The sequence below is a fragment of the Mesoplodon mirus genome, assembly GCF_964341445.2.
Source record: "Mesoplodon mirus genome assembly, chromosome: 16".
In the NCBI taxonomy this organism is placed as follows: Eukaryota; Metazoa; Chordata; class Mammalia; order Artiodactyla; family Ziphiidae; genus Mesoplodon; species Mesoplodon mirus.
The window spans coordinates 61,670,814-61,742,902 of NC_138992.1; the positions used below are offsets into that span (position 1 = coordinate 61,670,814).

At 41.3% G+C, this 72,089-nt stretch overlaps 1 protein-coding gene across 2 annotated transcripts; it reads right to left on the reverse strand.

Annotated features, from left to right (window-relative positions):
- Positions 1–3,988: 3,988 nt before the first annotated feature.
- On the reverse strand, positions 3,989–40,749 carry TERF1 (telomeric repeat binding factor 1). Of its 2 annotated transcripts, XM_082601752.1 has the most exons (10): positions 40,424–40,749; positions 35,551–35,646; positions 32,963–33,084; positions 31,137–31,223; positions 27,436–27,585; positions 26,565–26,677; positions 23,625–23,684; positions 21,822–21,913; positions 12,555–12,664; positions 3,989–5,357 (listed from the first exon to the last, which is right to left on the reverse strand). In XM_082601752.1, the coding sequence occupies exons 1-10, from the start codon at positions 40,728–40,730 to the stop codon at positions 5,181–5,183; spliced, it is 1,314 nt and encodes a 437-aa protein (XP_082457878.1). In that variant the 5' UTR covers positions 40,731–40,749; the 3' UTR covers positions 3,989–5,180. The 2 variants fall into 2 exon arrangements, with proteins under 2 accessions (XP_082457878.1, XP_082457879.1); XM_082601753.1 differs by lacking the exon at positions 23,625–23,684.
- Positions 40,750–72,089: the final 31,340 nt, after the last annotated feature.

Below are 72,089 nucleotides of genomic sequence, written 5' to 3' on the forward strand. Positions count from 1 at the left end.
ACAGAAACAAGCAATATAACAAAACTCAGGCAATAAACACTCCCAGGGTCAGAAGAGATGCAATATCAATCATGAAATAAGAACACAATGTCCTAAAAAAGAACATTCAGAGAATTAAAAGCTCTTGTAAATTAAGAAGTTTGATAGTAGATATATGGTATGAAAACTTGGAAGGTAAAGTTTTGTGACATTTTCCCCAGAAAGTAAACAAAAAAATTAAAGATATAGAAATTTGGAGACAAAAGATAGGAAATTAGAGGATCAGTCAAAGAGATCCAACATCTGAGTAATGGGAGTTCCAGAAAGAAAGTGCAAAAAAAACCAGAGGGAGAAAATTAGAAACCAGAGGGAGAAAATTAGCAAAGAAATAACACAGTATTTTTTAGAACTTAGCACAGGGATTTCAGAAGTCACTGAATGCCTGGCTCATTAGTTAAAAAAGAAAAGAAGACTCACAACAAAGCATGTTACCATGAAATTCTAGATCACTGAATACATGGAGGAATCTACAAGCTTCCAGAGATGAAAAAAAAAAAAGTAGGCGACATGAAAAGTCTCAGTAATCAGAATGGTCTCAGACTACCTAAAGCAACATCTTGACGCTGATGATGACAGAGCAATGCCTTTGAAATTCTGAGACAAAATGTTTTCCAAATGAAAATTCTATATCCAATAAAATTATTAATCAAATGTGAGGCTAGAAAAAGGATATTTTCAGACATTCATGATATACACATTTTTCACTCTATGCATATTTTCTCAGGAGGTATAGGATGAGATGCTCTAGATAAACGAGAGTTAAAACCAAGAGAGAGGATCCAGGAAACGGGGAATTCAAACCAGGAGAGAGATGACTGGGATGCCCAGAGCCAAGATAAGGGAGATGTAAGCTTGACAGCTGTGCAGCAAGCCTGGAGGGCAAGCAGGCACCAAGGAGTAGGAGGGCTGTCACCAAAACAAAACAACAACAACAAAAAAAATGAAATCGGGAATTCCCTGGCGGTCCAGTGGTGAGGACGCGGTGCTCTCACTGTCGCGGCCCAGAGTTCGATCCCTGGTCAGGGAACTAAGATTCCTCAAGCTGCACAGTGCGGCCAGAAAAAAAAATGTCAATAGAATGACATACTTCAATGTATTCAGAGGTCTTCAAATTGGTCAGAGAATTTGGAGATAAATAAGTGATGAGTACACACAGCTCAGGTGTAAAAAACAGTTACAGAGTTATATACAAACACTGAATACTGGTTTAATCAAAAACTGATGCAAATACGCTGGAAGAACTGGGGAGAAGCATCCGTATGGGTGCAAGTTGTATACTTATGGAGGGTGGAGGGGGAACGTACAAGAGACCTAAAATGTCATCCTATGTAGTGGGGGATCACTAATAGAATACCTCACACTGAAAAATAATAAACAGCAGCATAAGCATATTTTTAGTAAGTATAAAAATCAGTACTGAGAAGAGCTGAAGGAGTTGAGAATCGCCTTTAGGGAGCAGTGTAATATTATTATTCCTAATTTTACAATTCATGTAAATTGGAAAAGCCTTGCAGCCATTCACTGGAAACAACTCAGGGATTGAATATAAAAACTGACAATGGGCAAACCTTATAGGACAACTCCAAGCCACAACCTCTGCAGCAATGAGTTTAGAACGCCGAACTAAATCCCCGCAGCTATCTACCCAGAACGGGCAGGACTTGGTCGATGACTGCCAACATCCCTATTTTTGGTCCCTACTTCCAACTCAGGACCAACCAGAGAAAGCCAAATATGTTCCCCCAAACAATCACATAAGATGCCTGCTACTGGGCTTCCCTGGTGGTGCAGTGGTTAAGAATCTGCCTGCCAATGCAGGGGACACAGGTTCGAGCCCTGGTCCGGGAAGATCCCTCATGCCACGGAGCAACTAAGCCGGCGCACCACTGCTACTGAGCCTGTGCTCTAGAGCCCACGAGCCACAACTACCGAAGCCAGCACGCCTGGAGCCTGTGCTCCGCAACAAGAGAAGCCACCGCAATGAGAAGCCCGCGCACCGCAACGAAGAGTAGCCCCCGCTCGCCACAACTAGAGAAAGCCCACACGCAGCAGCGAAGACCCAATGCAGCCAAAAATTAAATGAATAAATTTATTTAAAAAAAAAACAAAAGATGCATGCTGCTAGTTGGCCAGCCTCAGCTTCCTCATGCCAACAATGTCCAATCAGAGAGCACCTGAAGCCTTAGGTTTTCACTAGAAAGCTTTCCCACTTTCACTAGAAAGCTTTCCCACTATGAACGTCTGCCCGTACCTCTGCCAAACACAAGTGATGGTGGCTGACTCCCTTGCTATAGCAAGCGCTGAATAAACAGCCTGCTTGTTTTCTCTTTTGAGTCGTCTTCATTTATTTCCACAACTCAACAGCACAACGAATGGCTGTGACAGAATTATACATTACTGTAGAGAAATGCAAATGAACAAGTACAGCTACGTACACGAACATGTTGAAAGAAAAAATGGCAAAGAATACAGAGTATTTCATTTAATTTCCTTAAATCAAACAGGATACGCTCCCAGCACTGGCAGATTGGCTCTGAGTTGGGGCACTTGTTCAACGCCACCTACAACTCTGCCTCAGCCTCCACCTCCTGCACTTATGAAGCCTAAAGATCACTCAGCGTACAGGCCTAGGGTCCTCCCAGGTCTTTGCTGAGACTGTGTCTAGTCCTGGGCATGCGCCTGGCCTTCTGGATTCCCTGGTTTACTCCAGAGTCCTTCAAAGCCGTAACCCACCATGTACCTTCCTCTCCAGGCTTTTCAGTCTGTCTGCTGTCCCTGACCCCAGGCAGATGTCGGTAATGTTTTTAAAGCCCTTAAGAGTTCAGAAGGGGCAAAACAAAGGCAAATCTCTGAACTGAACCCTCAGGGAACTGCCAGACAGGTCAAAACACACCACCACAATCCTGAGCACTGTACTGGCACTTGCCGAAGCACCAAGCCACACCAAGAACACAAGTCACTTACTTGTGGCCTTAAGCCGGGTAAGCAAAAACACCAAAATCCTCCTACCAAAATTTAGTAGCCTCTTTTCTTCATTAAGCGTGTCCCAGTTGTTTTAAGTTTTATTAGATTTGTTTCAAAAAGTTGATTCTAACAGTTTTTGTCAGCTTACTCCTTGCCTCAGAGGAGGGGTGGCTCTTTGGAGCTTCCTACTCTGCCATGTCACTCTCTATGTAACCTTTTGAATTAAATCTTAGAAATGGAGGGCAGATTGGTGGTTGCCAGGGGTTGGAGGAATGATGGAGAGTTGAGTGGCAACAGAAGGGATCCTCAGTGTTGGAGTATCTTGCCTGTGGTAGATACACGCACCTACACAAATGATAAGCTTTTCGGAATTAAATACACACACTGCACACACATGGTACAAGACTGGAGAAATCTGGATAAAATTGGTGAGTTATATCAATGCCAATATCCTGATGGTGATATACTATAGTTTTACAAATTGACATTGGGGTAAGCTGGAACAAGTGTACAAGGGACCTCTCTTATTATTTCTTACAACTATATATGAATCTATAGTTATCTCAACAAATTTCAATTTAAAAATTCAAAAGATTCAGATTAAAATGAGGAAGTACTAGGAATACAATTCATTACCCATTTTGCTGTTCTTTTTTATGCACCTACAAGTTATATGATAAAAATCTATGCTTACATAAATCTATAACAGCTCTTTTAGTTAAAGTAAAATAAAATTCTAATTAAGAAAAAACCATATTATAGTATAACTGATAGTGTTTTTTTAGTGGCACATAAAATAACTGGGCATCTTACAGTTAATGTCAACTTAGATTTGATGACTTAGGGTACGTTTGGAATGAGGTTGACCAACTGGTCTGTTTTGGCTCATGCCGTCAGCTTTGGCACTAACCATCAAAATGTCTGCAATAAGCACGGTGACAGGAACTAGTGGTATAACAGGATAGACTGAGTCAGGAAACACTACCCACGTTTCTATTTATTATACGTGTAGGACAACGACTTCAGGAACAATGAGAAAGTAATGTATAAAACTTCCATAAAGAAATACAGATTACAAAATAATCATTTAACTTTTTAAGCAAATACTTAAGCATTTTCACGCATTTATTAAATAAAGCATACATAACTCAAAATGCTAAATAATTCTAGGTTTTGACTAAATCCTCTAAAGAATATGTTGGTGAAAACTCAAAACTGTCTAATAAGGTATGCATGATCTGTTTATTTAGTATTTATCACAGTTGTCAAAATGATCATGGTTAAAGTGGCGGGTGTGGTGGTGGTGGTGGGATGAACTGGGAGACTGGGACTGACATGCATACACTAATATGTATAAAATGGATAACTAATGAGAACCTGCTGTATAAAAAAATAAATAAAATAAAATTTAAAAATTCAAAAAAAAATGATCATGGTTAAAACCCATTTAAGCATTTACAGAATACCATTTAGGCCCAATATTTATCTAACTAAATGAAAATATCAGAGAAATGGATATTTATGGCAGCAGGTTATAAAGAAGCTTTATTTAAAGCCATCTTTGTCAAAGTTTTAACACTAGAACAAAAATCCAATGTACCTAACTGAGACATAAGCTATTCTTAGTAGTAGTATAAACTCTGTCCTATGCGTATTACTATTTTCAAGTTTTTTCCTTTACATGAAACTACCAAAAGAAAAATTTAAGTATAACTCACAGATTACTTTGTACATTTATCATTCTATAAGCAAATATCTTAGTAATTCATATATTAAGGCCATAAATCAAATCATTACCCTTATGTCAAAGGCCTATTCACTGACTTAGAAACTTCATTTTTATGTGTGTCATGGGGTTGAAATCAGCCCACAGACACAGAATAGGTTAACAGCAATATATTCTTTCTCTTACCAGGCTTTCACCTTTTTATTGGAACAGGGTTTGGAGGTAGGAGTTTTGAAAGCACTAGGGCTCAAAAAGTTTATTTTTTTATCAGAGTGAAAAGATTCTTATCTTGCTCTCATAACACAAATCCTCATATTAAATGACTGTGCCACAGAAAAATACTGTAATGCTTTAAACAAAATTTTAAGCTACATTAATGACCACCAAGTTTCATGCAAAATGCAGTAATCAAAATGTTTAACTGTTGTCTTATCAGGCTCCGCAAAGACACTCAGTCTTCACTGTCTGAGTTTATCAGCTTCAGCTTCTTCATAGTCCTCCATCTGTCTTTCAACATGACGCTTGTTCGCTTGTTGAATTTATAATGTGATAGTATTTTAGACCAATTTCCCTCTCCGTATTTCTTCACGCCAGATCTCAGATTCTGGTCTTCTTCCCAAATCCACGCCTTTTGATGAAAAGTAAGATAGTTATTCACAGAAACAATTATGTTTTTTTCAATTGAGGTATAAATGACAACATTTTATTAGTTTCAGGTGTACAATATAATGATCCAGTATTCATATATATTGTGAATTGATCACCACAATAAGTCTAGTTAACATCTGTCAAAAGTAGAACAGTTATTCACAGAAACAATTCCGTAAATAACATATCTACTATAAATACAACTTTTTTATCAGTATCATGTTACAATTTCTTAATGGTGGAAGAAATTCTGTAAACATATCTTAGATTTCTGTAAGATCTTACTGTGGTGATACTGTCAAGGGTCCTGACTATATTACCGTTCATTTTACACGAACACACTTTGGCTCAGCTGCCCAAGATCAGACAGCTACAAAGCGACGGAGCTAAACACAAACCCAATTCATCTGACTTTAAGCCCACACTGTCTCTTAAGATGCTTTTCTACAACTGTTAATAGATTAGAGATATGTAGGATTCACAAATACCAATGAGAACTTATGAATATTTAATTCTCCCTTAATGAACTCCGTGAAAACCCTGTTCTATGTTGGGCAAAGTACACACACATAAAACTCAAATCTTCTCTAAAACAGATCTTTGAGAACTAACACAAACTAGTTAAAACACCCCTATTTTGTTTTTGGAGAAAATGACTGAAGAATTTTAAAAGTCAAATTCCGTATTATACACAGAAAAAGATTACTGACACCTGGCATTTGCTGTAGGTGACCAACTAATCACTCCTGCTGCTGACATGCTGAGGAGCAATATGATCACCTGAGTGGTTACTTACTGTTTCTGAACTATGAATAATCTCCCCAGCTGACTCACATTTGCTTTAAAAATGCATTCATCATCAGTCACAGGAAGGCAAATACTGTAAGATTTCACTTACATGAGATATCTAGAGTAGTCAAATTCCCAGAAACAGAAAGTAGAATGGTGGCTGCCAGGGAATGGGAGGAAGCGGGAAAGGGGGAGCTGTCTTATGAGTACAGTGTTTCAGTTTTGCAAGGTGAAAAAGTTCCGGAAGCTGTTGCACAACAACGTGAATGCATTTAATGCCAGTGAATCATACACTTAAAAATGATTAAGGTGGTAAGTTTTATGCTATGTATTACTATAAATAAATTTTTTAAATGAGCAAAGGACTTGAGGAGACAGTTCTCCAAAAGAGATATACAAATGGCCAATAAGCACTTGAAAAAAATGCTCAACATCACTAATCATTAGGGAAGTGCAAATCCAAACCACCAGGAAATGTCACCTCAAACCCATTAGGATGTCCACCATCAAAAAAACTAGAAAATAATAGGTGGTGGCGACGATGAGAAACTGGAACTCACGTGCTGTTAATGGGAATGAAAAACTGTGTGACTGCTGGGGAAAATAGTATGGTGGTTCCTCAAAAATTAAAAGTACCATGTGACCTAATTCTACTTGTGGGTATATATCCAAAAGAACTGAAAGCAGAGACTTGAAATCTGTACACCCCTGTTGATAGCAGTATTACGCATAATAGCCAAAAGGTGGAAGCAACCTAAGTGTCCACTGATGGAGAAGTGCATAAGCAAAATGTGGTATATAAATACGAGACATTATTCAGCCTTAAAAAAGGAAGAAAACGCTGACACGTACTACAATGTAAATGAATCTTGAGGACATTATGCTAAGTGAAACAAGTCAAACACAAAAGAACAAATACTGTAGGATTCCACTTATATGAGGTACCTAAAACAGTCAAATTCACAGACAGAAAGTAGAAAAGTTGGTTGCCAGAGGTTTGGGAGGAGGGGCGAATGAGGAGTTATTGTTTAATGGGTCCAGAGTTTTAGTTTTGCAAGATAAAAAGAGCTCCGTAGGGCTTCCCTGGTGGCGCAGTGGTTGAGCGTCCGCCTGCCGATGCAGGGGACACGGGTTCGTGCCCCGGTCCGGGAGGATCCCACATGCCGCGGAGCGGCTGGGCCCGTGAGCCATGGCCGCTGGGCCTGCGCGTCCAGAGCCTGTGCTCCGCAACGGGAGAGGCCACAGCAGTGAGAGGCCCGCATACGGCAAGAGCGCCGTGGATAGATGGTGGTAATGGTAGCACAAGATGTGTTTGATGATGCTGAACGATGTATCTTAAAATGGCTAGGATGGCAAATTTTGTTTTGTGTCTTTTATTACAATTAGAGAAAAAAAGAATCCAGCTCAGCTGTCTGATGCACTATCAAAGAGAACCTCCAGATGCTTGTAGACAAACGTGAGATGAAAACTATCTTGTGTGTGGCTCAGGGCCATAAGATTGGCAGTGTCCATCATTATACCTCTTGCGGGTCTGAGCCGCCGCCTATCAGCAACTGTGCTGCCTACAAGGGCGCAGCTAATCAACCTCTAGACAAAGACATTTTTTTGCGGTATGGCAAAAAAAAAGATAACGTATTTCAGGACACGAGCAAAAACTGTGCCCTTAGTACTATTCTCTTTTGTCTTTTGCTTTTCTTGAAAGATAAAAAATAAAATCAATTAAGAGAATCATAACAACCCTAGCCATGCCCACAACTCAAGATACAAACAGCATACAACAAATTAAAATGCACCAATCTTTTCTTTCCGTAAGGTTAAAAAGTTTATATTACTTACACTTCAAAAATTGCATATCATTTCTAGTGCCTTTTAGAGGAAAAAACAATGCTTCAGTAATACTTTAAAAATGGTATTTACTTACACCAATGGAATCCTTGGGTCTAGTGCTATGTCGCATTTTTACAGTTTCTGATCTGTTGAAATGTACACATTCCAGCCTAGTTTGGTCTATTTTTAAAGCCTGATTTGGTGTGAATAATCAAGTAGAAAATCTAAACTTGGATAATATGTAGTGAGCAACTATCTTTCACTGGTCCAGATAAATCATTTCAAAGACCTCTATTTTAAAAAAAAAAAAGACCTCTATTTTAGATCATAAATAGTAAAGTCTATACTTTTTTTAAAAAAATTTTTGGCTGCACCCCACGGCATGTGGGACCTTAGTTCCCAACCAGGGACCGAACCCATGCCCCCTGCATTGGAAGGCAGAGTCTTAACCACTGCACTGCCAGGGAAGTCCCAGTAAGTCTATACTTTGGAGAAGGAACTGCTTCTCACAAGGCCACCGGGTAAGCTCTAGGCTTGCTCTACTGCCTTCTCCATCAATGACTTGGTGACTCAAAGGTGTGCCCCTACTTGCCCCCTTCACTTCCCTCAGAGGATGGGGAGCCAGAGCTAAGGGCGCATCGCTTTCCCGTGATGCAAGACCTTCAGATTGGCTACTTTGTTCAGGAATCTGGAGATCTCAGCCCGTGATGCTGAGGAGGCTGCTGCAAGCCCAATGGTGCCAGAGGCTGAAGTGTTCCAGCAACCAAGAACCATAGTGGTGCCCAAACACAAAGAAACCCTGTGTGTGTCTCTGAGACTAGAACCCGCCACTTTTCTAACACTTACCTTCTGCCTCAGGGGAAAGATATAGGAGGCAAACATAATCACATAAAATACTAATTTTAAAAAAGCAGCTGGATTTAGAGACCCGATTCCTAGTCTTCACTGTAAACCACATATTTCTGTGGGGTCACAACTGAATATTATATATTGGCACCATCCAACTCAGGACATTTCTCCCCACAGGCCAAGTGGATTCTTTCCCCTTAACAAAAAGTTTTTATACTGAGCAGACGCTGTGTCACAATTGTGGTTGTGCAGTTCTTATGACCTCTAAACTTCACAGGTTCATAAGACAGGAAAAAGTAAACTATCAGTCTGAAAGCACAGCCCGTTCCCCCCATTGTTTGCAGTAATGTGTGGAAGTTATTTTAAACAGTGTGCCCTTGTGTTGCTCAACTCTAGCTGGCCCACCAACCCAGGTTCCATGTTTAAACATCAACTGATTGTGAGAAGGGGCTTTGGAAGAGCTTTATAAACTGAAATATCCTTCCATTTCATCACTCAGATTCCTGAACAGGAGTTGGGAATAATGCTTTTTCATCTTTCTTATCCTCTCTTTTTTCTCTTACTGTGAAAAATAACAGTCACCCTCAAGTCACACATTGGACCCATTGCCTGCTGAGACAGGATTGTGGGTTTCTTGGTCACACCTGTGTAGGTGCTCAGTGTAGTGTAGACATGTTTTAAAATAAAACATGATGTATATTAAAAAATGATATCATTTGTAATTTTAAAAATATTGTATCGTAATTCCCATCACATGCCATCTATGGGAAAAAAGTATTGTAGAAAGGTATTCACTTCTCTTCTTGAATAAATTTACAAAAGGAAGGCCTCTTTTCAAACTGTGATGAGGCAGGCAAAAATATCTTTGTCTGTTTAACATACAAATGCAGTGAGAAGAAACTGTCCAAGAAGAAACTGTGCAAGGCTACTGCAATAAAAAATTTTAAAGAACCAAAATCTCAACACAAAGTAAGATAAAATCATTCACTCATCTGAAACAAATTATCCCACCAAAAAGCCAACAGTGGAAAGCTAAAAATAAAACCAGACACAGAATTGGTTTTTGACATAGTAAATAGTGATAGACGATATCACCTGTATTCTATGTTATGTAGTTGATATTCCATATTTCGTTTCAAATACAAAAAAGAAACTTTTCTTGATATATATCTATAAGTAACTCCTATAATCCCGTTTAGAATTGTTGCCAGAAGAACAGGGAAAGATAAAATGTATGAGGCAGAGACTTCTGGATTTTAGACCAACCTGGAGAGCTTGGAAATATCACCTCAGTCGTCACAACAAGAAAAAAGGTGAACAAACTGAAAAGTCAACAACTCTTCCTAGATCCATCAGAAAATTAATGTCACAGGGCAAACAGAAAGGTGGATACAGAGAATCATAGCTTAGTGGAAGCAGAAGGCCAGGAGAAGCAGCTCACAGCTGGGGCCAGTACTGGGAGGAACATTTAACTGTGATGGACAAATTGAGGGAGGCTCATTGTGAACAAGCTTGAGTTAAAAACTCCAGGGGCCCAATCTCAGGGGGCCCACAACTTGTGAGTTTGCTCTCCAAAAGCCCCACCAGGTTCTCAGGGTGAAGATGACAGAATAATCTCCTCCTGCATCTAGCAGGCGGAAGAGGAAAATACCCATTTCAAAATACATCCAGAGCATTCTGTTCTCATTAACAAAGCCTGCCCTCGGACTTCCCTGGTGGCGCAGTGATTAAGAATCCGCCTGCCAATGCAGGGGACATGGGTTCGAGCCCTGGTCCAGAAAGATCCCACATACCACGGAGCAACTAAGCCCGTGCGCCACAGCTACTGAGCCTGCGCTCTAGAGCCCGCGAGCCACAACTACTGAAGCCCGCGTGCCGAGAGTCCATGCTCTACAACAAGAGAACCACGGCAATGAGAAGCCCTCGTACCTCAACGAAGAGTAGCCCCCGCTCGCCACAACTAGAGAAAGCCCGCACGCAGCAACAAAGACCCAACGCAGCCAAAAATAAATAAATAAATAAATTAAAAAAACAAAACAAAACAAAACAAAACAGGTGCAGGAAGCTCAGAGAACACAAAGAAGGATAAACACCAAAAAATCTACATCTTGGTACATCATATTCAAAGTGGAAAAAAAAAAATCAAAGACAAAAAATATCTATGACTTTTGGTTGCACATAGTGGCATATGGTCAACATTTCCTCATTCTCCTTTGGGAATCCACCCAACAGAAACAAGGAAAGAAATGAAATCCCAAACTCGTAAGATTAAGAGAACCCTTTGGCCTGAACGATAACAAAGGTGAATGGGGTCCATTATTGGTGGAAACTGACAAAAGGTTTGTGAAGAAGTGGAGCACAGCCACTCTACCTATGGATCACAGAAAGCCCGTGGCGTACACTTTTCCAAAGGAAGGAACATATCCTGAGGTGTACACCTTAAATCCCTGGTCTGCAACAGCAGGAGCCTCCCTCAACCAGCATTACCTCCAAAAAGTAGAGGTGGTGGACCTAAATTAGGAATCATGCAGACAAGCAATAGTTGCAGGAAGTAAACCAAAAATTGGAGTTGACTGCTATGTTCACTGGGGGAGAAGTCATGGTCAAAATAAACTTGAGTCACAGGAGATATCCCTAGTAACCTAGAACTTGACCCTAGCCCAGCGCCTCAACAATGAACCATTTGCAAATAGCTTATCAAAAAAAAAAAAAAAGCATCTTAAATAAAGAAGAGTAAGAAGAAAAGTATAGGATCATCTTCCACTGCCAATATGATCAAACAAGGACCAGATTTACTCACCTGCTGTGAACAACTAGAAAACCAGATAAAATACAGTAAACAATCGTTTCAGAAACTGGATGGATGGCACAGGCCTATAATCACGGAGAGGGCAAACAAATGAAATGAATCCTAAAAGGGACCCATTGTGGCTTTCTGAATAGAAAAATTCTTTACCAAACGATATTTTTTCTTTTTTTTTTTTTAAAGCACAGAAAAATCTTACTTAAATTGAATCTATGGAGGCTTCCCTGGTGGCGCAGTGGTTAAGAATCCGCCTGCCAATGCAGGGGACCTGGGTTTGAGCCCTGGTCTGGGAAGATTCCACATGCTGCAGAGGAACTAAGCCCATGCGCCACAACTACTGAGCCTGTGCTCTAGAGCCCGTGAGCCACAACTACTGAACCAGTGTGCCACAACTACTAAAGCCTGTGCGCCTAGAGCCTGTGCTCCGCAACAAGAGAAGCCACCACAATGAGAAGCCTGTGCACCTCAACGAAGAGTAGCCCCTGCTCGCTGCAACTAGAGAAAGCCCGCGTGCAGCAACGAAGACCCAACACAGCCAAAAATAAATAAATTAAATAAGTAAATAAATAAATAGAATCTCTGTTAGGAAGATACAAATATAAAAGCTTATCAAGTAGATTTAAGTTCCACCCTACATCTGATGAACTGATTTTATGATGACAGTAATATAATAATTCTAAATAAATGTCACTAACACCCAGCTTAAGAATATCTTTAAAATGTGGGTGAACTTTGAATAGGCAAATTGGTCCACAAATCTAAGATGGCAAAATTAAAGATGGCAAAGAGAAAACATTTTATCCTCAAGATTTTTTAGGGTTGAACATAAATAATGTGAAATAATCACAATTATTCAAGTTATGACTTTAATATCCATTAAGTATTATTTAATTATAATAAACATACCTGTCTTTTTCTAGGTTGATGTTTTTCAAGAGTTGGAGGCTGACTGTTTAAAACATGTATTCTCTTGCTTTCAGTGGCTCGCCTACTGTTCTGTTTTTTCGTTCTTCCACCTAAAAGTAGAAATGCTGTCATCAAAAATTGTCTCACATTAAAAGAATTATATAATTTTTTTTTTTGGCCACACCGTGCAGCACGTGCGATCTTAGTTCCCTGACCAGGGATTGAACCCATGCCCCATGCAGTGGAAGCATGGAGTCTTAACCACTGGACCACCAGGGAAGTCCCAGAAGAATATTTTTAAAGGTTAACATGAAATTCCTATCTACTGGTTAGCTATTTTTTAAAAAAAATAACTGTTTAGTTTTTTTCCTTTGTATCTGGAAGCAGCGTGATATAGTGCAAAGATCAGTCTTTGAAAATCAGGGTGGGGGTGTTTCTTTTCCAACCTGGGCCTGGCAGAACCGCTCCTGCAAAGGGTATCAAGAAGAAGGGCCATTCTAGGATAGAAAGCCCAGAGATAAAGCCACACACCTATGGTCAACTAATCTATGACAAAGGAGGCAAGGATACACAATGGAGAAAAGACAGCCTCTTCAATAAGTGGTGCAGGGAAAACTGGACTGCTACATGTGAAAGAATGAAATTAGAACACTCCCTAACACCATACACAAAAATAGACTCAAAATGGATTAGAGACCTAAATGTAAGACCGGACACTATAAAACTCTTAGAGGAAAACACAGGAAGAACACTCTTTGACATAAATCACAGCAAGATCTTTTTTGATCCACTTCCTAGAGTAATGGAAATAAAAACAAAAATAAACAAATGGGACCTAATGAAACGTAAAAGCTTTTGCAAAGCAAACTACAAACAAGACAAAAAGACAACCCTCAGAATGGGAGAAAATATTTGCAAACGAATCAACGGACAAAGGATTAATCTCCAAAATATATAAACAGCTCATGCAGCACAATATTAAAAAAAACAACACAATCAAAAAATAGGTAGGGCTTCCCTGGTGGCGCAGTGGTTGAGAGTCCGCCTGCCGACGCAGGGGACACGGGTTCGTGCCCCGGTCCGGGAAGATCCCACATGTCGTGGAGCAGGTGGGCCCGTGAGCCATGGCCACTGAGCCTGCACAACCGGAGCATGTGCTTCGCAACAGGAGAGGCCACAACAGTGAGAGGCCTGCGTACAGCAAAAAAAAAAAAAAAAAAAAAAAAAGGGCAGAGAGAATGGACTTGAGGACACGGGGAGGGAGAAGGGTAAGCTGGGATGAAGTGAGAGTGGCATGGACTTATGAATATTACGAAATGTAAAATAGATAGCTAGTGGGAAGCAGCTGCATAGCACAGGGAGATCAGCTCAGTGCTTTGTGACCACCTAGAGGGGTGGGATAGGGAGGGTGGGAGGAAGATGCAAGAGGGAGGAGATATGGGAACATATGTATATGTATAGCTGATTCACTTTGTTATAAAGCAGAAACTAACACACCACGGTGAAGCAATTATACTCCAATAAAGATGTTAAAAAAAATAGGGCTTCCCTGGTGGCGCAGTGGTTGGGAGTCTGCCTGCCGATGCAGGGGATACGGGTTCGTGCCCTGGTCCGGGAGGATCCCACATGCCGCGGAGCAGCTGGGCCCGTGAGCCATGGCTGCTGGGCCTGCGCGTCCGGAGCCTGTGCTCCGCGACGGGAGAGGCCACAGCGGTGAGAGGCCCGCGTACCACCAAAAAAAAAAAAAAAAAAAAAAAAAAAAAAGATGTTAAAAAAAATAAAATTAATTAACATAAAAAAAGATGTACAATATTGTAAACCTTGACAATGTAAAAGTAGGGTATAGAGGACAGCAGTGAGAAGGCAGAAAATGTGGGTAGAAGAAAAGTGAGGTGAAGGAGTGGTAATTTCCTCCTTTCACATTATAGGGAGTCAGGAGGTATTATCTAAAATCAAATAAAATATAGCAGTATATTATTTCGAGTTATAAAGACAACCAATAGTAGATTTAAAACTAATAAAACTCTGGAAGTGAGTAGTAAGTTCCTAGTTTAAGAGCCACTGTTGAAAGAAATGCAAATAGAAACATATTACTTAGAATTTATAGTAGTACCGACCAGAATTAAAACATAAACTTTTAAAACAGTTATATCTGCTATAATAGGGCAACACAAGGTATCCTTGTGGTGATGCAACTACTTTATATCTTGGCTGAATCAATGTCAATACGCTGCTTGTGATACTGCACTACAGGATTGCAAGGTGCTGCCCCGTTATATGCGTAACTCTACCAAAGACTCTACCAAGCTAATAGATTTACTTTCGTTTTCGCCTTTCCTGAGGTATGAGTGACAAATAAAATTGTAAGATGTTTAAAGTGTAAAAGAAAAAAAAGAGCAGAAGACCTAAACAGACATCTCTCCAAAGGAGACATACAGATGGCCAAGAAGCACATGAACAGCTGCTCAACATCACTAATTATTAGAGCAATGCAAATCAAAACTGCAATGAGGTATCACCTCATGCCAGTTAGAATGGGCATCATCAGAAAATCTACAAACAACAAATGCTGGAGAGGCTGTGGAGAAAAGGGAACCCTCTTGCACTGTCGGTGGGAATGATACAGCCACTATGGAGAACAGTATGGAGGTTCCTTAAGAAACTAAAAATAGAATTACCATATGACCCAGCAATCCCACTACTGGGCATATACCCAGAGAAAACCGTAATTCAAAAAGACACATGCACCTCAATGTTCACTGCAGCACTATTTACAATAGCCAGGTCATAGAAGCAACTTAAATGCCCACCAACAGACGAATGGATAAAGAAGATGTGGTACATATATACAATGGAATATTACTCAGCCATAAAAAGGAACGAAATTGGGTCATTTGTAGAGACGTGGATGAATCTAGAGACAGTCATATGGAGTGAAGTCAGAAAGAGAAAAACAAATATTGTATATTAAAGCATATATGTGGAACCTAGAAAAATGGTACAGATGAACCGGTTTGCAGGGCAGAAATTGAGACACAGATGTAGAGAACAAATGTAGGGACACCAAGGGGGGAAAGTGGGGCAGGGGGTGGCAGGATGAATTGGGAGATTGAGATTGACATATATACACTAATATGTACAAAACAGATAACTAATAAGAAAAAAAAATGTGTTTAATTAAACTGAAGTATAATTCTGACAAACTTTTTGATAGCAGCAGTAATTAGGTTCTGTAATAGGTCAACTTAAATATAATTCCCAAGATCCTTAGTTAACTTTAAAATCTAGTATAAACGGTAAGTATAATTTTGGACATAAGGGTAATTTCTAAGTAAGACAGGATGCTCAAACATAGGTCATGAGGTATAGTCTATATCTAGCTTTGCTTCTTTTTTTTTTTTTTCTTTTTGCGGTACATAGGCCTCTCACTGTTGTGGCCTCTCCGTTGCGGAGCACAGGCTCCAGACGTGCAGGCTCAGCGGCCATGGCTCACAGGCCCAGCCGCTCTGCGGCATGTGGGATCTTTCTGGACCAGGGCTCGAACCCGTGTGCCCTGCATCGGCAGGCGGACTCTCAACCACTGCGCCACCAGGGAAGCCCTCTTGATTCTTTTATGCTTTTAAACATCATCTCACCTCCTAGTGCCTGCCTTTTCATCATCTGTTTAAAAAAGGAATAATATTTACCTTATAGGATTGTTGTAATTTCTTAATATAATGTTTAAGGAGTATTTGACACAGTGTAAGAAGTAAACCCTTCCCTCTTTCCCTCTTATTCACAGTTTAGTAAGAAATAAATGTATATGCGACTCAAAAGAAACAGGATGGTAATTACTGAAAGAAAATTGTGTGTACAGTTGACCCTTGAATAACATGGGTTTGAACTATATGGGCCCACTTATACACGGATTGTTTTTTCAATAAACATAGTACCTGTATTTTCATTTTACAGATCTTTAAGTGTGGGGAAGAGTTTGTGTTCGATTAGCGATCACAATATGTGGAATCAAAACAACTAGGGTTTGAGTTCTGATTCTATGCTGTTTCAGCTTCCTGCCCTCAGGCGAGTCACTTATCAATTCTTTTGTTTTTGAGGCAGAGATAGCAGGATGCATTGACTGCACAGGAGTCGGTGCCTCTGATCCCCATGTTGTTTAAGGGTCAACTGTATAGAAAACCTAAAAGAATATACACATAGAATTAAAAGGAGTTTAGCAAGATGGTTGCATATAAGATCAATAAACAAAACCCAACAGTGTTTCTGTACATTAGCAACAGTTAAAATATTTAATTAAAATAGTCAAAAGATAATATTTACAATAGTAATAAAATATATAACATTTTAAGGGATAAATCCAGCAAATGCAGTCAAGATCTGTATGTAGTAAATTATAAAGCTTTACTATATATATGTGTGTGCATGCACATATACAAGTTATAAGAATATATATACATAAGACAATCTAAATAAAGAAATGCTTTTTGTTCATGTAGAGGAAGACAATATAATTGTGTCAGCTGTCTCCAAAACTGTCTACTAGGACTCCCCCAGTGGCGCAGTGGTTAAGAATACGCCTGCCAATGCAGGGGACACAGGTTCAAGCCCTGGTGCTGCAGAACAAATAAGCCCATGGGCCACAACTACTGAGCCTGCACTCCAGAGCCCACGAGCCACGACTACTGAGCCTGCACTCCAGAGCCCACGAGCCACAACTACTGAGCCTGCGTGCTGCAACTACTGAAGCCTGTGAACCTAGAGCCCATGCTCCGCAACAAGGGAAGCCACCACAGTGAGAAGCCCACGCACTGCAACGAAGAGTAGCCCCTGCTCGCCGCAACCAGAGAAAGCCTGTGCACGACAACGAAGACCCAACACAGCCAAAGATAAAATTAATTAATTAAAAAAAACAAAAAAAGAACACTGTCTACTATTACAATGTAATTTTAAATCAAAATCTCAACAGGGTTCTTTGCAGCACTTAACAAGATTATTCTAAAATTATGTATTAGGAGAGTTAGTCCATCATGGGCCCTGAGTATCCCTTCAGTTCTTGCTGAATGTACAAGGCTTACTCATCCCCTGATACTAAACAGTTTCTACAGTTAGTCAGGAACCTAAACAGGTCAAGGGAACCACGGTCTGACTACCATGTAACTAACTCTCTCCTGGGGAAGGCAACTGGATTATTTGCTACGTTTCGCTTGCTGCTTACTCAGAAAGTGCCCTTGGCCCCAGGTTCCTCCCTGCAGTACAACCTACTGCCTGCAGAGCATCTACCTGGGCCCACTGCACTGTCTTTGGGACCTGGCGAGGGGAACCAGCGCAACTACGCTGATGCCATATGCTACTGTCATCCGTTGTGCTGTAATAAACCATCTTGTTCTGACCCAAGGCTTGTTGTCCACTTTTGGCACCTATGAAGTGGTCGCAGCTCCACTGCTTGCCATCTTCTATAAAGTGGTTTTCTTCCCCCTGACAATACAGAAGACCAAAGCACCAAGAATACTCAAGATACTCCTAAAGAGTAACAGAAAGATGAAGGAAATTGCCCTATCACACACTGAGTTATTACTAAACTACGGTAATTGAGACAATATGGTATCAGTGCAGGAACAGATCATATGTGTTGGTGAGGTTAATGGAAACCACACCAGTTATTTTGAACAGAGATTTTCATATTGGGAACTGTTCTAACAGGTGCTAGAGGACTAAAAAGGCAAAAATAAATTAATGGAGATTAATAATTAAGAGAAATTCATATATAGGTGGAGATTTCAATACTTCTCTCTCAGTAATTAGTAGAACAAGAAGACAAAAAATAAGCATGAATACAGAACACTTGAGAAGCACTATGAATCAATTTGACCTAATCGACATTTTATAACACTCCATTCAACAACAGCAAAATTCACATTCTTCTTAAGTGCACATCAGCAGTCACCAAGACAGACCATATTCTGGGCCATAAAGCAAATCTTAAATTAAAAAAGAAAAAGAAAGAAATCCTCAAAGCACATTCTCAGGTCAGAACCAAATTAATTGGAAATCATTAATAGAAAGGTATCTAGAATATCCTAAAATTTTTGGAAATTAAACGAAGAGCTGTTGCTTCTTTTTTTAAAAAATAAATTTATTTATTTATTTTTATTTTTGGCTGCATTGCGTCTTTGTTGCTGAGCGCAGGCTTTTCTCTAGCTGCGGCGAGAGGGGGCTACTCTTCATCGCAGCGCACGGGCTTCTCATTAGGTGGCTTCTCTTGTTGCAGAGCACGGGCTCTAGACATGCGGGCTTCAGTGGTTGTGGCACTCGGGCTCAGTAGTTGTGGCTCATGGGCTCTAAAGTGCAGGCTCAGTAGTTGTGCCGCACGGGCTTAGTTGCTCTGCGGCATGTGGGATCTCCCCAGACCAGGGCTCGAACCCATGTCCCCTGCATTGGCAGGCGGATTCTTAACCACTGTGCCACCAGGGAAGCCCAAACAAAGAGCTTCATAATAGCCCAGAAGATCAAAGAAAAAAGTCTCAAGGGAAATAAAAATATATATTTTGATGAAAATGAAAATATAAAAATTTGGGGATGCAACTAAGGCAGTAATTAAAGGAAAATTTATAGCATTAAATGCACATATTAGAAAAACCTGGGCAACTATGAAGAAAAAGCAACTCATATACAAAGGGGGAAAAAGTCAGGTTGATATCAGACTGTCCACAGCAGCACTCATAAAATCAGAAAATAATGGAGCAAAATCTGCAAAGTTGTAAGGAAAAGTATTTCTAAAGAATACTACATTTAGCCAAAGTTTTTGTGCTAATCTCACCCATTACAGCTGAAATCAATCAGTAGTCTAAAGTTGAAATTTAGTTATAGAGGCAAACTGACCCAACCTATCAAAGCAATTCATATTATTTATTCTTCATTTTGGAGGAATCATATGGTTTACTGATATATTTCTTATGAAACAGCATTTATGTGAAGTTCATTGAATCCTTCAGTTTCACCTTCAAAAAATTAAATGTAAATATATTTTAGAGTACATATGTAACCTTATCACATTTTTATAAATTTTTATTTGCTTTGATTCTATCTATTCTTCCATTGAGGTAGTCTATCTATCTCAGTATTTAAGGACACGGGCTCTCAAGTCAGAAATGTCTGATTTCAAATTCTGGCTCTGGTTCTGTTTATGACCTGTGTGACCAAGGGCTTTTTACACTTAACCTCTTTTTCTCTCAGTTTCCTCATCTGTAAAATGGGAGTGATTTAAAAAAAAAAAAGTACTGATCCAGATTGTTTTGAGGATTGAGTTTATAGATAAAAAGCTTTTAACTCAAATATTAATCATTTCACTGAATGCTGGTGAGACTTTTCTGCATAGAAAGCATTTAAGTGATTTTTTTTCAATTTTTCTGAATTATTTGATTTTTTTAAAGTACATAGCAATTTTACAAAACTGAAAAAAAATTGTTTTTAAAAGATGTCTAAAAAAATTTTTTTTAAATGTTTAGCACTAATGAAATAAATATCCTCTATTAGGAAAAAGAGGATACCTAGGTAACCTTTAAGCAACTTGGACTTTTTTGGAATGTATATGTATATAGTACTAACATCTAACAAAAAGTCAAGAAATGTACTAAAACTCACAGGATCTTCTAGGTTCAATATCCATAGTCACTGTCAAGCCACTCTACAATGTGATTACATTCTTCATTGGTTCAATTACTGATCAGCTAGAGTGTAAAAAAGCGTATGCTTCCATTTCTTTGAACTTTGTATTATGAAATTAAAAGTCCAGGAAAATCCCCCAATTATTTTACTCTAGAATTATGATTCCTAGCCATTTTGCAGCTAGGAACTCCACCAACATGAAGCAAATATTTCTTTGAGTTTAACTTTACCATCTTTAAAGTGAGGACGATGATAATATCTACAGATGTAAATGTTTTAGAGCTGTAATTTACAAATACTACCTAACAGTGGCCCTATCATCAGCCATCAGCTAAGAATAAATTTATTCAATTAATATTTACTTCAGGCATACTATGTACCTGGAATCAAGTTGGTACATCTATTATTTTTATATTGATCAGTAAGTATTTAGATTTGGATCAATAAAGTTTAAAAATCCTTGCATTAGAACATAGTACAGGTTCAATAAACATTTTTTGAATGAATATATACCTAGGAGGAACTTACAATTATATTATAATCGAAAATAATTACGGACTGCTTTTAAGATTTTTTTGGGAGGTTATTGTTGCTTGTTTTTTAAATCTAGCAAACAATGCCTTTTATAAGGATAATAAATTCTAAATGCAATGAGGAATAAATTCTAAATGCAATCTGCAATGACGGAGTCTGTATATAGTCAATACTCATTATATTCATGGATTCTGGTATTTGAAAATTTACCTACCTGCTGAAAGTTTTAACAAAAATCAAAACTTGCAGTGCTTTTGTGGACACTGGTGGACATGCACAGAGTGGCAAAATATTTGAGTTCATGTTCCCAGCTGAGGTTAAACTAGGTGAAGCTCTGCTTTCTTATTGCTTCCAGGCTAGAAATAATTGTTCTTTTTACAGTCTATTTAGTGCTGTATTTTTGTGTTTTTTGGGGGGTAATTCTGCTGTTTAAAATTTTCCCCAAGTGTATTGTGGAAGTGCTGTCTAGTGTTCCTGAGTGCAAGAAGGCTATGAATGATGTTCCTTACAGAGAAAAATATGTGGTTAGGCATGAATTACAGTGTTGTTGGCCTGGGTTCAATGTTAATGAATCAACAATGTATATTAAATAAGGTTTCTTTAAACAGAAACAGGGACTTCCGTGGCGGCCCAGTGGTTAAGACTCCGTGCTTCCACTGTGGGGGGCACGGGTTCCATTCCTGGTCAGGGAACTAAGATCCCACAGGCCACATGGTGCGGCCTAAATAAATAAACAGAAACACATAAAACAAGGTTATGTATTGAAGAGTTGACCAAAATGTTGTAACCAGAGGCTCAAAAGAACCTAACCCTGTATTCCCCTGTAATCATTCAGTATTCACTAAGTGTTCACAATGACCTTATAGAACATTACCGTAAATAACAAGAACCAACTGTAACTTTCTAAATTAAGCACCACCTCTAATTAACTCTTTGAAGTCATGACATTTAATCCCTTCATGCTTTAGTTTTCTGATGTGTGTTTGTGTGTTGTGGGGTGCAGTCAAGGGCTGGATCGCTTTCAAGGACGTATCGATTCTCCACTCCGAAAACTGTAATAAATGTACTTACTTCGAGGAGTTTCCACTCTTTCCTCTTTCTTATTAACATCTTGTTGTCGGTTTCCATGTTCCAACTTAGATAAGAAGAGATTTTTGTGAGACCTAAATGAAACACAAAAGCCTGTGATTTGTTCTGAAAAGACTAGAAAAGCTATAGAAAAAGGTAGATGATTTGTCTCAATCTCTATCTAGGACCTGCTTCTACTTTGGTCTGTTTCCCTTTGGTGCTCCTTGCACTAATGCCCCATCGCCCCATCTTTTTTTTTTTTTTTTTTTTTTAGCGGTATGCGGACCTCTCACTGCCGTGGCCTCTCCCGTTGCGGAGCACAGGCTCCGGACGCGCAGGCCCAGCAGCCATGGCCCACGGGCCCAGCTGCTCTGCGGCACGTGGGATCCTCCTGGACCGGGGCACGAACCCGCGTCCCCTGCATTGGCAGGCGGACTCCCAACCACTGTGCCACCAGGGAAGCCTTAATGTTCCATCTTAATCTTTAGCCTCTTAAGATTTTTCTTCTTCAGACTTCCCTCTCTCCCATTTATTTTCTCCATCTCATCTACTCAGAAATCAAGATTCTTTTGGCATTCCAATTAGAGAAATTCCAAAATTACTTTATACATGATGGTAGATATCACTTGATTATCTTCATAGATTCCAGAAAGGGCTTTCTGGAAAGGTAAGACTGTTTGGAAATACAGGATGCGGCAGAATTTTTGGACAACCTGCAATGTTCACATTATTCCAATTTACAAAGGAACAAACTACAATGGAAAAAAAAAAGTTCAACTAAGCTTAGGCAGCTATTTTATCACCACCTAAAATCTATACTTTGACCCCTATAAGTGCTCTATGCAACCTACTAATGCTTTCCCGCCGTCCCCAAACTTTCCATTGTGCTCTCTGGAATGCCAGTCTCAACTTCTTCGCCTGTCTAAAGTCTAGCTCTCCCCTGGGAACAATATTTCTCTCCTTGTGGCCTCCTCAAGTAGAGATTAGCTTCATCTTCTGCAAACCACAGGGTCCGAGAGGTGGGTCTCTATATTTCCCATTTCCTAATGGATGCCACCTTCAGGATCCTGCTTCCACAGAAACCTTAGCCTTTGAGGATTCATGCCACGGAGGTGTATCGCTATCTACCATTCTCCATAATCTTTCACTATCCTTCCAAGCACCTCCCAGGATTCGCAGACCTTTCTCGATCCCCGAGTGCCGCCATCACCATGAACTATTTCCGTGTTTCCATGGATAACCCGGATGACAAACTGGCCCCTCAACTCCTCATTTCCAGTGACCTCCTCCACACCAGGTCAGCCACCCCCGCGCACGGTTCCATTTAGCATCCCAATTGCTCTACACTATGAAATCACTCATGCAGACGTTCTGCTCTCTGAACATGTTACATTGTCTGTTATAGCATTTCTAATAGATTAAACAGCTTCTTAAGTAATTTCATAAACTCGCAATTGGGGGCATTCACCAGAAATGTCAGCTCCATCCCCTTCCTGCCCCAGCATCACACCCTTGCTTCTGACAGAATAAGAGTTTACTAATCAGTTGCTTTAAGTTCAAGTACCCCCTCCACGTGCAAGCCTTGTAGAAATAATGTGAAACAACCCAGGATCCCAAGAGGCAGGTCTCCATAGTTTGGCATTTCAAGACCCATCAGGGTCTTAAATATCTGTGGAGGTAAGTAGGACCCTGCGATAATTCTTCAAACCATACCATGTGCGTGGCAGTTATTATAAACTACCTAGGTTTGCATGAATTGCTTCAAAGATTTTAAACACAGAAAAGAAAAATGTCAATTTACTTCACCTCAATAAGGATACTGTATCCCCTGAGGATTCAGTTACCGCAGACTGTTTGTCACTAACACTTTAAAAGAAGAAAACATTTGTAAGAATGTAAACAAGAGAAACTTTTCATCAGGATTGTACTTTCCACATAATCAAGCCATTTTTCAACTTATAAAAAGTATCTCTGGAAAGAAACTCTGGTAAAATTAAGACCTTTACAGTCCATTACAACATGGCTAATTTTTGCCCAGATGTGCTTACCAGAGACATTAAATCAATGTCTTCCCCAAACATAAGTTCAGCAGAATTGAGCTGTAACTGAGCATTCACAATGTTACTCTTTCAAAAACTCTCTCATGGATCTTTATTTCTATGAATTCAAGTTTAATTCCTTATCCTCCCCAGCAGTCTCCAACTAGACTTTTTAATAAAATTCCTCCCCTCTGCTATAGTTAAAATTAGCTCCAACAAACACAGCATGACTATCTACAGCTCGATGCCTTCACTGGAACTCTTCCTCTCTCCTGAAATGACATTTCTTCTTCCATCCACCTGTAAAAACCTTAACCATCCTTCAAGGTCCGGCTCCATGTTCACACTTTCTTGAAGCTGTCCCTCAAACTCCTTCAGCACTTAAGTCTATCTTTAAACTTTAACAACAAATTATGTAGTGTCTGCTACTGTTTCTGTTTCAAGTCTGTAATTCTTATTGCCTCAAATAGTTTATAAGCTTTACCAGAACAAAATATTTCATCTAGTATTGACAGCATGAGGGTTTCATCTTTCCCGGCATTTGTCTGACCTTGAAATGACACTTCTGTTTCTATCCTTGCTTTACTTACGTCTTATTCATTCTTGCCTTGAAACTGGTGAATTTGACTCCCAGGATGGTTTTGATATTTGCTTGATTCTTATCTTTACCATGTCTCTAGTTTTTGGGTTTTCTCCGTGTCTAGTGCACTACAAGATGTAATGCATGCCTGGTAATGAACTAGGCACCAAGGATTCAAAGCTATTTAAGAACCTCCAAAACACTCTCCATCTAGTGAGATACAGACAGGTAAACAGATATGTTATTCTCTAAGATAAGTCCTCCTATAGAGGTATGACTTGGTGCTGTGGGAGCCCAGAAGTGACAACTCTGCTCAGAGCTCAGCAAGACTTCTTATAGGTGAACTTTGAGCTAGACCTTGAATAGCAAATAAGAGCTTACCTTGAAGAGAAAGAAGGAAATCCAAAATTGAAGCAAGAGTCAAGGCATGAAAGAACTTGTAATATTTGAAGATCAAGTTGTATAGCTAGAAAGTGCCATGGATGTGGGCAGGGAGGGGTTAATGCTTAGAGACAAGGTGTATATGAGGGAGAAAAAAAAAAAATACCCAGAAAGGGGCTATATACGGCTTTGAAAGCCATGCAATAAAATTTTATTCATCAAGTAGGAAACAGAAAGCCAACAGAGGTTATTAAGCTGGAAAGTGAGTTAAACAGATTTATTTTTATGGGAAGCTAACCCTGGAAGTCACATCAAGAATGGATTTGTGTGGCACAAAGCTAAGTAATAATCTAGGATATAAATGATAAGAATGGATTAGAGAGACATTTCTGATATGGAATTCGTAACACCTGGGGAGATAACCAACTGGATGTGTGAGGTAAAGGAGGAGAGTTAGGGTAGAGAGAGACAGATGAGAACATCAAGAGCTCTGTTTTACACACTGAGCTGTTTGTGTCTAGGAGGGCATTTGAAGTAAGTGGGTAGTACTACATTAGGAGAATACATAGGAAATGTGTTCATTATATGCAAGAATCACAGTAAGTTCTAATCTTATTTTACTTTAAAGCTGTATTACAGCAGGCAGGAAGGCTGGGCCATAGAATGCACTGGGTCTTGGTATTACTAAACTTTGATTTCCTAAACAAAATTAAATAACTGAGCCAATAAAAATGAAATCCCTACTTCTCAAAATGGGTCTTAGGAAAAACCCAATGAGCAATAAGACTGCAATAGAGCCCTTGGCAAGATGAAGCAGTGAGGAACAGATCATGCTCTGATAGGCAGGGACAAAAAGAATTGTAAGACTGAGCTCAGTCCTCAAGTGTGACCAATGCCATGTCCATCCAACTCACACTCCAATCCCCACATCTCAATAAGTAGTTAAGGTGGGGACTTACAGGGCTTAAGGTGGGGACTTACAGGGCTTATGTCATGGTCCCAAGAAAAGAGTAATATTACATCCACTGCCAAATACATCCATCCAGAGACCAGAAGGATTTGACTATTTGGCCTTGGTTTAAGGGGGGATGAAGAGGAGGAATGGACCATAGGTTCAATAGAAAAGATCATTATAATGGTAGAGTTTATCTTCTCCCATAGGGTTAGTTTCTAAAGCAACAGGTAAAAGCCAATTCTGTAAAAATTACCCTTGAAAATCCCTAAAGAAGAAATAATTTTAGAAACTGAACTCTTGTCTCTCAACTTGTAGGACTGACACAGCCTTGTTTCCCTCCCGCGCTGGAGCAAATCACTGTTTCTGCACTTGCGCACCAGATGAAGCAGTTAGCCTACCCTTAGAGAAGATGAACAATATTTTAACATATTAGAATAATCCTCAGTGCAGCAGTCACAGGAGGGCATGTAGGATTTGAGAACTAAGGGGTACAGATGACTCAGGCTTTCACCCTCAACACTGTTCTGGAGTTCATGTTCCCTGAGAATGAGAAATGATGTCACTCACACCAGCTACACAGCGCTATTTCCTCTCTACTTTTGCTTAGCATATGTAACAGAATATGCGTAAGCCCTAACTCTACAGCACTCGCAAACATCCAAATGTTAGCCATCAGTAAAGCAATATACCTTCTACTCGATAATCATTTTTATTAACAATGGTTTGCTAGCATCACGTTTACACAGATAGTACATTCATAAGACAAAAAATATACTAATGAATTTACAAACCTTTCTCCTATATCCAAATTAGCTTCAGTTTCCAATTCAGTATCATTACTAATAGGTTTATCTTGAGAAGCTGTTGTTCTTGCTCTTTTACTTTCCACTACTTTTGCTGCTGCCTTAAAAAGGGGGTTGCAGGAGACGAAGGGATGCATTAAGACATTTAAAACAAGTAACATTTAATTAAGCCTTCTTGTTCTTTGACAGTCATAACCCAAGTGTCTCATCACAGGTCAAAAAAGGGCAGTGCGTTATTTTCCCCAGTAACTATGATATCACCATCAGCAACCTGCTTGGTTTATAAGCATTATGGAGAAGGGCTTTCCTTGCACAGGTACTTGATACAGACAATGCTCTCTAGTCAGTGTTAAGCTAAAAGGTTACTTTAAAAAAATTTTTTTTAAGAGTCTCTGTATTTTAAAACTATCTCAAATTAATCAATGCTCTTGTATAACATATTAAGTTAAAACTTTTTGAGGCTGAGACAGGATAAAATGTTGTAAAAAGAAAACTTTTAATGACCCATCTTCAGTCCAATTTGACTTTTCCCAAAAATATGCTAAAAATTTCATTTAAATTTAATTAAACTATTTCTTTTCACTTATTTCTTAATTCGTTTTGATAAGTTTTCCCCTTAACTTTCTATTTTGAAAAATTTCCCCAACTTTTACTTTGAAAAGTTGTAAAAATACTACAAAGATCCACTTTATTTAGATCCACTAATTTAGATCCACTAATTATAACATTTCACCACATTCTTCTACAAAATCACTAAATAAAATTCTGATTAGTTTTGAAGAATTTCTATTTCAAGTATTCTCCTTTATTGTAACAATTACTCTTAAGTCTGTTTAGAATCTCTCTGAAATATGCATACCTTCATTAGAAAGGTTGATGATTTTTCATTTAGCACATAATTCACATAACTCTTAATTTTCTCCATCATGTGGTTGTAGCTGCAGTGTTGAAATAAGGAATGGAATGTATCTTTCTTAGAGATTATCATAAGCAATTTCCTTTTTAAAGGCTGAAGAAAACAGAAGAAACTTATTAACACATAAATCACAAATAAAATACTAGAAATTTTATATTTAACTGAAAAAAATCACTTTATAAACAAAAACTCAAGAGGTTCTAAAAATGCTCGCGTTTTAAATGCCCACCAATATATTTTTGACTTAAAAAAAATTAATATTTTACACATATGCTAAAGGATTAAAAAACCTTATGAACCTAAATATCCATTAGCAAGTTTAAGAAATAAATCATTATCTGTATAATAGAAGCCTTATTTACTATCATAATCTGATGGCACCCTTCCCCCACCCTGGCCTTCCTCTTCTCAAAGTAACCATTATCCTGAATTTAGAACTTTAGCACATCCATGCATTCCTTTGCACTTGCACTATACATATGTATGCATCCATAAACTATATATATAGCATTGTTTAGCATGGTTTTAACTTTATACCAATGGTGTTATAGTATGTGTATTTTGAAACTTTCTATATTTTGCTCAACTCTAGGACATCCATGTTGATTTGATATTTACAGAATTACTAGTTACTTTCACTGTTGTACAGTATTCCATTGATCAAAAATACCATTTAGGGGCTTCCCTGGTGGCACAGTGGTTAAGAATCCGCCTGCCAGTGCAGGAGACACAGGTTCAAACCCTGGTCCAGGAAGATCCCACGTGTCGCGGAGCAACTAAGCCCATGCGCCACAACTACTGAGCCTGCGCTCTAGAGCCCACGAGCCACAACGACTGAGCCCGTGTGCCACAACTACTGAAGCCCGCATGCCTATAGCCCATGCTCCACAACAGGAGAAGCCACCACAATGATTAGCCCGTGCACCGTGACAAAGAGTGGTCCCCCCATCGCCGCAAATGGAGAGAGCCCGCGCACAGCAATGAAGACCCAACGCAGTCAAAAATAAATAAATAAATAAATAAAAGTAAAATTTAAAAAATATATACCATTTATTCACCTTTCCCTCCAACCTGTTGAAAGCATGTAGGCTATTTTCTATTACCACAATGCTATTAAACATTTTCCTACATGTCTTCTTGGGCACAGTGCAAGTTTTTCTTAGACAACAGTTCTTTCAATGCTGGTTACACAATAAAGCTATAAAGCTTAAAAAAAAATTCCACTTCTCAAGCTCTATCCCAGAACAACTGTCACAGTAGGGCCTAGTTTTCTTTCTTCAGTTTTTATTTTTTTAATAAAGCTTCATGGTTTTAAAAGCACGCAGTGAAAGTAAAAACAGTTACTCTAGGGTATTTATCTAGAAGTGGAGTTGCTGGAATGCATGCTTACTGATTTTGTTAAAATGCTCTCCAAAGCTTAAGTACCACTTTACCCTTCTGAGAGGAAGGTATGGCACTCTTATCATTTCTCCACATTTTGAGCCAACTGTTGATATGCTAAGACATTTTTAATCATTGCTAATCAGAAGTATAGGAAATGCTATTTCAATACATTACTTGGTATTAACCTGATTACGAATATTAGTGAAGTTGACACTTTCTCTCTTAGGCTTACTGGCCATAAAGTTTCCTCTTCTGTGAAGTACAAGCAGAGTGGAATTTTCAGTAGTCTCACAGTACTAAGGCAAAAAAGTAAGGGCAGGGAACCCAATAAACATACCAGGCTCCCAGCTGAAATCTCAGGAGGGTTACACCGTAGGAACGGGGGCAAATTAGAGATAGCATAAGCCTTACTAAAGGCTCAGTCCTTCAGTGAATTAAGGTGATTCCCTCTCCCTCAAACCACCATGTGAAAAGGTACTCAACTTCATTAATCATCAAAGAAACAGAAATTAAAAACCCAATGAGATAGCACTACATATTTGCCAGAATGACTATAATGAAAACCACATATAAGGTCTGTGAAGCAACTGGAACTCTCCCACACTACTGGAGGAATTGATAATAACTACTTTGGAAAACTCTGGCAGTATCTACTAAAACTGAGTATGTGCATTATCCTACAACCCACCAATTCTATTCCTAAGTATATACCCAATAGAAACACATATTTTTTCTACAAAAGACATGTAAAGGAATGTAATGGACAAAATACGGAAATAACTCAAAATGTCCATCCACAGTAGAATGGATAAATTGTAGTATATTCCTACAATGGAGCAATATGAATGAACAAACGATTGTTATAAGCAACACCATGTATCTCTCTTAAAAATATAAACGGGCTATATGATTCCGTTATATAAAGCTCAGAAATAAGAAAGACTAATCTTGGATGTTTCAAGTCAGGATAGCGGTTATCCTTGAGAAGGTGGGAAGGACAGTGCCTGGAGGGTACTGGTGATGTTCTGTTTCTTGATCTAGGAGGTCACCACACAAGTGTGTTCCTTTTGTGAAAATACACCTACTTATACACTTATGATACATGTCCTCTACTAAAGGTATGCTACTGTTCAATAAAGAGTTCACTAAAAACTGTATAAAACTACATTTCTTTGAATAAGCTTAATTTGCTCTCATAACTTTGTTTTTAATACTGTAAAATTAACTTCTATTGACCTTAACATTACACATACACACAAAAACTACTGATAACATAAGAAACCTCCAGAAAAATAAGCAAGTTATAATGCATTCTTCTACACCTGCACTGCTCAATATGGTAGCCACTAGCCACACAAGGCTACTCAGCCCTTGAAAGGTGTAAGCCCTGAATTTAGCCTTAGGTGTAAAATACACCCTAGATTTCAAAGACTTAGTACAGTTGTACCTTGGTATCCACACGAGATTGGCTCCAGGACTCCCCTCGGGTACCAAAATCCAAGGATGCTCAAGTCCCTTATATAAAATGGTGTAGTATTTGCATATAACCTACACATTTCCTCACATATACTTTAAATCATATCTAGATTACTTATAATACCTAATACAATGTAAATGCTAGGTAAATAGTTGCCAGTGTGTGACAAATTCAAGTTTTGATTTTTGAAACTTTCTGGAATTTTTTCTCCCTAAATATTTTCAATCTGCAGTGGGTTGAATCCCCAGATATGGAACCCAGGATACAGAGGGCTGACTGTACAAAAAAGGGAGTGCAAAATATCTCACCAATACTTATTACATTGATTGTTAAAAAGAATAATGTTTTTGGATATACTGGGTTAAATAAAGTGTTACTAAAATTAATTTTACTTGTTTCTTTTTACTTTTTTAATGTGGCTACTAGAAAATTTAAAATCACATACGGGACTGGCATTATATTTCTGTTGGACTATACTGTTTAAAAGAGAAAACACTGGGCTTCCCTGGTGGCGCAGTGGTTGAGAGTCCGCCTGCCAATGTAGGGGACATGGGTTCGCGCCCCGGTCCAGGAAGATCCCACATGCCGCGGAGCGGCTGAGCCCGTGAGCCATGGCCACTGAGCCTGCGCATCCGGAGCCTGTGCTCCGCAACGGGAGAGGCCCGCGTACCGCAAAGGAAAAAAAAAAAAAGAGAAAACATTTCTTCTTTCCTCCAATGTTCTTTCAATTTTCTTTATTCCATATAAACGGCTCCAAACTTCTGATTCTAATTTAAATAATTACCGTATAAGAATTTGGGTCACCAAATATTCTTTCAAAGACTTCTTCTGCTTCCTTAAAATTTCCATTTTCCATGCAAACAGCTATAGCCTAAAAGATGGGATGACAAATACAAACCTTAGATTGCTTTTTAAAATATCTAATTGTTGTTTAATATTGAAATAACTCAGGTAAGTCTAAACTACTTCATTTAAAATATTCTTATGTAGCTTACTAATTTTGATTTGATAAATGCTATTAAAGGCAGGAATTAATAAATCAATCAGGAGCTACATTATATATATTGAGGAACCACCTAAATAGTAATTTTGAGCAAAAGGGAAGAGAGAGAAGAGGTAGCTGGGTGGTGTTTGTGATGATTAGGATATATAAAAGCTGCTACTTAGGACCCCAGGAAAATCGCCAATAGAAACTCAGGAAGCCAGATGCTTTTGAATAATCATTTTATAAACTGGCCTGTTTGATACCGTATGTGGTGAGATATAGGACCACCATTACCATCTGGGTAGGTTTGTAAACTTGGGAAAGCTATTTAACCTCTTGGCACCTGTTTCTTTACACCAATGTAAAATGGTGAAAATAATAGTACCTATTTCATAGGGCAGTTAAGGATTAAAGAATTATATATAGAAGTGCTTAGAACAGTATCTGGCAAACAGTAAGCAATATATTATTACACATTTGCTATGTATTTTATGGTAACCCATTCAACTTTACTAGTATATTTAGCAAACGCCTGCTTCCCCTAGAACTCCAAAAGATTGGGATAACATGACAAATCCCTCTGCCCTGGGCTGAAATTCTTAAAAGCAGCAGTCATTTTTCTGCCCATTCTCTTCAGGTCTTAATTCTAATTGACAGTCACCACACCATCAATAATTAATTCCTGAGAAGGTGGGAAACCACCTGGATTTTCTCCTACCCAACCATGAAAATTCTTTTAAAAACTAGGATAAGTTTATTTAACTATGAAACTCCTGAGTACATAATTTGCCTGTAAGCAAAACATATTTTCCCTGCTATTATATCTTTGAATGAGTTTCTTTGGTTTCTCACTCTTTAATAGGCTACTCCTACTAAAATTTTCTCTACATAGTTAAAATTTTACATTCTCTTAATCGCAAAAACCCATTCATTTCTTATTATTTGATAATCTTCAGGGACTTCTCTAGTGGTCCAGTGGTTAAGACTCCACGTGTCCACTGCAGGGGGAGCGGGTTCGATCCCTGGTCAGGGAACTAAGATCCCACATGCCATGTGGCATGGCCAAAAAAATATTAAAAAAAAATAAAAATAAAAGGTAATCTTTAAATGGGAGAGCATAAACCACTGGGTTGTTTTTTTGTTTGTTTGTTTGTTTTGCGGTACACGGGTCTCTCACTGTTGTGGCCTCTCCCATTGCGGAGCACAGGCTCCGAACGCGCAGGCTCAGCGGCCATGGCTCACGGGCCTAGCCGCTCCGCGGCATGTGGGATCTTCCCGGACCGGGGCACGAACCCGTGTCCCCTGCATCGGCAGGCGGACTTTCAACCACTGCGCCACCAGGGAAGCCCAAACCACTGGTTTTTGAAAGTTGTTTAGTAATCTTTAAATAGATCTGGCATATTTTCCAACGTGGGGGCAATATGCACTTAGGTAGAAAACATTAAGTCCCAACTCTTAGACCTCATGTCAAGACTATAAATCATAGGTCAAATTTCTAAAGAGAATGATTATATTAAACTTTACTACAGGTTTACCATCCAACTTCTATTAAGTGGCTCTTAGTTTCTTCAGAAATTGTTTTTATTTTCTAGCACAATAATAATAACACAAAGTAACACTCATACCTGAATTTTAATTAAATTCTGTATTTCTTCATGAAGCTTGTCATGTTCCTTTTCAATTGACGCCCAAATCATCAGGGCTGATTCCAAGGGTGTAATTCGTTCATCACTTTCAAACTGTGCATCTTTTAAAGCCAAAATAAAAATAAGTAACTTAGAAAGCCATGAAGAACTTTACTTTGTTAATTTTTTTATAAATTCATTTCTTTAAATATTGACTGAGTGTATACTATGTGCCAGGCACTGCTCTCATATATACCAGTTTAGGGAAGATGTTTCAAGTTAATTTCCTCATTAAAATCAACTTTAAAAAAAAAAAAAAACAGAAAAGACTATATATGGGTCCACAAAACATCTGAAGATTTTTTCTACTAAAATACTGATTTTAAGAGCTGAAATAAACGATATTTTACATAAGGTGTCACAGTAACAGAATTCTTATATGGTTTGTAAGTCTAACTGCAGTATAACAGACTTCATTGAGCCAGAGCATGAAATTAGTTTCTTGTGAAATTTGATCTTCACATATACTACTTTAAATCCTTGTTATATATTTTGTAGATATTTGAAACAGGATCAATCAAGAACTTCTCTCTCTACCAACATTATTCCAATCACCAAGGCTTAAAAACCTAAGGAGTGACTTTCCTGGTGGCGCAGTGGTTAAGAATCCGCCTGCCAAAGCAGGGGACACGGGTTCGAGCCCTGGTCTGGGAAGATCCCACATGCCGTGGAGCAACTAAGTCTGTGCACCACAATTACTGAGCCTGTGCTCTAGAGCCTGCAAGCCACAACTACTGAGCCCGCGTGCCACAACTACTGAAGCCCACGCGCCTAGAGCCCGCGCGCCACAATGAAGGGTAGCCCCCGCTCGCTGCAACTAGAGAAAGCCCGCACGGCGCAACTAGAAAAAGCCCGCACACAGCAACGAAGACCCAACGCAGCCAAAATAAATAAATTTATTAAAAAAAAAAAAAAAACGTAAGGAGTCACCATTTTACTCCTTCCTCTTTCTCATCACCATATACTATCTGTTGCAATATTGTATAGTGGTTTTAAAAACTTCGGAGTTTATTCCAGACTCTATCATGTATTACCTGTGTGGTGTTGAAAAAGTTATTTTGCCTTTCTAAGCCTCAGTTTTCTCACCTATAAAATGCTGTAAATAAATACTATGTGAATATTTAATGAGACAATATTTGTACTACTGTTAAACTTTCTTAAAACAGAATTTATCAGCTTATTCTTATCAAAGACTCACAGTGGCTGGTAACTACTTAGCAAATTACACACAAACATCTCCATTTGAAATTCAGGGTCACGTGTAGCTGAAAATCCAATACATAAACTAAAATGAAGTTTTAAATGCTGCCTCTCTTGAAATATAGTGATTCTTGATCACTGACACCAGCCTATAATATTTAAGATGCACCCTGGTGAATTTCAAGATTAAACCATGGGGTCACACACAAAACAGGGATTTTTTTTGTACCCTTGTTTTGAGAGAAAAGGTTGTTGGAAGGGAAAATAAGAATATAATGAACAACTGCTGTATGTGAAGCCCAGCCAGGCACTTCTAGAACATTCTGTCACATTTAATTTACCAGACAGCTCTGTGAACCATGTTAGCTTATGGTCTACATCGGCCCGTTTTCTTCCTCGGCCACCAGCCCAGCCTACCTACCTACTGTCTCCCACACGTCTGCTTTGCCTCTAGCCCTAATCCACTGACTGTCCGGCTCCAACTCACCCCCACAACACAGCACGCCACATGAGCCAGAGCTGGATGAGTGTGGGTTCCCAGAGAGGTCCTAAAAGGGTGGGATTTCCTGCCACCCAGTCTGTTTATAAGTGAACAGTTCCGTGCGATTACTGCCCACCACTGGAGACTGCCAGGAAAGCGTTTTGTAAATTGTAAAAACCAATATAAATATGGAATTATTTGCATCAAAAGGTCCTTTAAATAACCACGCTGTAAATATTAGCCATTACTGATAAACTGAACCTGGCGTGGCCATTACAATCTAAAATAAACTATGAGGACAAGGGAGAGAATTATAGTTATAAAATCATATTCCCTTATTAAGTAAGTGCTGAAATCAAGCTGAAATAAGAGGTTTCAAATATCACTGTTGCCAGTTAGAAACAGAGTATGCATGACAGTAATAGGAGTCACCACAAAGTTACCATAGCCCCATTTAGTGACGTCTTTAAGACAGAGTACATGGAGCATGGTCCCCCAACAGCAACATCAGAATCACCTGGGAACTTAATAGAAATGTAAACTCCAGGGCCCCTCACTCACCCTACTGAATCAGAAACTCATGATGGAGAAGGGGACTCACCATTCTGCTCCGCAACAAGTTTTCTACTAATTCAGAAGCAAGCTAAAATTTGAGAACCATCACTCTAAGAAGGTAGGGATTATATTTCTTTTACTAGCTTTAAATATGTCTGTGTATAGATGTACATGCCAAATACACGTGAGCAAACTCTCAAAAACAAAGGACTACTCCCATCTGTTTCTTCTCATTGTCTCCCCTTTAGACATAGATTGAAATATGTACAATATAAGATAAAAACATATTTACCAAGGGTTTTTCCGGCTGCAATTCTTGTCAGAAATTGACATATGTATATAGTTCTCAGTTGATAAGCTGTTAGACTGGACAATCCATGGATAATAGCTGAAAGTGAAGAAAGTGAATCTTATTAAAACATCAAAACAAAACTCCAAACTTGACCCAGCAGTCCCTCTGTGTGGTTTGCAGAGAAATAAGTTACAATATCACCCAAAGATTATCATAAATTTAGAGTGTATGCTTTATTTATAGACAACTTTTAGGAAATCAGAACAAAAAAGAATAACAATGAAGACTTTTCCTTCAAAATAAAACTGATGTTTCACGGGCAGAATAATAAATCTTGAAAACTACGTACTTTCACAGGTAGCAGTCTAAACTAATGAAAAGGGAGATTTAGATCCAAACTGTAAAATGTGTCAAATCATTACCTGGAAACTTACTTTATACCTTAAAATGCCTAATATTATAGGAAATATATTATTTCTGTCAAGGTTTCAGTTAAGCGAGAGTCTGTTCAGTTTACAAAGCTTTATTTTAAAAACATTTATTAATGTTAATCTCCCCAATATTTGAACACCCACCCAGATGTTATGCTAGGTAGTAAGTACATACAACACTGAGTAAACCATAATCCTGGTTTTCACTGAATTTACCATGTATAAATGAAAGACAAAGATTATATTAACCAGCAAACCAAAAAACAGTCCTGCAGCTGCTAAGCAGATGCAACAAATAAAAACATTTATTTGTATTTATTTCCTCAATTTTAATATGCCATAACCTTATGCTACACCAGAGATTATCTGGACCAAATATAGTCATAATATAATTAAATAGGATTCAAAAAGAGCACAAAATTTATATAAAATTTAAACACAACTTATTCAACATGGACTGAACATCTACTGCTGGCCAGTGGTAGGGACTGATGTCTGAATAATAAGATAGCCAGTCCCTGCTCCTCAGGAAGGTTTTAGTCTGAGAAGGCACGAATTAAACAAAACATTATGCAAGAGACTAATTAAAATGTTAATGTGTCATAAAGGGTAAGTATGGTAATAGCAGCAAAACAGAAGAAAGACCTAATCTGTTCTAGGGAAGAAAGTCAGATCCTTTCTGTCTTCACTTCCCTCCATATTTAGCCTACGTATGCAATAACTACAGATACCCTACACACCACTGCCCTGCTGCTCTTCGTCCCTGTTAGGCATAAAACAAAACAAAAACAATGAAAACCTACTCTGGTTGAACCTGGCTGTCTGCTTTTTCCACACCTATAACCAAACACTACATCAGGGAGGATCTAATGACCAGCAACAGTAATAACTACATTTAAGCACTTAGCAGTGGTTCTCAACTAGGGGTGATTTTGTTCCCTAGGACACATTTGGCAATGTCTGGAGACTTTTTTTTTTTTTTTTTTTTTGCGGTATGCAGGTCTCTCCCTGTTGTGGCCTCTCCCGTTGCTAAGCACAGGCTCCGGACGCACAGGCTCAGCGGCCATGGCTCACGGGCCCAGCCGCTCCGCGGCATGTGGGATCCTCCCGGACCGAGAGACGAACCCGTGTCCCCTGCATTGGCAGGCGGACTCTCAACCACTGCGCCACCAGGGAAGCCCCTGGAGCCATTTTTGATTGTCACGAGTGGGAGGGGTGCTACTGGCACCTAGTGGCTGAGGTCAAGGATCCTACAATGCGCGGGAGAACCTCCACCTCATTCCCCCTCCACCCTCAAGCATACACAGAATAAAGAATCATGTGGTGCAAAATGTCAACAGGCTGAGGTTGGGAAACCTTACTTTATACATATCAGTTCATCTGCTTCTCTCAACAGCCCTTTGAGGTAGCTGCCATGATTACTACCATTTTACAGATGAGGAAATTGTGGTACCACGGGAACTGGTGGTACCAAGTTGTTGCTTCAAGTCTTATGGCTATAAACCAGCAGAGCCAGGAATCAAACTCAGACAATTTACTATGGAGCCCATGGTCTTAATTACAATTCTACACTGCTTCCCACGGTGGAGATAGATTAGGAATATCAGTCTGGAAAAGGCATTATCTGAGATAAGTGAGGTGGAGAATAATTCTGAGTTGGAATGAAAGAGCTAAGAATTTTCTAGGAAGCATCAGAGTTGTATATGTTTACAATCTTGAAAAGCGTAGTAAATGAAATTCTGTAAGAAATAAAAGGGAGTCCTTTTAGTCAAAAATGGAATACCGAGACAATATTATGTTCACAGTTTGCATATCTGCTTTAGCAATGCAACCTGAAAAAGTTTACTCTTTCTGGGTTTCTGTACCTTTAACCTTCAAATAATGGAGATGACCTAGATTATTCCTTGGGTCTTGGGCTAGAACCTTACAAGGTCCTTTTTTACTGAGCCCACGTGCCACAACTACTGAAGCCCGCACTCCTAGAGCCCATGCTCTGAAACAAGAGAAGCCACCGCAATGAGAAGCCCGCGCACCGCAACGAAGAGTAGCCCCCACTCGCCACAACTAGAGAAAGCCCACATGCAGCAATGAAGACCCAAGGCAGCCAAAAATAAATAAATTAATTAATTTTTAAAAATAAATAAATAAACTTTATTTTTTAGAATGGTTTTAAATATACATACTGTAGTGAAGAAAGATAGTAAAGAGGCCCCATATACTCTCCAACCAGTTTACCCTGTTATTAGCATCTTGCATTAATTAGTATTACATGTTACATTAATTAACCAATATTGATACATTAGTAACTAAAGTCCATGCTTTATTCAGATTTCCTTAGTTTTTACTTAATGTCCTTTTTCTGCTGCAAGATCCCAACCAGGGCACCACACGACATTTAGTCATCATGTCTCTTTGGGCATCTTTTGGCTATAATAACAGTTTCTCAGACTTTCCCAGGTTTTGATAACCTTGACAATTTTGAGGTATTTTGTACAATGTACCTCTCTATTGGGATTTGTCTGATATTTTTCTCATGATTAGAGTTACGGGGTTTGGGGAGGAGGATCACAGAGGTAAAGTTCCATTTTCATCACACTGTATCAAGCGTACATGCTACTAGCTATCACTGCTGATGCTGACCTTGATTACCTAGGTGAGCCAGTGTTTGTCAGCTTTCTCTACTTTCTCCCCCTTTCTATCCCGTGCTCTTCACAGCCCATACTTAAGGAGTGGGGAGTTACGCTCCACCTCCTTGGGGACAGAGTAGCTACATGAATTACCTGGAATTCTTCTGCATCAGAGAGTTGTCTCTTCTTCCATTTGTATATTTATTCCACCCTTTATTTACATCAGTATGAACTTTATGGATATTTATTTTGTATCTTGGGTTATAATCCAACACTACAGTTGACCTTTGAACAATGCCAGGGTTGGGGTGCTGACCCTCTGAGCAGTTGAAAATCCCAGTGTTGGCCCTCTGTATTCCCAGTTTAACCAACCACAGATTACGTAGTACTGTCTTATTTACTACTGAGAAAAAAATTGGCTTGTAGGTGGACAGGTGCAGTTCACACCTGTGTGTTGTTTAAGGGTCAACTGTATTTTCTTGCTCGAGTTATTTCAGCTTTGGCCATTGGGAGCCCTTACGATTGGCTCCCGTGTCCCTTTGTACTACTTCCATGATTATGGGATTTTTTTTGTTTCTTTGGGGGTTTTGTTTTGCTTTGTTTTTAGCACTTTCTTACATTCTGTTATAAGATGCTCCAGATTCTACTTGTATATTTCCTGTCCCAGTCCCAGAATCAGGTCATTTCTCTGGAGAATGGTATTGGAAACCAAGACTTGAGTGCTAAGTGTACCCCTTGCTGCTAGGGTTACATTGCTTCTACACCCTTTCACCTGACAGAACAAGGAAATATATGAGTATATCCTAACCTGTGTCTATATATGTGTAATATGCATTGATATATGTTATAAACAGGAGCTCATACTGATGTTTCCAATTCAAATTCATTAACACATAGATAATTTTAGCCTCCTCCCCAAAGAGGACTTTTTAATAATTCGAATTATTAAATGAACTGGCTTCATTCCAGGATTTAACCTCCTAATTAATGTTAATTAACCATGGCTCTAGTGTTAGCTGTGACACGGAGGAAAGCTTCTTGAATTGGAAGATAAGGCATGAGTCTGGAACAACCCTTTAACCTATCAATGCTTTAGGTTGTTTTAACTAGTTCACTCCTCTATAAACTGAGATTACTTGCCTAACTCACGGGATAACCGTGAAGCTGAAATGTACCAATACGGTTTTCTGAGGTATTTGATTTCCTACTAAATAGTAGCTTGGGGTTGCGTTCGGCTGCAAAAAGTTGACGGTCAACTCATATAAATACCAGAGCATCTTTCGGTTATCATTCAAAAAGCCAGCTAGCCTTCTCTAGGCGTCAAGGTCTCTGTCCATCGCTTACAGGCTGTCCTTGTGTAGGCGGCAGATTTCATTGTCAGTTACTTTTATTCTGAAGCCTACACGGAGCCAGCGGGCTAAACCAGGTTTAGATAGCTCCCGAAGTAATAGAAAACACTGATGCCTAGGTCACAGTGACTTGTTAAATAAATGCCTTTACAGGAGTATCTCTGCCGAAAAAAGCAAGAAACACAAGCGCCACAGGCGACAAAAGGAACTGGACACTGGATTAGGTGCAGTTTTGTTCATTTTAACTCACTTAACCCTTTATCAACTCTAACGAATCTGAGCAAAACTGAGGAGCTGAGAGGAGGCGGATGCAGCATTCGAACCAACGATCAACTCTGAGCTGGGGGCCCTCCGTTCCGGCGCCGCAGCAACCCGATCCCCGACACCCTGGGGGACAGCGCCGCAAACCAGGCCTCGGCAGCCCGCCGCGGTCCCCGCCCCCGGCCCGGGCGCGCCCCGCACTCACCCTCGGCGCTGTCGCGGGTGCGGTGGAAGTCGTCCGAGCGGCCGTCACAGAAGGCCCGGCAAAGAGACAGGCAGAGGAAATCGAGCATCCAGCCGGCAGCTACCGCCTCGGCCTCAGCCACCAGGCCCGCGTCCTCCTCCTCCTCAGGGGCCCCCAACTGCACCTGGCACTCGAGCAGTTCCTGGCACTCAAACTGCTCCTGATCATCTCTCGCCGTTTCCACCATCCGCTCCTCCAGGGAATCCGCATCCTCCCCATCCGCAAGCCCTCGCGGGCTCAGAGCCGCGGAGGCGGTGTTCTCCGCCATATTACATCTCTAGCACGGCTTCTGTCTTTTCCTGCGCGGAGCGACGATTGGCTCGCGCCGCGCGGGGCGGAGCCGAGGAGGGTCGCTTCCGCCCGCGGGAAACCACCAATCACACACCACCGGGATGGGCGAGCGGCTCGAACCTGGCTTCTGATTGGCCGAAATCTGCTCCCGCCTCTGGATGTTGAACTCCCCGCCGCCCAGGGGTTCAGTTTTGTTGGTAAACTAGACAAGTTCTGGCTGGATGCGGAGAGAGAATAGGAGGTCGGGGAGCGGGGGGCTGCTTTATCCTCGTGCTAAAATGCAACACTGACTAGAACAACAACACGGTTAGTTAAAATGGAAAAACATTTTACACTCAGTGTGCTTCAAAAATGAGATAGGTGATTAAAACTTGTCACTATTTTTCGAGCGTAACACTTTAGATCCTGGTATTCACTTAACAGTTACTGTGCGATCACGAACCAAAACTCTTCCAACAGACTTAGATCCGTGCTTCTCCAACCTTAACGGGCATCAGAATAAGCCCCGAGGCTTGTTAAAAACACGGATTGCCGGCTCCACCCCCAGAGTTTTTGTTCTGTAGATCTGGCTTGGGATCCTTGAATTTGCAAGTGATAAGCTCGCAAGTCAGTGATACTGAGGCTGCTTCTCTGGGGACCAAATTTTCCGAATTCTTGCTCTAGGAAGAGTATATTATTATGGGAATGAATTTTTTTCAGGGCTTGAAATAGACTATAGCATTCAGCTTTACAACAATAAGTGAATACTTATTTTGAATTTTCAAACTTACCCTTGAGCACAAGAGGGCGTTGGGGGAAGGGAAGAAATAGAAATTTCTCTACGTGGGTGGTAGTTACATCAGTGTGGTCCTTTATGAAAATTCAATGAACATGATATATGCACTTTTCAGTATATGGGTTATAACTGAATAAAAAGTTTCTTTTAAAAACCTTTCTGTTTATAACACATCCAACATTATCAAAGCCTTTATGTTTTAATTTTACACATTTATTATTACCTTAAAGCCGGAGTTGAAACGTTGAGTCCTTAAAGCACCATATTATAGCCGTTAAGAATACCTAGGTTGGGGGACTTACCTGGTGGCACAGTGGTTCAGAATCCGCCTGCCAATGCAGGGAACACAGGTTCTGAGCCCTGGTCCGGGAAGATCCCATATGCCACGGAGCAGCTAAGCCCGTGCACTACTGAAGCCCGCGTGCCCTGGAGCCTGCGTTCCGCAGCTACTGACCCTGCGTGCTGCAACGGGCCTAGAGCTCGTGCTCCTCAGCAACAAGAGAAGCCCCCTCAGATGAGAAGCCCGCGCACGGCAGTGAAGAGCAGCCCCTGCTCGCCGCAACTAGAGATAGCCCGCGTGCAGCAAGGAAGACCCAATGAAGCCAAAAATAAATAAATGAATAATATTTGCTCCCTTTAGGGTTTTTGTTTTGTTTTGTTTTTGCGGTACGCGGGCCTCTCACTGCTGTGGCCTCTCCCGTTGCGGAGCACAGGCTCCAGACGCTCAAGCTCAGGGGCCATGGCTCACGGGCCTAGCCGCTCCGTGGCAGGTGGGATCCTCCCGGACCGGGGCACGAACCCGTGTCCCCCTGCATCGGCAGGCGGACTCTCAACCACTGCGCCACCAGGGAAGCCCTCCCTTTAGGTTTGAAAAAAAAAAAAAAAGAATACCTAGGTTAGAATGTCCCCTACCATTTACCCACCAGCTGTGTGATCTTGGATTAATTATGCCTCAGTTTTCTTTTCTATTTAGTGGGTATACTAATAACACCATCATCCTAGGCTTGTTGAAAAGATGAAAGGGATTAATAAATGTAAAGAGTTTAGAAGGAGGCCAGGTACTAGGTAAGTGCTCTGTGACATTAGCTGGAAAAGCAGGACATTTATGCTGCTGGGAAAGAGGGTGATGAGTCAGAAGGAATTGTTCCTTCAGACTCTAAGGGTCCCATGGAAAGTAAGTTCTATTTGCAAACAATACAGAGGAATAGGTCTAAGGGAATAAAGGATAAGGTACATTATGAACTTAGTAAACAAACCCCAGGTTTCCAAACTGAATTTTTTTTTGTCATGCAAGGTTCTGAGATGGGGCCTTCCTCTCCTCCAAGCCTCCGCCTCTTCCTCCCAGCAGGGAGTTAATGGTTATTCTTAGTGTATCAAGCAATTTATTCAAAGCCACAAAGCAAAGATAGTGTATTTTCCTGTGGAGTCAATTTACTGAAAGATTCAGGGAAGTGAAACATTTTTTATACTTAAAGCAATGATGTATAATGAAGTGGAATGAAAAATGTATATTTTTTATTAGGATTTAATCATAATCATCAACAAAATTTTACTTTGGGCTACTTCCAGCCACATACTGCATTCTCTGTGCTCTTTCCTTACTGGTATTTCACTGAAGAAAAATTAAGAAGCACTGGCATCACAACATTGTAAATCAACTATAGTTCAATAAAATTTTTTAGAAAAAGAAAGAAAGAAAAAATAGCACTGGCCTAATAGGGTAAGTAAAAAAGTTATTTTAAAATCTTATCCCAACAGAAAACCAATAATATAATCTTATTGGATTGTGGGCCAGAAAACAGACCTGGAGGAGGAGGTATCTCATAAATTAATTTTTTAAACCTGCCCATCAGGATGGATGATAGATTTATTCTTCTGAAATCATACTTTAACATCGCTATGATCAGAAAACTCAACCGTGATAAGTGTAAAATAGTATAATAAAACTTATAATCCACAAAGTCCCATTAACACTTTAGCCATATATATATATTTTTTTAAGGTTTATTTATTATTTATTTTTGGCTGCATTGGGTCTTAGTTGCAGCGTGTGGTCTCTTCGCTCAGCAGTTGTGGCATGCAGGCTTAGTTGTCCCACGGCATGTGGGATCTTAGTTCCCTGATCAGGGATTGAACCCATGTCCACTGCATTGTAAGATGGATTCTTTACCACTGGACCACCAGGGAAGTCTCTAGCCATATATATTTTAATTAAATGTTATGATAGATAAATCAAACACATGACATTTCAGTAAAACTTACCTGTAATTAATAAACTGAGATGGGGAAATTTTTTTTGGGCAGAAAATTTTATAATGTATCATTCCCTTAATGACTGCTTTAAAGGAGATGGATTCTAGTAGTTCAAGTTAGGAAATTATATTTCTTGCAAACTTCAGTTTATGGACTGAGATCCATAATTGCTACAGTTATCTCTAGTTAAAGGGCTGTTATGAAGGGAGAGACTTGATTTGTTTTGTGATGATTCTAAGAGTACAACATGAAACCAAAGACTGAAGTTTTGGGGGAGATACAAATTTCAGTTCATATCACATGTGATTTCTAAACAGTAGAGCTTTCCTACAATGAAGTATTGCAGGTTCTGATTTCTTACCACTAGAACACTGATGTATTGGCTGGACGACTACTGGACAGAGATATTCTGGAAAGATTCTGCTGTGGACTGAATTGTGTACTCCCCCCCGCCAAAAAAAAATTCATGTGTTGAAGCCCTAACCTTCAATGTGACTGTACATGGAAACAGGGCTCCTTATAGAGGAAGTAATTAAGGTTAAATGAGGTCATAACAGTGAGGCCCTGATCCAATAAGATTAGTATCCTTATAAAAAGAGACACCAGAGATGGCCACTTTCTCGCTGTGTCTCTTGTAAGGACACAGTGAGAAGGTGGCCGTCTGCAAGCCAGGAAGAAAGCCTTCCCTAAAACCAAATCAGCCAACATCTTAATCTTGACTTCCCAACGTCCAAAACTGTGAGGAAATAAATTTAAGGCACCCAGTCTGTGGTATATTATATGGCAGCCCCAGTTAACTGATATAGATTCCCATAAAGCCTAGATGACATTCCCCTTGCTATTCCACTTCCCATGACTGTTTTTGCCTTGGACTATTTTCTAAAGAACACTTTGAAACCCATTGAATTTCTTAAATTATTATGCTTACCATGTTGAATATTTGTGACTAATATAAGCCAATGGTCTCATTATGAATAATGTAAATTGTTTTATTTCTGCACTTACAAATGTCTTATGATTATCCAAATTACATATGTACTTTTGAAACAAGCTTTTCTTCTGAGTACCAATTACGTGAGGCGCACTTGACTAGTATGGTGCAGGGTAAACGTAAAGATGTTATTCCTCTCCTTAAAAAATATATTCCAAGGCTTCCCTGGTGGCACAGTGGTTGAGAGTCCGCCTGCCGATGCAGGGGACACGGGTTCGTGCCCTGGTCCGGGAGGATCCCGCATGCCGCGGAGTGGCTGGGCCCGTGAGCCATGGCTGCTGAGCCTGCGCGTCCGGAGCCTGTGCTCCGCAGCGGGAGAGGCCACAGCAGTGAGGGGCCCGCGTATCGCAAAAAAAAAAAAAAAAAAAAAAGAATATAGTCCAGTTGGGGACATTTCTGTAAGAAGGTCTGAGCAGAGGTGCTTAGTATTCTTGCAGGCTGAGAGGAGAAAAGAGACCTGTGTGCAAACTAATTTTTTAAAATAAATTTATTTATTTTATTTATTTATTTTTGGCTGCATTGGGTCTTTGTTGCTGCCCACGGGCTTTCTCTAGTTGTGGTGAGCGGGGGCTACTTTCGTTGCGGTGCGCGGTCTTCTCATTGCAGTGGCTTCTCTTGTTGCAGAGCACGGGCTCTAGGCATGCGGGCTTCAGTAGTTGTGGCATGTGGACTCAGTAGCTGTGGCTCGCAGGCTCTAGAGAGCAGGCTCAGTAGTTGTGGCGCATGGGCTTAGTTGCTCTACAGCATGTGGGATCTTCCTGGACCAGGACTCAAACCTGTGTCCCCTGCATTGGCAGGTGGATTCTTAACCACTGCACCACCAGGGAAGCCCCAATTTTTTTTTTAAGTTAGTTTTGGAGAGCCCAAAACGTTAGTTTTGCTGTCCTCACATAGTCTTCAGGCTTAGCTTTGCATCAGATTTTCTCAGCTGGCTGAGGCAGACTTCATAGTCACTAAATCAGAATTTCTAGGGGCAAGGTTAGAACATTTGTGTTTTTCAAAATCTCCCTAAGTGATTCCAGTACAGAACCAGGGTTGATAGCTACTGAACTGCATAAAGAAAATGACCCTAGATGAGTGTTAGATTTCCACTCCACTTTGAGGCAGTGGACACAATATATCATTACTGGTAAAGAAGCTTCTTACTTATGAAGACTGCTCCCCTTGACAGGAGCAATAAATTAATAAGGACTGAGGAATGTTTAGAACTAAAATGAAGCAGGTTTCAGGAAGGGAGACATTATGTTAGACAATTCTAATCTTTTAGAGCTTTAAAAATATTTAGAAGATCTTTGTAGCCCCTTGAGATATTTAGATGGTGTTTCTCAAGCATTACAGGATTAGCATGTGACTAACTGTCAGACTATAGACATCAGCATGGTTCTGGCTCACCCTGTAAGGCAAGGACATGCAGTCAAATGCTGAAGTCCAGGACTGACTGTCCACGATCACTTAATTTTGTTGCTTTACTGAAAAAAAAAAAAAAAAAAAAAGCCTTCTGGTGTATGCCTTTTACAAGTCACCGATTAGCCAATATTTTTAATAAAATGCATCTGCCAAAAGTGAAAGCGGGGCTTCCCTGGTGGCGCAGTGGTTGAGAGTCCGCCTGTCGATGCAGGGGACACGGGCTCGTGCCCCGGTCCGGGAAGATCCCACATGCCGCGGAGCGGCTGGGCCCGTGAGCCATGGCCACTGAGCCTGCGCGTCCGGAGCCTGTGCTCCACAACGGGAGAGGCCACAGCAGTGAGAGGCCCGCGTACAGCAAAAAAAAAAAAAAAAAAAAAAGTGAAAGCGATAAGAACATTGTGTGGGCGTAGAAGAATATGTCTGAAAACAGCTGAGGATCCAAGGGAAGAATGTTGTTTTTACCTATTTCCGCCTGGAAATGAACCAGCTCTGGATAACACACGGTATTCTGGTGATGTTTTCTACCCCTGGATAAAAAAAACGAAGGGAAATCTCTTGACCATGACAGCACTATGAAATAAATTCTATGGACAGTCTGTATTTATTAAAGCCTCTACTTATTAAAATGAATGAGCCACATATGTAATTTTCAATTTTCTAGGAGCTGCATTTAAAAAAGGAAAAAGGTGAAATTCATTTTAATATCATAGTTTAATTAACCCAATATATCCAAAATATCCTTTCAAACTGTAATCAATATAAAAAATTATTGAGCTAGTTTACATTGCTTAAACATCTCAAATCCTGTGTATATTTTACATGTATACACGTCTCAGTTTGGAGGTGCCATATTTCAAGTGCTCAAATAGCCAAATATGGCTAGTGTCTACAAGTATAGGGCAGTGCAGTACCATGCAGTTAGGAATTCAGGCTCTGGAGTCAGAGCTCTAGATTTGAATTCTTTCTCCACCAATTTCTAAAACACAATTTGGGAAATTTCTGGATTTAAGAAAGTATCCTTTTTTTTTTCCCCCGTGGACTGCTCAGAGCTATATACTAATCCATACACTAATGAGGATTGTGAATTTCTAAGTGAAACATAGCATACAACATATGCTATAATTTATCATAACACTCTTCTTTCACATGATATCCTGTATAATTACTGTACAACAAACACACTTTGATGTTATAAACTACTATACATATATATATGCAGATACCAGCTACTAAGATGATTCCATGATGTCTAAGGGTTATAGAAAACTCAGCATCACTTGACCCAGCTGATCACGCCCTTCTCCTGGATGCATTTTCTTTATTTGACTTATAGGAAACCATCCTTTTCTGATTCCTCTTATACCTCATTAGCCATTTCTCAGTAATCCTTATTGGCCATTCTACCTCTTGCTAAACTCGAAATGGTGTAATGCCCTGGTCCTTATCCTTTGAACTTCTGGATTCTCACTATAATTCCCTAGCTGATCTTATCTCCTCCCATTATTTAAAACCATCAAGATCATGTTGAGACCCAAATATAAATCCACCTCCCCAACATTTCTGCTGAGCTACTGTACATCATAGCTTGGATCATTATGCATCTGAATTTGACAAGTCCAGGGAATTCCCTGGTGGTCCAGTGGTTAGGAGTCCGAGATCTCACTGCTGATGGCCCAGGTTCAATTCCTGATAGGCAAATTAAGATCCCACAAGCTGCGTGCAACGGCCAAAAAAATATTTTTTTTTGACAAGTCCAAATATAGCCTCCACCCTGTCAGACTAGACCCGCTCCTCACCTTCCCTCAGTAAATGGCACTTCTGTCCACTTAGCCAATTAACTGGGCCAAGGTGTCATCCTTGATTTCTTTCGCTACATCACACACCACATCTAGTCCTTCAGTAGCTTTGGTTAGCTCTACCTTCAGAGTAGATCCAGATTTTGACTACTAACTACCATCTTCATCTCTACCCTCACCCAAGTGACCCCCATATCTCCTGTGGACCACAGTCATCTCCTAACAAATCTCTTTGCTTTTACCACCATCTTGCTTTTTCACCTCTCAAAACCTGTAATGATTAGTTATCACTCAGAATAAAACCCAAACTCCTTACCAAGAGCTAAAGGGCATTGCATAATCTTGCCCCTACATGTTTCTAAGCATAGTGCTTAAAAATTCTGCCTGTTGGGACTTCTCTGGTGGTGCAGTGGTTAAGAATCCGCCTGCCAATGCAGGGGACATGGGTTCACACCCTGGTCCGGGAAGACCCCACGTGCTGCGGAGCAACTAAGCGCATGCGCCACCACTACTGAACCTGCGCTCTAGAGCCCACAATCCACAACTACTGAGCCCCTGAGCCACAGCTATTGAAGCCCGGGCACCTAGATCCTGTGCACCGCAACAAGAGAAGCCACCGCAATCAGAAGTCCTCACACCACAATGAAGAGTAGCTCCCTCTCGCTGCAGCTAGAGAAAGACCGCACGCAGCAACGAAGACCCAACACAGCCAAAAATAAATAAATAATAAATTTATTAAAAACAAACAAACAAAAATTCTGCCTGTTGTTCACTCTAAAATAGCCATTCTGGCCTTCTTGCTATTCCTCGGATAAGCCAAGCTTTTTCCTGCCTCAGGGCCTTTGCACTTGCTATTCCCTCTAACGTGATTATTCCTTCAAATAATTGAATAGATCTCTTGACAACACATTTCATTCAAATGTCGCCTTACTTCACAGGAGCATTCTTTGACCACTCTATCTGAATATCTCCCATCTGCAATACTCTATATAGAACGTACCACTAATTGATAGTATTATATTTTAGTTTCCTCTTTCATTGTTTGTTTATTTCTTTAAAAAGTAAGATTCAGGGCTTCCCTGGTGACGCAGTGGTTGAGAGTCCGCCTGCTGATGCAGGGGGCGCGGGTTCGTGCCCCGGTCCGGGAGGATCCCACATGCCACGGAGTGGCTGGGCCCATGAGCCATGGTCGCTGAGTCTGCGCGTCCGGAGCCTGTGCTCCACAACGGGAGAGGCCACAACAGTGAGAAGCCCGCGTACCGCAAAAAAAAAAAAAGTAAGATTCATAAGGGAAGGCATTTTGTATGTCTTTTCTACTACTGTATTCCTAATGCCTAGAAAAGTGCCTGTCACATGGTAGACATTCAATTAATATTTATTGAATGAATGTATGTTACACTTTTTTAGACGTGCCTAGAGAAAAATTGATACTCAGAATAATAGGAAACATTTTTTTTTTCAGGCAACGCTTTATTGGGGCCCCTGCAGCAGCAGTGGGGAAAGATAAGAGACAACAGGTTCCCTTGCTTGTGCGTTCCCTGAGGTGGGTGTCAAGCTTGTTCCTTAGATGGGGTGAGGGTAGGGGTGTGTCCAGGGGTCGGGCCACAGGGGTGGCTTAGGTGTTTTGCCCACCCTCTGGTGGTGTTGGGTTCAGGGGCTGTGCTCAGTACCCTGTGTTTGCTCTGGGCTCTTCAAAAGTGGCAGTTGGGTGTTTTGGTCTCTTTGTATCTTCTGTCCAGAATTTGCCCCAACTGGCCATGCACGCAGTTATTTTTAGTCCCTTATAATTTCTTTGTATTTTGTTGTTCAAGGAGAGGTGCACTCAGCAGAGGGTCCCAGGTCCCAGCCTGTCTCATTCCCCCCTGAGAGACTCTACACCCTTATTCTTAAGGAGTAAGGGGCTGAAGGTCTCTTCTCCTGAAACTTCTTTCCACTGGACAAGGGCCACAGACCCTAGCCTACCCTAGAGGTGTAGAAGTCCCTCGCTGACTGTTCTAAGGACCTGTAGGGACCTGGGCCACTTTCCGCTGGAATAGGCTGAATTTCTTGAGCCATCATGAGCCTTACTTCAAACTGTTGGGGCCTACATTCTTACCAGTAAAATTCTTTATAGAATTTGAAAACTTCAGCTATTAAGTACTAAATAGTACTTTAAGATTTGCTGTGTTGGGACTTCCCTGGTGGTGCAGTGGTTAAGAATCCACTTGCCAATGCAGGGGATATGGGTTCGAGTCCTGGTCCAGGAAGATCCCACATGCCGTGGAGCAACTAAGCCCATGCGCCACAACTACTGAGCCAGCGTGCCACAACTACCGAAGCCCACACGCCTAGAGCCCATGCTCTGCAACATGAGAAGCCCGTGCACCGCAACGAAGAGTAGTCCCTGCTTGCCACAACTAGAGAAAGCCCGTGAGCAGCAGCGAAGACCTAATGCAGCCAAAAATAAATAAATAATTAAATTTATTTATTTATTTTTAAATGGTTTAAGATTTGCTGTGTTGATTCACAAAAACCAGACACCTCCATTTCTGTCTTTGCTCTCTTTCTCTATAGGAGGTCAGACCAAGTCCCTTCAGCCAGAAACTAATGATGATAATGATCATGATCATATCAACAACACCTAAAATTTATTGCATGTTTAATGGATGTCACGAACTTTTCTACATGCATTATATGAATTACCTCATTTAATCTTCACAGCTCTTCTATTAGGTAGATACAATTATGATCCTATCTATAGAGGATGAATCTGCAGCACAGAGAGAAGTGTTAACTCACCCAAGACTGGTAAATTAGGGACTCAGGACCTGAAAGCAGGCACTCTGACTCTATACTATTCCCTCTTCTCCCTAGAAGGTCTCCCCAGGGGAGCAGACACCAGCCAGAGTTCATTTTCTTTGTAGTGGTTCCTGGATCCACAGGAGGTCCCCCTCCCCTTTCTTCTGCTAAAGAACTAAAGCCCAAAGCTTCCATGCATATCAACTTTTACAAATAAGTGCATAGCCAGCTGTATAAAGGCAGTGCTGTGGGTCCTCCCATTTAATGACTGAGGTTATCAGAGCACATTCAGTTATTCTCCCTCACAGCAAGATTATTTCAAGTGGAAAAGGATGATCTATTACCTTGTTTAAGAGAAGGTTAACACCTTCTTTTTGGGAGGGAAGAGAAAAACAAGGGTTTTATCTTGCAGATATGCCTCTTCTTCCTCAGGGACATTAGAGAGGGCCCACGTGACAGATTAGTCATTGGGGCTGGCCGGAAAATTGTAGACTGGTTGATTAAGATTACATTTCTGGGGAAGGTCAAAACTGCAAGTCAGGTATTAAGCCTAGATTTGGCATCATGGGCTTTAGCACAAGTGGCATCATTTGGGGCCTGTGATTTTCTTTTTAACAGTTAAGTATGGTCAAATGTTAAGATTTGACAAGATTGAGTGGCAGGTATTTATTATATTATTTTCTATATTTCATAAGTTTGAAATATTTCACAAAATTTTATTTTATTTTATTTTATTTTTGGCGGTACGTGGGCCTCTCACTGCTGTGGCCTCTCCCGTTGCGGAGCACAGGCTCCAGAAGCGCAGGCTCAGCAGCCATGGCTCACGGGCCCAGCCACTCCACGGCATGTGGGATCTTCCCGGACCGGGGCAGGAACCCGCGTCCCCTGCATCGGCAGGCGGACTCTCAACCACTGCGCCACCAGGGAAGCCCCACAAAATCTTTTTAAAAATAAAAATATTCAGGGCCTCCCTGGTGGCGCAGTGGTTGAGAGTCCGCCTGCCGATGCAGGGGATACGGGTTCGTGCCCCGGTCTGGGAGGATCCCATATGCCGCGGAGCGGCTGGGCCCGTGAGCCATGGCCGCTGGGCCTGCGCATCCGGAGCCTGTGCTCCGCAACGGGGGAGGCCACAACAGTGAGAGGCCCGCATACCGCAAAAAAAACAAAAAAAAAAAAAAAAAAAAAAAAAAAAAAAAATAAAAATAAAAATATTCAGAGTACAATTGGGCCTTATTTCTAAATAACAGATTTGACCAGCATTGCCTTTCCAAATTAACCAATTCTTTGACCAAACAGACTGAATTGGCTACTTTTTTTTGTCAGCCCTGGTGATACATTTACTCTTCCCAGTAGAGGTCACTATGTAATGAAATCTTTGGTTAAACAATAGAATACATAGTATAATTCCCCTCATTCAATTAAAAAAAAATCTATGAAATTCTTTCTTACTAGCTCACTTGTAAGCCCAATATGCAAAAGAGCCAAGCATAAGATGGGATGAGGGCCAGAGATCCAAGAAGCTGGTTTGAAAGCTACTGTACAAATACAAGTAACATGCATGAATGTGGCTTAGTGTGTTTGCTCTTCTGGCTTCAGGAATTTCTTCTGATTTCAAATCTAAGATTCTTCTCTCTGCTCTACACAGAGTACCAGTGTGGTACTTGCTGGGACTAAATCCATAAGAACCAGGAAACCGAGGAGCCCGGTGCTGCTCAGTCAGAGGGCGGTGTCTCCTCCAGAGCCCGTCTTCATGGCCTCTCTTGAGTAGGAGAGACTGGACTTCTTTCTATGACAGCTGTGCTTTAAAAGGGCAAAAACATGGGAATTCCCTGGTGGTCCAGTGGTTAGGACTCGGCGCTTACACTGTTGTGGACCTGGGTTCAATCCCTGGTCGGGGAACTAAGATCCCGCAAGCTGTGCAACCAAAAAAATAAATAAATAAAAATAAAAGAGCAAAAGCAAACGCTTTTAGATCTCCGAAGGCCCAAGCCCAGACTAGCACAGTGTTACTTCTTCCATGCCCTTTCGGTCAAAGCAAGCCATAAGGCCATCCCAGATTCAGTGGTGGACAAGTAGACTTCACCTCTTGATTGGAGGAGGAAAATGCATGTACAGGCATGAGAGGAACTATTGAAGCCTATCCTTATGAACTATGCACCAGAGTGTTTGACTGCATGTGGATAAATGAGACATTGGGGTCAAAGGGTTAGTCCAGGCTGGTGGTTACCCAAACAGGGTTGTATCTAATAGCCAAAATGACTCAATGTAATGATCTCAGAGACGCAGCAGTAAGTGGTGGCATGAAGCGAGATCTTAATTCCCTGACCAGGAACTGAACCTGGGGAGCCTGGATGAAAACCAGGAATCCTAGCCACCACACCTCTTGGCTCTTGCCCCCAGTGAAAAATGCATTTCTCAAGGAGGCAAAAACTGTAAAAACAGGTACAAAATTTATTATTAGAGACACAGCACAAGTGGGAGAGCACACAGAGAAACAGTTTGTTTAGTTAAGACAGAAGCAAGGCAGAGATGCACCCGGAGAGAAAGGGTGTGGGCGTCCTCCCTAATGAGGAGGAAAGCAATAAAGAGATGGTGAAGTCACTTATACAGGACAGTTCTTCCGGGTCTTTGTTTACTTTTGCCCAGTTATCTGGCTTCTTCTTCTACACCTGACCTGCCCCAGGACCCTCCTCAATGTGCATGCGCAACTCTTTTTCCAAGATGGATTCCAGCCCAGAGGCCTATGGGGCGGCCTTAGCATCACATATTATGGGGTGGTGCCCTCTCCTTTTGACCCCCAAGGAGCCTTTCTGCGCATGTGCAATGCTTCCCTTGTCCCAAGGATGGGAAATGTATGAGCTCTTGATCTTTTAACAGGGTTTAGCCCCTCTCTGTCCCTGCCGTAAAAGTGTCCCATGTCCGGTTATCTACCCTATTCCTGTTGTTGTTTCTTATATCGAAGTGCAGATCTCGAAATATAGACAGGAGTCCCGTCATAAATATGTAGTCTGGAGCCCGTTTCTCTCTTGCCTCAGGAAATGTAAACAGGGGGCTCGTAATGAATGTCCAGCCTGGAGCCCATCTTCTTACCCCAGGAAGTGTGAACAGGAGGCCAACTGTAAATGTCTAGCCTGGAGCCCATCTTTCTCCTGCCTCAGTAAGAGAGGGCAGCTATACGTGGGGAGAATACAAAGATTTCTGTCAAGTAGCAAGAGACAACATAAGAACGGTGGCTGAGTGTATGTAGAATGTTCTGCATATGGCATTTTCCTGTTAGCTGGCTGTGAGATGGTCAAACAGGAACCCCCATGACCTTAGCAGCTAGGGGGAATGTTTAGCCGCTAAGGCACCATGGGGAGCCTATGTGTCTCCCCCAAAGGTCTTTTGTCGTGAACAGACTAATGTAGAATTTATCCTCCCACTAGAAGGATGAGATCATAAAATACCCCTTCCATTACCACAACTTGGGCAGAACCCAGAAGCAGATGGCCAGACAATATGGAGACTCTAATTAGGGAGAGAAAAGCTGCAGGGCCACCAAAATAGGATACATTTTCCTTTGGTAGTAACTAGGCAGTTGTAGGCATTTTGCAGAGCGTTTTGGAAGAAAATAAAGGCTTATTTTTGTCTGAGTGTGCTATACAAGGTCCAGGTGAAATTCTACGGCTCCAAGTGCTCTTTTTTTTTTTTTTTTTTTAACCATACATTCCACAAGGGAGTATTTTTGGTTTTGATTTTTAAAGGCTTTGAACAACTTCTCATATTCTGAACCCTGGAAGAACTGAAAGTGAGAACTGAAAGTGACTCTCTAATGACAGTCATTATTTTAGTAGTTCCTGTACGTGTCTCCATTAACACACAAAATGAAAAGTAGCAGTGTTATCGGTTTAATTAGGCTTAACATTTAAAGTTTGTGTTCAGATATTAAGGTTTGTTCAGAGCTAATGAGTACAGTGCTCAGTAGTAGGTTGACTTAGAGGGAAGAGAAAAAGGATGGGTTTGCCCTTTCCTAACTACCCCTCCCCCATAGGCCTGGGAGCTGCTGTGGGGTGTGGCTGAAAAGACCCCCCAGCTATCCCCAGATAAGGAATGTTCCTGTCCCGTGAAATAGGGTCGGGGCAGAGCCAGATGGTGTAGGGCCTGAGGCTATTGCTCCTTCAGGGACTTGGAAGGGGCCTTGTAATGAGATGCTCTGAAGGTAGCGCTGTACATTTTCATAAGAAGTGGTGGATCCTGCTGGGATCCTGCTTGAAGAGCTGTGAGGACTGGGCTCGGATGAGCAAAGAGAGGTGAATGGGAAGAAAGATTAGAGAGGACAGATGGGAGCCAATCTTCCAGGAAGATTGTTTTCCAAAACAAAGATGAATACCTTGTGTTTAATTTTCCAATTTTTAGTCATAGCACACGTTGGACATTTAGAAAACAGCACTGTACGCAACAATCATAGGACACATTTCAGGCCTGGACACAAAACTAGAACAAAGTGAACAATGGCCTCTGGGTCTTTCTCTCTCTCTTTTTTTTTTTTTTAAAAGCAGCACAGGGACTTCCCTGGTGGCACAGTGGTTAAGACTCCGCTCTCCCAATGCAGGGGGACTGTATTCAATCCCTGGTCAGGGAACTAGATGCCACATGCATGCCGCAACTAAGAGTTTGCATACCACAACTAAGAAGCCCACGTGCTGCCACTAAGGAGCCCATGAGCCACAACTAAGGAGCCCTCCTGTCTCAACTAAGACCCAGCGCAGCCAAGTAAATAAATAAATAAATATTAAAGAATAAATAAATTAAAAAAATAAAGCAACACACCAGGATTCTATTTATTTATTTATTTTTATTTATTTATTTGGCTGCACTGGGTCTTAGTGGCGGCACGTGGGATCTAATTCCCTGACCAGGGACCGAACCCGGGCCCCTGCATTGGGAGTATGGAGTCTTAACTGCTGGACCACCAGGGAAGTCTCTGGGTCTTTCTGGTACCTGAATTTTTTCTGCATATAATTCTGTACTTTTTGAAAAAGAAACCTAAATCACAGTGAAATAGTATCAGCTGAAATTTGACTCTATTCTGGACATTTTTTGTCTAAATTTAAAGGGAAAGAAATTGCAAACTCTAGATGAGGCAGAGAAAAAATACAAAGCAGCACTCAGCCTCGTTGTCTTTTCTCAGCCTGAATCCAGCAGGGACATTTCAGAAGACTCTCCACAGCAGGAGGCCTCGTGGAAGAGAGTGGGTTTGCTATTCAAGAAAGCAGTGACTCCTCAGGCCGCCATGCTGCATGGGTTACAAGATGGTAGCTGGAGGCAACGGTATAAATGGCAGCAAGCTCTCATTTATTCTCTAGGCCTAAAGCCCAAACGTCACATCCTCCAGAGACCTTCCCTGACCTTCCCAGGAACTGCTGAGTGCTTATCCTCTGAACTCCCTGGCTCATATTTTTCTTAGGCTACTCAAAACACTGCACTACTTACTCTTCGTACCCCATGACTAGCTCTTTTAGCCTTTAAAGTCATGAGGGATAAGGACTATGCTTTAAGTCCTCCCACCAACCTTCCTTCTCTTTTTTTAAAATCCCCCAGGCCCTCACTTGCTAACTGGCTTATGGTAGACTTTAAAAAACTTTATGGAGGAATGATCATTTACATAAAATAAGATGCACTCATTTTAAGGTACAGGTCCATGGATTTTTGATAAAAACGTATGTCTATGTAACCAATCATTGACTTTTTCTTTCAACACTTTAAATATTTCGCTTCATTTTCTTCTTGCACATGTGATTTGTGATGAGAAGTCCACTCTAATTTTTATCCTTGTTCCTCTATAGGTAAGGTGATTTTATTCTGAGAGGTGTTGCTTGCTTAGGAATGGGCAACATCTTTACTAACATAATAGTGTCAGACGTTTTCATGTATAAATTCTGTAATGCTCACACAGCCCTATGAGGCAGGGTCTGTTATTAAATCTACAAAAAAGGCAACAGAGAGGTTATGCAATTTGCTCAAAGTCACACAGCTGTAATGACCAGAAGCAGGGTTTGAACTAGGCACTCTAGATCCAGTCTCTGCCCTCCAAATCAATGCACTCCAGTATCTGTTGCTTAGAGATGAACTCTGAAGAACCAGCCCAGATTAAAGGAAGACTTTTCCAGGGTTCATAGAATTGATGGTAGCAAGCAAATTTTCTGTGTAATCATTGCTATTGTTCTTCAAAATCACAGATGTTTAGAAGATATTTTAGAGATCACCCAAGCCAACCCTTTCATTTTTACAGACAAAGGAATTGAGAGCCAGAAAACCAGACACCGCGGAGTCAAATGTGGTAAGAACAAGTTTTCTTTTTGGGAATGACTCTTGACTCTCAGAGAAAATGAGTTTTAATTTCTATGAAAGATTCAAAGTTAAACAAAAGAAGAAATTTCTTCATGTTCAGAACTGTTAAGCATTGAATGGGGAATTCCCTGGCGGTCCAGTAATTAGGACTCAGCGCTTTCACTGCAGAGGTCCAGGTTCAATCCCTGGTCTGGGAACTAAGATCCTGCACACTGTGAGGCACGGCCAAAAGAAAAGAAAAGAAAAGAAAAAAAGCATTGAATGGATAAAAGAAAAAATTATGGAATCTCTTCAATTTCCCTAATGATAGGTTAATCACCTAAAATAAAGGCAATTAACTTGGGATGGGTGGTCATTTGTTGTTTTCTTTGTCCAGTTTCCATCCACTCTTCCCTTTGGAATGACATCCTGATTTTTCTCAGGGAAACACCACCCTCCCATGCGCTCTGGCCATGTCCATACCTGGGTAGGGGTGATTTTCCCCATCCTGGCTGACCTAGGCCTGGCCAATCAGAGCTTTGCATTCCCTTGGGCACCATGATTGGTTCATGGTTGGGCAGAGCATACAGGCAGCCAGACTCCTCTCTGGGAATATTAAGGAGGCATGCATTCTCATTCAAGTTTCTGAGAGAACATTGCTTTTTGGAAGAGGCTGCCCGAGAATGAAGGCAACATAGAGAAGGCAGAGGAGATGAAAGGGTATCATTTGAGCCACTGGATCCAGCCCTGTCTAAAGGCAGCAATCCCTGCATTTTTAGATGCTTGAGTCCATGTGTCTGTAGTCACAGGGAGTATTTATGGAGTGCTTCTTACGTGTCAGGCAATGCTGTAAGCATTATAGGTGAGTTATCTCATGTAGTTCTCATAACAGCCCTGTTAAACAGTTAATATTATTCTTCCTATTATATAGACAGAAAACTATGGTTTGGAAGGGTTAAATTAGTTGCCTGAGGTACAAAGTTAATAAACGTGGACAGGAATTTGAATTCAGGCCATTGAACTCTTGGACTTGAATTTTTAACCATTTACATTTTCATCAGAGTCTAAAAAACAGCTGTGACTCAAAAAAGATGAAAACCCACTACCATCCACTTCTAATGGACAGGAAATAATTGCTCCAGATCTTTTCTACGTTTACAACTACAATTTTACATTGTGTTGCTTTTATAGTTTGCAAAAATGACGGCTGACTTTTAACTCTTTGTATCCTGGTTCATCTGAAAAAAGAGTGCTTTGATCTTATTAAAGCAATCTTTTCCCTCACACATTTAAATCAGCCTGATCTTTCTGTTGATGATTAAATGATTAATAATATTTTGGGTTTGGGAATTGCTTGGCCCGTTTAAAAATATAGCAGCCTAAAAGGCAGTGTAGAAAACTTCTCAGAGTTAAAGGAATACCTTCTACTGCCAGTCCCCTATTTCCTGGGTTGCTGTTTCCATCTGTAATGGTGGAGCGGTCCTTCGGATGGTGGCTGGTTTGTAAAACAGTTACATTTATGAAGTCTCTGAAATGGGCTTCTGTTCTCACAAAGAGGAAATGGCTCTTTGGAGAATATGGCTGATTACTTGTTCAGCTAGAGCAAAGTTTTCCATTTGCACAAAGAAGAATTTTTAGCCTTTTTTTTTTTTTTTTTTTGCGGTACGCGGGCCTCTCCCTGTTGTGGCCTCTCCCGTTGTGGAGCACAGGCTCCGGACACCCAGGCTCAGCGGCCATGGCTCACGGGCCCAGCCGCTCCGCCGCATGTGGGATCTTCCTGGACCAGGGCACGAACCCGCGTCCCCTGCATCGGCAGGTGGACCCTCAACCACTGCGCCACCAGGGAAGCCCTAGCCTGTTTTTATGAAATTGCTTTCAGTGCTTCAGTGTCTAGGAAATTCCCAGGGCAATTTCAAGTAAGTTTAAGAGAAAAACCCAAGGTCCCAGAAAATGTTCACAGGAGATGCTTTTGGAGGCACATCTGGGAGCAGAAAGTTCTCAGCAGGCAGAGAGTGGGGAAAAGGAAGGGGCTAGGAGTCTGCACAGCCAATTGAGAGTCAGCACCGCAAGGCACCGAATCCATCGCCTTACCTTTCCCCTCTCATTTTCCCTTTCTAACAGTGAAGAGTCAAATCTGACACGTTGGATCTCTTTCTTTTACTTTCACCTTTGCATCCTGTTGCTTTTGTTCGCTAAAAGGATATAGTCTATACATAATTGCCGGCCTCAGGGAACCCTGCTCCTCTGCGTGAATGTTAAACCAAAGTGCCTTTGTTCAACGAAACATCCTGACCCAGTCCACCTGTGAATGGCTGCAAGAAAGAAGACATTAACACATCCCTTCCCCGAGGCTGGCCATTCCAGGGGACATTTGCAAATCTTATGGCCTTTTTACTTTACTTCCTCATCGCCTCTCCCTTTCTGTTCTATAAAAGAAACTGGTGGGCTTCCCTGGTGGTGCAGTGGTTGAGAGTCCGCCTGCTGATGTAGGGGACACGGGTTCATGCCCTGGTCTGGGAAGATCCTACAAATGGAGATTTTCCTTATAAATATAAACCTCCCTTAAAGAGGGTAACTTCTAGTCAGTTTTCAGAGCTTCTCCTATGTTTGCTCTTTCTTAAAAATATTTTTATTTCTTAAAAATAATCAGCTCAAAATAATCTTTATGCTAAAGAGGCTTATTTTGGGGTGGCCTTACTGGCTGCACTTCAGTAGTTGATTTAACTGGTAGTTGATGGAATGTCAAGAAGAAAGCATTTAGTTGTAATCCCTGCCTGTTGAAAATCTTTATGAAATATGTTAATTCCCTTGGTTAAGATTCTTCATACAGAGTGTCAAAAATAAGAGAACAGGACCAAACTGGAGTTGCTTATGCTAAACCCCCATCACCAAACTGAGACTTGGCTCTCCCAGAAATGGAATCTTCAACCAATCAGGAATCACCTGATCAGCACTAGTGAGGTCATCTGCCTGATAGACCTCTGCTGTCTGCAAAAGGAAAGTAACTTGGTAATCACCAACCCACTTTTTTTTTTTTTTAACCTAGTATACCTTCTTTGTTCCCACTCCCTTCTGCATATAAAAATCTTTCATTTTGTACAGCTCCTCGGAGCTCCTTTCTGCTAGATTGGATGCTGTCAGATTCGAATGGAGTTTGCTCAGATAAACTCTTAAAATCTTTAACATGCCTTTTTATCTTTTAACAAGAGGAACATTATTTAGACTTTACCAAAGAAAGCAATTCGAGGTATAACAGAGATGCAGTGTCATCATTCAGAAGGGGAGCAGAAAGGGCCACCCCAAAACATGCCACTTTGGTACATGGACTACTTTAAGCTGAAGGCAGTCAAGACCCAGCAAACTCAAGAAACACTTTTATGTCTCTGTTAACTTCCTAAAAGAATTTAGACAGGGGTCCTGGCCCAGAAAGAGAGCTGTTACCAGAGATAACTTCTTTTTTTTTTGCGGTACACGGGCCTCTCACTGTTGTGGCCTCTCCCGTTGCGGAGCACAGGCTCCGGACGCGCAGGCTCAGCGGCCATGGCTCACGGGCCCAGCAGCTCCGCAGAATGTGGGATCTTCCCGGACCAGGGCACGAACCCATGTCCCCTGAATTGGCAGGCGGACTCTCAACCGCTGCGCCACCAGGGAAGCCCCCAGAGATAACTTCTTATCTGTAATACTTACCTGAATGGCAGGGCAGACATCTAATTACCAAACGTGTTTTTCTTATTGGCCTGTGAATTGCCCTCCTCCCACTTGAAGCCCCAGGTTCCATCCCACTCCTTAGCTCAGGATGGCATATAAGCCTCAGTTGCCTGACTGTCTTTGAAGTCTCATATTTTTATGGGGCTCCCATATGTACAAAATCAATTTTTTCCTCCTGTTAATCTGTCTTATGTCAGTTTAATTATTAGACCAGCCAAAGAAGCGTAGAAGGAAAAATTTTCCTCCTTAATAGTTCTGAATCATACATCTTATTGGTTGTTAGTCTAGATAAGTTGTTCTCAACTATCTGGCAACACTTTTCTTTCTTTCTTTCTTTTTTTTTTTTTTCCTGAAGGGAGAATTGGCTTTATTAATTGATTCATGAATCAGGCAGCATCCCATCTAGCAAGTAGAATGGCATTCAGAGGCATTGTACAAAACGGAAGGTATTTATAGGTAGGAATTCTGATGGACAGGAAGGCTATTAGCAAAAGAAAAGAAAGGATTGTTTCAGGACAGCTCATCTCCTTTTGGGGGAGAGGGAACGGCAGGAGTTTCATTGTACTGGAATCAGGAAATTCCAGACTGACTGGATTAAAATTGCACTCCTGAGAGAGGATGAAACTGCAGTTTGGTTAGGCATTAAGTCTAGGTGGGCCTTACCCACCTGGTGACTCCATTTTGGGTCCGTGTGTTTCTTTTTTAACAATTCTCCCCTTTTGATCAAACTTTCAATCTGAGAGATGTGATGCAAATGTGAGGCATTAGTGCCACCCTCAGCTACTGCTCTGTAGGCTCTGTAGTCTGCTCAGCTTTAGTGGTCTTCAGTGTGGTGTCCATCGGTCCTGACATTTTTGCTTAACCCTTGTGACAGTCACAGTTTATGGTTCCAGGTTCACAGTCTTTAAGTCAGCCATGCTCTTTGTTCCCTTCTGGATGTTCTAGTTGCAGGGTGATCATTTGGTGGTCAGCGGCTTTGAAGAAGCATTTAAAGCTTTTGAGGGAATACAGCACATCAGGGAGATTATTATCCTAACTGTAAGCAAGAGAACTCCCAAGGTTTGAAGTGTACTTCAGAGCCACAGGCCACAAGACCCAAACCAAAGTTAAATAAGTCAGAGAAAGACCTTGTTGAGGCAGTCACCTTTTTAAGCCAAGTGGTTTGCTCAGTGATTTTATGTAACTGAGTTCCCGCTTCCCCAGAAATGTCAGTTCAGGTACAGTAGGTGGTGTGGCTACCGCACAGACACCTCCTTGCACCGCTAAAAGATAATCCAGGGCTATCCTGTTATCAAGAACAACTTTGGGGAATTCCCTGGCAGTCCAGTGCTTAGGACTCGGTGCTTTCACTGCCTGTGGCCTGGGTTCAACCCCCGGTCAGGGAACTAAGATCCTATAAGCCTAGTGGCCAAAACAGACAAACAAACAAAACTTTGGCCAGAGAGTTTAAGGATCTTGCTGGGCAGCTAATGCAACACAATCTACAATGTCTCCAAGAGTTAAGGAGAGGCTTCTGATCAGATGCTCATTTGTAATTACTCTTAACCAGGGAAAGGCGGCCCTGCCAAAGGAAAGGATTTCTGAATCATGAATGCCTCTTGGTAGGTCCTTTCTAGAACAGTTAGAGGCACAGTTAGATAAGCCAAGAGGCATTGCCCAGATGTGCCATCTGGCAACATTTTTGATTGTTACCACTGGGGAGTGCTACTGGCATCTAGTGGCTGAACCTGGGGATGCAATTAAACGTTCTATCATCACAGGAAGCACCTCCACAGCAAACATGTCAGTGGCTGAGAATGTAAACAGGTTGAGAAACCCTTGTTTACATAGAGAAAAATAGGGCTGAATGGCTCCCAAACCTAGAACAGAAATGAAAGATGCTTATTTCTGAATTCAGTACATTGTGGTTTGCTTCTTTTTCCTGAAAGTCTTGGGCAGAAATGCTCCCTTCGTTTGGAGACTCTCATTTGTTCAAAATTAACCTAGGGCATTAGCCTACTGTGGGTCCATGTCTACTGACGTGCAAACCCTTATTTCCCTCTTTTATAAACAACCAGATTATTATTATTATTATTGGCCGTGCTGCGCGGCTTGTGGGATCTTGCTTCCCAGACGAGGGATTGAACCCCGGGCCCTCGGCAGTGAAAGCATGGAGTCCTAACCACTGGACTGCCAGGGAATTCCCAACAACCAGATTATTATCTCTCATTCATGTAAACCTTGCTCTTCTATCCTGCTTTAGTATCCAGAGCATTTAAGAACTTTAAAGAATGTCTGCTTCCTCTCCATTTAATCTAGTGGGTGGAATAATTTGGAGGGGAAAAAGGGAACACAATAGCTAATTTCCATTTTCACATTGCGTCACAAAACCCGCTTCCCCTTCCCTACTCCAGTGTCTGCTAAAATGACCCTGGTGGGCTTCCCTGGTGGCGCAGTGGTTGAGAGTCCGCCTGCCAATGCAGGGGACACGAGTTCGTGCCCCGGTCCGGGAGGATCCCACATGCCGCGGAGCGGCTGGGCCCGTGAGCCATGGCCGCTGAGCCTGCGTGTCCGGAGCCTGTGCTCCGCAACGGGAGAGGCCACAACAATGAGAGGCCCGCGTACCGCAAAAAAAAAAAAAAAAAAAATTGACCCTGGCCAAATCATATCTACTCTTCAACACTTACACCTCAGAAGTGAAATCACTGTTTTGTACATGACCCCATGCCTCATCAATTAAGATACTGTTATATCTATTTCATTTCAAGATTTTCTTCTATTTTCAATTCCTACATAATGAGAGAGTTGTTTGGGGACCCCTAAGTTTTCTTCTAGCTCTCCAAGTATCGTTCTATATCATTTTCAGTATTTAATTATGTTTTGGCTTTTATTAACCTTTTTCCCCGTGTGTGTGTGTGTGTGTGTGTGTAAGTGGCACCATTAGATATGCTTAAACTATGCTAAGAGTACACACTAACATGTTTGGCTTATGAACTCATTATTGGCCAGGGCCAGGAATCCCAGAGGCTCCTTTATCACAAAGTTCACGAAACTAAAACCTCAGGGCCCCTCCCAGTTGGTATCAGTTCCTTCTTCCAAGGCTCATGTTCTCCTCCAGGGACTTGGGTAGGAAGCAGCAGACCCAGCTACCTACAAAAGGCATGGCCTGCTGCTCTAGACTGGGGCTCACTTTCCGTGCTGGACGGGCTGTTTTCAACCACCTCTTCCAAGGTCCACTCTACCAAGAACTGCACTTCCCAGAATCTTCTTCCCAGTGTGGTCCTGGGTTCGAACTTGCCAGGGAGAGGAACTTGTATGAGATTTAGCAGGTTGCGGGAGGAGAGGTCATCCTTCTTGTGAGGTCTTTGTGGATGAGCACGGCAGCTTTTCATTCTTCTCAGGGATATACATTTCACTGCTGCAGACTGAGAGAGTTGGTGGAAGCTTCCTCAGAGAAACCCAGGGGTTGTCACAGTTTCCTGGTGAATTGTGAGAACTGTTTGCTTTGGCGTCAGGTTGCAATCTTCTCGCCTTTCATTTCTCTTGCCCTTCCCACAGTGGGTGTGCTCTAATACCTCTATTAAATTGTTTGATTCCTGTAATAGTTTCCAGTCACACAATTTTCTGAACCAAACCAAGAGTGGTACATTTGCTGGTATCAGTATTAGGGTGCTGCCTTAACACTCTATGTGGCACTGGCTATGAGGCCATGCAGTGAACAGCAAAGATAGGAGGTTGGAAAAATGGTAACGCATGTTATATAGTGGAGAAACATTTGATAAAACTGTTGCATAGGATAACGGGAAAGAAAAATGTATCAAATGAACTCATGGCACCGGGTAAGGTGTCAAGATAGAACCTTGATGTCAAGAACTGCTTATAACAGCCACATTTGAGAAGGTGCCACAAGAAAGAGATGAGCTCAGAAAAGAGCTAGCTAGTTTGCAAGCAGAATTGATAGAGCTATAGAGAACCCAGAAATTCTGAAATGTGCAAAGTGGAAAAATGGAAATTCTTTTAATCTCCAAGAAATAAAAGATAAGATGGAAAAATTCTTTGAATTAGAAAGGCTTACAAGACTCCATCTCAGTGCAATAACCACATTAAAGTGTGGCCACCATACCCTCTGTTAAGATTTTTGAAAAGTCTTTTTGGCAGGACAAAAAGTGGTTCTAGAAATAAGACCAAGGGCATGGTCCTGTGAAAGCTAGATATGCCCAAAGTACCTGAAATTATGGAGAGATGCATCTTTCAAAGAATATTCTTAGAGTTGACTGGAATTGAATACACTAAAACACACACACACACACACACACGACAAAATTTAGAGAGAGGTCTGCTGTTATATGTATCATTAGCCTAAAGGAGTCTGTGATTGTTCAAGATGTAAAATGATTCTTGGAGGCTGTTTCTGGGATGACAGTATAAGCAGCTCCATAGACCCATTCAAGGAAAGCTGGTGGAAACTATTTTAAAATAACCACTTAAAGTTTCTGGAAATTGTCCATACAGTCAATGAAGAAACATTTATTCAAGAAAATGTACTGAAACTTGCTAAGAATAAGGACAGTCTCTGATGTGTCAACCATTACATGTTTACTCCCTCCCTCCCCTGCCAGTTCAGCTCAAAGCTCCACTCCAGCCAAGAATGTAGGACTCCCTCTCTCCTGAGCTCCCAGTCAAGGGAAACCATATCTCACTAGGAGGGGCATGACACCAGCATTTCTCATCTTCAAGTTGAGTCGAAGAGGCTAAATTCTTGGTGAGTATGGCTGAGAAATCTGGGGTTCCTTCACCTAGCCCCTACCCATGGGATGGAGGCTCTACCGCAAGTGAGGCAGCCCTCACCCCAGGATACTTCGAGGGCAGAGATTCCACACCAGGAGAGGTAACCCAAGAAGACCAGAGGCTACCAGCTCACCAGTGCCCAGAGCAGTGGCTCAGAGAGTTTGCCCCAGGGAGGAGGAAGGCCAAAGGAAAGAGAGATCCAAAATTCTCCCTAAAAAAACTGATTTTATTTGAAATGTAGAATCATGTTCATGGAAAACAGTAGACTGGAGAGCTGTAGAGAGGTATTCCCAGGGAGGAGGACCAGAACCTAATCAAATAGTATATCCTATCTCTACAGCAGAGAACTTGCAAAAATTGTCCCAAAGGATTTCAAAATGTCTTTGGACCAGCATTTGCTGTACGCCTATCATTCTTCCCCTTTCTGAATGGCAGTGTTTATTGCAGTTATCCTTCCCCTGTTCTGCTACTCTATGATGGATGTGCACGGGCACCTAACTTGCTTTTTAGTTCATAGTCTCCAGATCAAGTAGAGCTGCAGCTGGACCTGATGAATATCATGAGATTATGGACCTGATGCAATGATTGGATTAGATTTTGGAGTGTCTTGGTGGAGAGTGAGGATATTTTCCCTGCTGGATAAGAATGAATCTTTTGTGCCCAAGAGGGAAGAGTCTGGTAGATGGTGTTTTTGGTTCATGATTCTTCTTTCCCTCCTCGTGCTTGCCATGATTTTTCCTTGGACAGAAGATATCTTCTTTCTCAACTGATTTTTGGCTTGGTCATACGACCACCTTCACCAATGATATAACAAATTTAATGTATGGCTTGTCCTACCTGAGGCTTTAAGTGCACTTGCAGGGTTTGGCTAGCCCCCTTTCACTTCTGCCATCCACCATGAGAATAATGAGCCCTGGGTAGCCACTCAGCCCCAGAATGAGATAGATGTGGAATGAGTCTAAACCTAGAATCATTGCCTGAGTCATAAGCACCCCAATTCCTCTGTGGACGCATGAGTGAAAAAACATAAATACTTGTACTTCCAGCCACTACGATTTTGGGGGTGTTTCATAACATACTGCAGTGCTGGTGGTAGTCCTGGGGCTGGTAGTAACCACACTCACACAGGTCATGGTGGAACCTGTTGCACACGCAGACCCTAACTATGACACCAAGAAGGAGTTGCTGACCAAGAGGCTGCTCTACTTTCGGCTTGGGTGTGTGAACCAAAGCTGGGGTGGCCGAGGACCAGCTGCTTCAGTACTGGCCAATGGAGGCCGTGACTAGCAGGGTCAAACGACTGTGCTTTCTGTGGGATAGGAAGTGCTACCTACGCAAGAAACTATGGAGGAATTTGCAAAAGGGGCATTTCCAGAAAGAAGTTGTGAAATGGTACGGAAAAAAAAGTCTTTTATAAGCTGGAAATAATAATAATAAATTTTTAAAATTGATCCCAATAGGAGAAGGACTAAATTAATTCCTATATTCTCCACAGAAAATATTACAGGGTGTTCCTTGGCAGTCCAGTGGTTAGGGCTCTGCACGCTCACTGCTGAGGGCCTGGTTGGGGAACTACGATCCCGTGGACCATGGGGTGCAGTCAGAAATAAAAAAAGAAAAGAAAATATTACAAAATCATCACATGCAGAGATGTTCAAAGATTATGTAGCCTAAAGTGTAGAAAGAAGATATCCTAGGTGTGTATCAGGCAGTTAACCAATAATAAAGTATGCTGCTAATTTTGTAATATTTTGGCATTTGTCAGCTTTTAACATTTGTAGTTTGTTGTGATTTCCTTTTGCAATCAAAAAGTATTCTCCTTTGCACGTAATTTTGCTTTTCTTATTTTTCCTAAAGAGAGTCACAAAGTTGTTCAAGGACGTGAAGCCTGAAACTGAGGCAGCTCTAATTCAGTGATGAGGGGAGAGCCTAGAGTTGCTAGAGCTTGGTGAGGTGATGAGGGATGAAGCTGTCCCCACCGATGGCAGAGCAGCAGGATGCAGAGCTTCTCGGCTGTGGTCACATGGCCTGAGTCACGGGACAGGCCACACTTGAAGTTATTACTGGCACCGGAGTTTTCAAATTCTGAACCAATAGGTTCCTTTTATTCTTTAAGCTAATGTGAACTTTTTTCCTTTTTTTTTTGTGATACAAAGTGTCCAAATGGAAACAACAGCACACAATGCATATGAAATGCAATTGTCTAAAGTACCATTTATTCTTTTCATTCCTTTTGAGTCCTGTTGGGTCATATTTCAGACCCTCATTCCTTATCTAAATTATTAAAATAGTATTCTTGCTTCCAAAGCTCAGTTTCTTTCTTTCTTTTTTAATGAAATTTATTTATAATGACTTGGGTGACGACAATCTACAGGCACAATTAAACCAGTAACTGGAAATACCATACCACGACTTGAAACCTCAGCTGTGTACCCTTGACCAAGACATATCATGACAATCACCTTTTTTTTTTTTTTTTTTTTTTAATATTTTTGGCTGCGTTGGGTCTTTGTTGCTACGTGTGGGCTTTCTCTAGTTGTGGTGAGCTGGGGCTACTCTTCATTGTGGTGCGTGGGCTTCTCACTGCGGTGGCTTCTCTTGTTGCGGAGCACAGGCTCTAGGTGTGTGGGCTTCAGTAGTTGTGGCGCATGGGCTCAGTAGTTGTTGCTGTCAGGCTCTAGAGCGCAGGCTCAGTAGTTGCAGTGCACGGGCTTAGTTGCTCCGCGGCGTGTGGGAATCTTCCCGGATCAGGACTCGAAACTGTGTCCCCTGAATCAGCAGGCAGATTCTTAACCACTGCGCCACCAAGGAAGTCCCCCTGGTGATTTTTCCAAAATGTCGTGCAAATGGAAAAAGGAAGAAATAAAGACTGAAAATTCTATCAGTGAAAAGGCAGAAAACTCTATATCTTTTTTCCTGCTGTATTTCTTGGTTTGATAATGATCTTGATAATTTGTAAACTGCTTTTCTAGCTTCTTGTTTGTCATTCATTGTTATTCATTGATTTTACTAATGTTATTCATTGTTTTTCTTTTTTAAAACACTGGAATTTTGAAATCAGCTGGTTTCTACAATTAGTAAATGTTCACGAAATTACACTTGTCCTAAAATAAGGCATTTTGCCACAAATTAATTTATTCACACATGTTACAGTGATTCCTTTGTGTGAGTTTCCAGGAGTTTACCTTTGCATCATGTCTAGCACTTGCCTTGAGGTATTGTTTTTTTTTAAATAAATTTGTTTATTTTGTTTATTTATTTTTGGCTGCATTGGGTCTTCGTTGCTGCGCGTGGGCTTTCTCTAGTTGCTACTCTTCATTGCAGTGTGCGGGCTTCTCATTGTGGTGGCTTCTCTTGTTGCGGAGCACGGGCTCTAGGAGCGCGGGCTTTGGTAGTTGTAGCACGTGGGCTCAATAGTTCTGGCTCGTGGGCTGTAGAGCGCAGGCTCAGTAGTTGTGGCACACGGGCTTAGTTGCTCCATGGCATGTGGGATCTTCCTGGACCAGGGCTTGAACCCATGTCCCCTGCATTGGCAGGTGGATTCTCAACCACTGTGCCACCAGGGAAGCCCGCCTTGAGGTATTTTTGAGAGTAATTCTCCAAACAAGATTTGTAGATATGTGATTAATAGAAGTTTAAAAATATGTTTTTGCAAATTGCTTGCCTCCCCCTCCCTTTGCCAATTTGTCATCCGTGCTAAGTGGATGTGGAGACAATTTAATGAATACAATTTACCACAGACTTTAGCAAAAAAAATAAATTTGATTCTGGAGCACCACAAATTATAGAATCTTGGAAATGAAAAGAGCACCGAAAGGTCATCTGGTTTGTCCTTCTTCATTCAGACAGGTTTGAACTTCTCATCAGAGCCGTGTGAGAATCTATCCTAATTCTGAAGACATCCTGGGAAGCAGATCTCACCAGCTCTCTCATTATCGCTAATGTGAAACATCTATCACTTGTGGAAAATTCGTCTGAAGGACATCTAATTTCCTCATACTGGAGTTTATTCCTATTTCTTTTCAACGAGTCTTCAGTGATGACCACATAAAATTTCTGTTAACCAACCACTTTAGGGAAATGAAATTGAAGGAGGTAGCGCATATAAAGCTCTAGAACAGGGTATGGCACATAATAGGCTCTCCAAATATGTTTGCTGCCATGATAACAGTTATCATGACCATCACTGTAGAATGAGACATCAGGGTCTTTGTCTGTCTGGTGATAAAGCAGCATGAAGTAATTTTGGGATTATCTGCTCTGCCTGCCTGGTGGTGGTTGACTTGGGTGTTCTATCCTGGCTCACTGGAAAGGAATGCATGATTAATTGTTGACATGGGGGAGGGCAGGGGGTTGGAAGGAATGGCTGTATTGGTGCCAGCTGTTTGTCACCTCCCTGATGATGTCTGCAAGCTCTTTGGGGGCAGGGATCCCCTCTTATTAGTCTTGGGTCTCTGGTACTTAGCACAGTGCCTAGCGCAGAAAGACACAATATGTATTGAACACTTAAATATTGACTATTATAAAAATCACTCAACAGAATATTTATGTTATCACGTGGGTGTTATTCCTGTCTTCCAGTGTGGTGGTATAATTAAAAAATGTTTTTTTCCTTGTACATAGTGCTGTTTCTCAGATCAGGCCTCTTTCTTCCTTTTTTTTTTAAACTTTTATTTTTTATTGGAGTATAGTTGATTTACTATATACCTCAGTTGTTGTGTTAGTTTCAGGTGTACAGCAAAGTGATTCAGTTATACATATACATATATCCATTCTTTTTCAGATTCTTCCCCTGTATTTTTTAGCCCTCTTTCATCTCTCCTTTTTTTTTTTTTTTTTTTTTTCACTTTGGCCAGAGTGGTCATGGTGTCTCTGCTCTGAAGGTTATCTGTGAGTTATAGAGATCAGAATTAAACCCTGTGCCTTGTTACAACCTTGAGCATTGTGATGAGTTCCGATATTTCAAACTTTGTGCCGATGCTTCCTGGCGTCTCTCTGGTTTCATTTGCATGTGAGGCGTGACAAAATTCAAAGTCAGGTGAGGTGTCACAGTGTTTCAGCCAATGGAATCAGAGGCTTCCACATAAAATTTTGCCCTGATTAGGGTTGATGCCCACTTTGCAATTCGAGCTCTAAAGTTCTTTCCAGGGAGCTTTATAATCTTAGAAAGCTTTCAGAGGAGGCATAAAGGGTTGAGAAATGAAAACCCTGGAGCTGGAGTAGGGAACGTGCTCAGTTTTGGCCCCAGCGCTGTCTCTGCTATTCTGCAGCCGCCTGAGTCACACTGTTAAACCCATCTGTTTCCATGAGGTTGAACACGGGAAAAGATGGAGAAGGGGAAAAAAATCTTTTTTAGTTGGCTCAGGGTAGATGCCACGCTATTATGCCCCCTCCCACCTCCATCATTTTTGTGGCCCAAATCGTGCACTGCAGGATTTATTTTTCTAAGGCTGAGGGTGGAGCTTGAATAGGGTGCACTGGAGCAGAAAGAAGGGACCATAGCAAAGGGGTGAGAATTTAGCATTCAACGAGGGCAGCAAGGGGGAGGAGATGAAGGCTGCTTCTATTCCAGTTCTTGTGAGATAGATGGAATTCTAGGAATGGGTGGCTCTTCCCCTGACTACTCCTCATTATTTTCTCTCTTAGCCTTGAGTCTCCTGAACTTTCAGAAAAGTAGAGTTTGGGAAATAGAGTGTGGTGGATGAGATGGAGAAGCTGATGTGGCAGAAGATTTATATTTCCTTCCCTGGCTAGATGGCCCTTACCCTGGGGGCTGCCGGCCGTCTGGGATGACCAGAGAAGCCTATGGACCTTTGGATTGGAAGGACCGCTCCTGGGTGGCACAGGTAAGCCTGGAGGAGTGTGGGTACAGCAGGCTTTGGGGGAGCCCTCTTTCCTTATCCACAGCTTTGGACCTTGAACTTTAGCCCAGAGGGAAGGACTCTTGCAGATTGATTGGTGAACACGTTGCTTCTTGTCTAATTCTCAGAATCCAGCACTAAATTTCTCTGTAGCACCAGCCCCAACCTCTTATGTCCATAAAAATGCATCTTTTATGTGCTTCTTCCTTTTTTTTTTTTTTTTTTTTTTTTTTGCGGTACGCGGGCCTCTCACTGTTGTGGCCTCTCCCGTTGCGGAGCACAGGCTCCAGACGCACAGGCTCAGCGGCCATGGCTCCCGGGCCCAGCCGCTCCGCGGCATGTGGGATCCTCCCGGACCTGGGCACGAACCCGCGTCCCCTGCATCGGCAGGCGGACTCTCAACCACTGCGCCACCAGGGAAGCCCTTCTTCCTCTTTTAAATGAAATGACAACCAGGATGGGGCCCTCTTGCTTTGGGAAGATGGTGGTGGTATCTGCGTTAGGGAGGGAGCAAATGGAGGAAGCAAATGGAGGAAAGTGTCATCGAGCCCAAGTCCAGCCGGTTCTCCTTGTCATTCCTTTCTCCTCTGTCTTCAGGGCAGGATTTAGGTGTACAGAGACCAGGCACCCTGTAGCCATAGCTGTGTTGGGTCACAAATACGCTGGCGACATTTCTCTTAATAGTAATAGC

What these genes read in the sequence shown, in the direction of transcription:
- TERF1 (XM_082601752.1), bottom strand. Translation starts at nt 40,730, where the DNA reads ATGGCGGAGAACACCGCCTCCGCGGCTCTGAGCCCGCGAGGGCTTGCG. An exon ending in AGAATTTAATTAAAATTCAG is followed by an intron (nt 31,224 to 32,962) that starts GTATGAGTGTTA and finishes CCCATCTTTTAG; the next exon opens with GCTATAGCTGTTTGCATGGA. An exon ending in GATACAGTATCCTTATTGAG is followed by an intron (nt 21,914 to 23,624) that starts GTGAAGTAAATT and finishes TGTTTCATTTAG; the next exon opens with GTCTCACAAAAATCTCTTCT.